At 34.6% G+C, this 72,089-nt stretch overlaps 5 protein-coding genes across 14 annotated transcripts; 4 read left to right on the plus strand and 1 right to left on the minus strand.

Moving 5' to 3' along the window:
- Positions 1-17,860: 17,860 nt before the first annotated feature.
- LOC110723454 lies at positions 17,861-19,126 on the plus strand. The gene has a single exon (XM_021902812.1). The coding sequence runs from the start codon at positions 17,861-17,863 to the stop codon at positions 19,124-19,126; it is 1,266 nt and encodes a 421-aa protein (XP_021758504.1).
- A 22,957-nt stretch (positions 19,127-42,083) lies between these two features.
- On the plus strand, positions 42,084-46,494 carry LOC110723398 (chromosomal protein D1-like). Of its 6 annotated transcripts, XM_021902746.1 has the most exons (9): positions 42,086-42,811; positions 43,025-43,336; positions 43,542-43,647; positions 43,820-43,934; positions 43,971-44,068; positions 44,271-44,408; positions 44,752-44,802; positions 45,086-45,214; positions 46,209-46,494. In XM_021902746.1, exons 2-9 carry the CDS (start codon positions 43,218-43,220, stop codon positions 46,338-46,340), a joined length of 888 nt encoding a protein of 295 aa, XP_021758438.1. In that variant the 5' UTR covers positions 42,086-42,811; positions 43,025-43,217; the 3' UTR covers positions 46,341-46,494. The 6 variants fall into 6 exon arrangements, with proteins under 6 accessions (XP_021758441.1, XP_021758438.1, XP_021758437.1 ...); XM_021902745.1 differs by having other exon boundaries at positions 42,088-42,811; positions 43,820-44,068; XM_021902747.1 differs by having other exon boundaries at positions 42,101-42,811; positions 43,820-44,068; positions 45,137-45,214.
- On the plus strand, positions 46,492-51,487 carry LOC110723399 (protein PXR1-like). 5 transcript variants are annotated; one of them, XM_021902752.1, is made up of 9 exons: positions 46,492-46,988; positions 47,114-47,260; positions 47,394-47,497; positions 47,579-47,683; positions 47,771-47,842; positions 48,184-48,264; positions 48,604-48,687; positions 48,881-48,964; positions 49,234-49,846. In XM_021902752.1, the coding sequence occupies exons 4-9, from the start codon at positions 47,606-47,608 to the stop codon at positions 49,312-49,314; spliced, it is 480 nt and encodes a 159-aa protein (XP_021758444.1). In that variant the 5' UTR covers positions 46,492-46,988; positions 47,114-47,260; positions 47,394-47,497; positions 47,579-47,605; the 3' UTR covers positions 49,315-49,846. The 5 variants fall into 5 exon arrangements, 2 of the variants coding, with proteins under 2 accessions (XP_021758444.1, XP_021758445.1); XM_021902753.1 differs by lacking the exon at positions 48,881-48,964; XR_002511726.1 differs by lacking the exons at positions 46,492-46,988; positions 47,114-47,260; positions 47,394-47,497; ... (2 more) ...; positions 48,184-48,264; positions 48,881-48,964 and adding exons at positions 49,908-50,097; positions 50,197-50,307; positions 50,467-50,598; positions 50,734-50,910; positions 51,138-51,487 and having other exon boundaries at positions 48,619-48,687; positions 49,234-49,798.
- Positions 51,488-54,430: 2,943 nt separating this feature from the next.
- On the plus strand, positions 54,431-57,658 carry LOC110723455. Its single transcript, XM_021902813.1, has 4 exons — positions 54,431-54,736; positions 54,787-56,205; positions 56,309-56,452; positions 56,568-57,658. Exons 1-4 carry the CDS (start codon positions 54,431-54,433, stop codon positions 57,561-57,563), a joined length of 2,865 nt encoding a protein of 954 aa, XP_021758505.1. The 3' UTR covers positions 57,564-57,658.
- A 473-nt stretch (positions 57,659-58,131) lies between these two features.
- LOC110723400 lies at positions 58,132-59,273 on the minus strand. The gene is made up of 2 exons (XM_021902754.1): positions 58,949-59,273; positions 58,132-58,685 (listed from the first exon to the last, which is right to left on the minus strand). The coding sequence occupies exon 2, from the start codon at positions 58,680-58,682 to the stop codon at positions 58,203-58,205; it is 480 nt and encodes a 159-aa protein (XP_021758446.1). The 5' UTR covers positions 58,683-58,685; positions 58,949-59,273; the 3' UTR covers positions 58,132-58,202.
- Positions 59,274-72,089: the final 12,816 nt, after the last annotated feature.

Raw genomic sequence — 72,089 nt, forward strand, 5'->3', positions numbered from 1 at the left:
TGATCAAATCTTCAAAACTAATACGACCTGTCCCAACATCATAGCAGGCGTCCGGCGGCATCCCTCCGGATGAAATTCGTCGCAGAGAGCAGCTCCCTTTTGGGTGGAACATTGCTCTATAAACTAATTACACGGCACCTATACGACTGTCCCCAAGGGCAACCACGTAGCCGTTTATGAGACAAGGATAACTCTATCACTAACCAAACCAGTGGTAGCAGTTGACATCTGAGTCAGATGACCGCCTGTATTACTTGGGATAAATGCAGGGGGTACCTCTTGAGTTAATAGCCAACAAACATTGGCGAATCAAAAGGTTCAGTCGGCCTCCGCCGCCTGGTACCTTTACTACTCAAGCAGGAGTGACGGCGACTGAGTAACACCAAAGTTAACTCATAGTCACTCTCTCAAACTTAGTATGCAGCCTAAAAGGTATGAGTCGTCCGCCTGTTTTTAGCTAACAGGGGCTCTCAACCACTACTTCTGCTAGGTTAACAACCTATGAGTTAAAAGCCAACAAACATTGGCGAATAAAGGGGAACAACCGGTACCCACCGCTTGATACCTCTACTACTCAGTTACTTGGCGACTAGGTAACAATCATGTTTACTTGGTCAAACCACTTTCCTACTTGGTTAATTTTACAAATGACAGGACCGCCTGCCTAAAGGGGATCCAGTCTTTAAAATGGTTCGAATACCGATTGGATAAATAGCCGACTGATCGTCTAGCCTGGAAACAGACAACCAGTCGTCCAGGGGCATAGGCGGCGTGACTAACTATCCGTACCTGTCTGCAACTATCGGCCATGTAAAACAGTCGGTATAGTGTAAAATTGGATATCAGAATACTTGAACAAATTTGAAGCAAAACAAAAAATTCATTAAAAAGAAGCCGGTCATTAAAGACCGGCAAAATATTCAGAGCCCCGGCTCCCTGGCTGGGTAAATACAAAACAAACGGCACACAGGTCGTGGAAAGAAGACATAAAACTTAAGAAGGGGGCAGATCTTCAATATTAGTAGTTGCCGCCTGGTCAGCACTCTTCTTGCTGGACTCGGCTTCAGCTGCATCCTTTTTTGATGCATTACCCCCAAGCGGCACAAGCGCCACTACCGGCTCCTCCTCCTCCAACGCCTTCTCCAACGCCTCTTCTTCAGCAGCCGCCAGGATCTCTTGATTATATATATCAGAACACTGGCAGTACGTTTTTTCCCATGAGGCAAAGTCGGCATTGGGGAAGAGGCGGCCCCAAGTCATGCGCTGGATTTGAGCAGAGTCTTCCATCATCTCCCGGACCAGCTCTTTCTTTTCTTGCTCGGCCTTTTCCGAGAGCTCCTGAGTAAGACTCTTCTCCTGGGTCCCCAGGCGTACCTTTACGCTCGCCAAGGATTTCTCCAAGTTTTCGTATGAGGACATCTTTTGGCGAAGAGGTCTCAGCTCGGCCTTGAGATTGTTGATGGTCGCCTCCATCTCGCTATTCCTCTTCTGGGCCGCCTCTAACTGAGCCCGGATAGCGGCGGTAGCCTGCGCCTGATAATAAAGAATATCAATGGTCAGAACTTCATTTTGGGCAATTTGAAACATTGCCTTATCACAGTCAAAGGCGGCCATAGCTTTTGCAGCCTTTACCTCTTTGTTCTTTCAGTCAAGCGGCTTGCGAAGGCCGTTCACTCGGAGCAGGGCCTAAGTAAAAAGGGGAACAGGCGTCAGTTTCCAAACAAAAAAGAAAACAAGCATCCTGGAATTCAAATACTCAAAAATATGCTAAGTATACCTCAGCAAGGACCCCTGCAATCCCGTCTAGGTCAAGGGTGCCGACACCCCTGACCGCCTCCCTTTCAGCTGGAGGAACGGCCTTGATCATAGACTTGGCCACCTCGACCAAGTCAGGCCCCTGAGGGCCGGCTGCATCAAGCATAAACAAACGGATTAGACCTAGTAAAAAAAGGGAGCAAGTCTAAAATTTACAAGGACAACTTCATACTTCTAGGCGGCCCAGCTGGAGTTTTAGAAGAAGTGGCCGGTTGTTTCTCAGCCGCCGCATGTTTCCTGGCAGAACCAGGAGAGCTCGCAACAGTCGTCCTCCGGGCCTTGGGGTCCGGCTGTTGGGAAGAAGAAGCTCTTGGAGCGCCCGTCTAAAAAAGAAGAAGTCAGTATATGCATAAACAACTCCAAAAAGAGGGTGAAAGGTTCGAAGCCCACCAAGGGTGCCCCCCTTGTTGGGGGAGTCGGTTGAAGCTTGTTGCATGATGGAGGCCCGCCACATGGCCGCCGCAGTCTTGGAGGCGGTAATTTTGCTCATGGAGTCCGCTGCAAAAACAAATAGCAAAGTTAATAAAAGTCATAACAAGAAATGCATGGAACAACAGAGTATTCGACAGGCCGGCTACCTCTTGAGCACCGACTGCTGAGGCCACAGGCGGCCAAAAAGTACTCGTCGTAGAGCCATTTGAAGCTCGGGACGCAGTGCAGGGATACTTGCTCTCGTACCCCTGAAGTAGAGTTCACCTTCGACTCTACTTTGAAAAGTCCTTTATCTAGGATCTCTTTCTTAGCCTTGGGGGGAACAGGCGGCATGCTGCGGCCGCCTGCAAGAAGGGGCGGATTCCTGTTCCACCTGTTGAAGCGCTTGTTCAGCTCTGTGTCTGAACTTTCAATGATGAGGAAGGTGCTCCGCCAGTCCTTCCATTTGTTTGCTTTACCTCTCGTCATGAGGTAGCCCCTGTGGCTCGTCATTTGATACCAGCCGGTACCGCCTGCCTTAGGGGTCCGGCTGAGGTAGTTCATGTGGGAGAAAGCCTCGAAGCTCGGCTCCACCCCGTGCAGTTCGCACCCGGCCACATAGCCGAGTACATTGACCCAGGAGTTCAGGGCTAACTGCCATAACCCCAACTCATACCCATCCAAGATCCGCTGAACAGCCGAATGTAGTGGGAAGCGCAGCCCAGCCTTGATGGCCGCCTCGTAGCAGCCAAAGCAGGCGCTATCATAACTAGTACCAGCCGGCCAGACGACTGTGTCCTCTGGATCCGGCACAAACACTAAAAAGTCGGGGCCCATTGTGTGGTTTGCGATAAAGCTCTCCACTTTCTCTTGCATGGCTGTGATCCGGCCCCGAGGTACCGTGCAGTAGTAGGGGGTATTTTGCTCTCGGTAAGAGGCGCATCACTAACCTAGGTCGTCCTCTGACGAGTCCGAAGAGGACGACTCCTCCCCTCTCCCGGAGGGGCCCGCCTCCTCTCCTTTAAAAGGAGCAGGAGAGAATGAAGAATTGTCAACTGTAAAAAGGGAAGGGGTCACTTTGACTCCTCCCTCAGAACTGCCGGCTTTCAAGCCGCTTTGTTTCACTTCCGCATCTGGCGCCTGGTCAGATGTTTCACTAATCGGCACCCTGTGGGAGGAGTCGTCTGAATTTGAGATCCTAGCAGTCTTTTTTGTTCTAGCCATCATGCTCTGCATAGACACAGATACAGTCGGATTTTGTATAAAGGGCAAAGATGGGTCCAGAAAAGGGCAGGCGACACTCATAGTCCTAGATTCAGCCGTCCCCGGTGACCGGCTGATCACTAACCTAGGTCGTGTCGTGTGCTTCCGTGGTGCCATTTCAAAAAAGAATAAAGAGAAAATTAAGAGTAAGAGAACCGACGGTTACCTGAACGAGTGACGGTTGATGAAGTTCTGAAAATCCTTTGCAGTCGGCTTGTCAGAGCAGGCGGTAGGCAGAAAGAATCCAAAATGTAAGAGCAAGTTCAGGGGTCCGAATGTTCTCTCACAAATTTCTCAAGTGTGAATGACTGAAGTCAACACTCCCTTATATATAGGCGAAGTGAGAAGGCGAAGGGTCACTTCCAGAATTCATAATTTGGGCGGGAGAATCTCTCGGCCTTTCGCCGAGTGACACCTGTAGCAGGTCGTCGCCTGTTACAGTGCGACACCTGTCACAGGTAACACGCATTTTGCTCCCACCAATCAGAATGCGCCACGTGGGCCAATCAGATCCTGCCAAGTGTCCCTCAGTTGGAACTGTCAGGGCTTGCCACGTGGCACCTGCTTATTTGTCCACCTTGGACCTATTATGTCATGACACGTGGCATACTCCATGCCTAATGGAGAAACCGGCCACCCAGGCCCAACTTCCGAGGGAAGCCCAATCAGCCCTAGGTTAACCTAAACCTAGGATTAGCACGTTTCCCAAGGTTATAAATACCTCCCTTAATCCTCATTAAGGGAGATTACAGGAATAACAGGCTGATCACGCTAAAAAAGCAGATTACCTACATTAAACACTCTCACCTAGAGAGACCCAATCACTTTAATTTCCGCATTAATTACTCCTTAATCAAGTACTAACTTGACCGTTGGAGGCGGAGCTCCCACCACCAGGAGTCTCCGTTGTTTTGCAGGTACAGGCGTCCGGTTCCAGTCTCGAAATTGTAACTCTCCCGCAGGACATCAGAAAACCCCGAAACAAATACCATAGTATATTTGATCATTTTAAGGAGTATGTTCGGGTTGATAAATATTCCTGAAATTTGATGAGCATTTTCAATCCAACTTTCTTGACTTTCTCTTCTACCTTTTTCGAAAACAATTCATTTAAAGTAAAATCCTTAGATGATTACCTTGTTGAAGTCGACACAAATCATGATATTCAATTAATGATTGTTCGTGAATTTTTTGACATTCTTCATCAACAAACTTGCTTAAAGTGAATTCGTATTACAAGGAAAAAAAATAAATAAAACAATCATTTTGACTTTGGTTCATTGTTTGAATGCTTAGCAGAAAAGGTTTAAGTGAACTCTCTCAATTGCTCGTGACACATTACTAGATCATCTTCCACATTTGCATACTAGTCCAATCATGGGTGAAAAAGCAGCATTGGAGAAACTTAGAGAGGAACTCCAAAACCTAAAGGCCCTACGAGAAGTAGAAGCCCAAATGAAGGCTCATAAAAAAGCAGAAAAGGCTAAAATAAAAGCAGAAAAAGAAAAAGAAAAAGAAGACAATCTGCAAGAAAAAGCAAGAGCCGAAAGAGTAGAGGCCTTGGAGAAACTTGTCCTTCGAGCTAACTCGGGGAATAAGTACTTCAATTATGAGCTTGTACCATAACCTAGTGGAAAGACTCTCTCGGAAAAGTTCTTGACTACGGATTTGCCAACCTTTAAGGTTACAGACAATCCTAAGACTCACTTAATGAGCTTTATTGGAATTATGGCATTGAAAGGGGTTGAGCCAAGCCTATATGCTTGTACTTTTCCTCTTTCATTGGACCCAACTGCTAGATCATGGTTTTATAACCTCGATGCAAAACAAACTGCCACTTAATTGGAGTGACGTTGTAAAAGAGTTTTTAACCCAATATGGAGGTAATATTGAGCTCACAACTACCTTGCGCGATCTTGAATAGCTTAAGCAAGGGGAAGAAGAAGGCTTCATTGAATTCTTTTCTAGGTGGCGATCAAAGGTTGCTCTTATTACACAAAGACCTCCGGATCATGAACTTGTCCCAAAGTTCATAGACAATATGTCTCCACCATACAAGTGCCATTTACAATACCTTGGTTTAGACACATTTCAAAAAGTCTATAATGTGGGAATATTAATTGAAAGGGCCTTGATAAATGAAACCATGAATCATATAGATGGACTTGATTTTTAGAGAGGATTTCACCTACGTCGAAACGGACAAAGCTCGAAGACGCAATCTCAAGAAGTTGTCAACAATTCAAGATGTAGTACCCTAGGCCTTATTTTGTTTCTTTTCATTGTTTTTTTTATGATAGACTAAGAGATTCATGCTGTCGAATCTACTTATTTTGTACTCTCATTAAGTAATGAATAAAAAATATACTTTCAAGTACATCTATCTTGTTCTCTTTTCAATCTCTTTATTGTTATTGACTTAATTAAATAAAACATATACATACAAACAGGCAATATCAAAAGGCATACATACTCAACACTTTAAGAATCTTGATGAGTTTTGGCTTACAAGATGTATTGAATGAAAATAGGCTCATCTTAGGCCCACAAAGAAAGGATATGATGATTTCACCAACACATGAGGCAACTTGAAACTCCTTAAATATAATCCCATGTTCTTAACCTTAGAGAAAATCCATCTTTTTGGCAGCCCTTTTGAGCCTCGTCAATTGAGCCTTAGTTATTCAACCTACATTATTCCATACCTTGGGATGGGTGATAGGCCGTCGTCGAGCCTACAAAAGATAAAAACCTAACTTGGTCTCTCTAATGGGTAGAAAGGGCAAGTAAGGGTCGATCCCACAAGGACTAAGGGGAGCACTAACAAGTATCGATTTGTGATAAGCTAAGTCAAGTCTTTTTGGGTTTTGAGTTACAAAGAAACACTACAAACAATAATAAAAAGGATCTTGGGAAGGTATACACCAATTAAGTCCTTCACAAACTACAATTTAACATACAAAACATAGCAATTTAGGGATAAATTAGGGGAAGTCATCTAAGGCACCCAACTACTCTCTCAATCTAGAGGGATTACTTGAGTCATGAATACAACCTACTCTCGTGGTTACAAAGCATAAAACAAGTGTTAAAGCATAATCACGATGACATAAACATTCCCTTGACTGGAAATTCCTATTCTCATGGCATTTCAAGTCAATTAATCATAAGGGAGCTAACTCAAGTTCAGCTCTCGATCCTTCGTTGAGAAAGCTTAGATAAATAGTTCTAGCAATGGTCACTTACAAGAACTAACAATGAAACCACTTAAGCTCAAATAATTAACATCCCACATTAGCTAAATCAACACATGCAAACAAGTATTTGTGAATTCATCAATGGTTTCAACCATCCCAAGTAAAAGAACTACTCACAAATCAATATCAATTGCAAATCTAAAGGAGTTAACAACTAAAAACATGAAATCAAACACTAATTTAACATAAACAAGTAATAAAACTAGAAAAGATACAAAAATAAGAAATTAAAGCAATAAAATAAGAGAGAGAGTAAGAAATTCTCATTGATATTGCAAGAAATAATCAAATCTTCAAGTCTCCTTCCTTCAATTCTTCATATTCCAAGCTTTCAACAAGTTTTTCACACTTTCTATCTCTAGAAAATGAGAGTTTGTCTCTCTAAAAATCCTAACCTAAGCTAAAACTACACTAATAAGATCTTTCCCCCTTACAAATGAAGCCAAAAGGGTATTATATAACCCCCAAGTAAAAAGACGGAGAACATGAGGAAACGACCTGTCTACAGGTCGGCACGGACGTGCAGGCCTGTTAAAATACGACCAATAGCTACTGCCTGACCTTGCACGGACGTGCTTCATTTGGCACGGACGTGCAGTGACTTGCACGGACGTGCCACTTATTGGCACGGACGTGCAACCCTTTTCTGGCAAAACAGCTTATTTTCGAAAGGTCATAACTTCTTCGTTACTCATTGGAATAAGGCATGTGACCAGTCGTTAGAAAGCTCTTGAGATGAAATTTAATCTCCCATTCGAATCACTTCAAAATGTGAGTGGAACAAAAGTTATGGTCAGTTGAAGTTGACCTTAGTGCAAAAATCCTTCCAAAACTTTCCAAAAGCTTTTCATTTCTCTTTAAGGCACTCATCCTTCTTCCTTAATTGCTCTATCAACCAAGCTTTCCCTTCTCCTTGTTCACTCATGATAGATCACGTCCATATATAGTGCAAAAAATAGCTACATTACATCAAAAACACAAATAACCCGTGAAGCATGGATGGTACAAAATTTGTATAAAAATAAGATATGTAATGAACTTTGATGTCGAATAATAAGGAAAACAAGGTTCAAAAGTACCCTAAATTCATACCAAATAACAAGTTATCAATGGGAATGGTTCAAAGATACAAATAGGAAATTGGGGGAACGAAACATAAGAGAGGGACACAAAGTTAGTCTAAACCCAAAAGGAAAGATCAAATGCAAAAGAAAAAAGAAAAAAAAAACTGTTCTAAATCCAAAACAAAACTTGTCAAAAAAAAAAAAAAAAAAAAAAAAAAGAAAGAAAGAAAGGAGAGATGACAAGGAAAAGGCACCTAATGTAGGAAGTTGTCACACAAAGAAGAAAGGTTTAAATTTGAGAAGCACCAAAAGTAAGGGATTTTGGGAGTATACATGAGCCTGTCCATTGTTCATAACCCCAAGCCTAGCCACGTTACGACCTTGGAAAGGCCCTCCTTGAGGTAGACCATAACCATATACCGAAATCATTATTCCATGAAAATATGGCCAATCTTCGGCCTTTGCACATATGGACCTACTATTAAGTAGTCATGCCCATATATAAAATGCATGAAGTGTTGAGTTATGATTACAAGATCATATAAAAAAAATTAAATGATTTGGATGATTTGATAGCCTTTGGCTTGATTACATCATGTTAGTAAAGCAATCGAATCAAACTAAATTCGATGTTTTCCATATCGTTTGCAAAAGAAAAATGAGATGACTATCACTTTACAAAAAACACAATCATCTTATTTTCTTTTAATAATAAGGCTATTTATTACCAAGGTAATTCAAGTTCTATATACATTGCCTAGAAAGAAAAAGAGTTAACACAATAAATTGATTTGATATATCGACAGCCTTGACGTCAACATTAGATGTCTTTTACAACTCTTGAGCTTGGTCTTCTCACTTATCATGAGCAACTAATATGTCCGCTTGCGTGGGATATCTCCATCTTCTCTAAGCGAGGAACATTGATTGAAAATGATTGCTACATGAAAAAAAATGATTGTTATCACTATTACACGTATACCTCACTGCCATGTCATCACGATGATTCAAATATTAAGTCAATAATCCTTGTTTTTCGAAAACATGTCTAATTTTCTTTCTTTATTCTTCTATGGGAAAGTTAGATTCCCCTTCCTTTTTATACAAATTCGTCTTTTTTGTTCATTTCTTTTTTAGGGGGTAAGTCGGGATGATCCCTCCCATTTGGCAACTAAAATACTCGGAAATAGTATAATTTTTCCGCTCTTTGCCTCAAATTGGGGGCTTAAAAAAGCCAGGACATCCCCACTTCTCTCTATTTACAGATTTTGAATACGCTATTTATGCTGCGAAATCAATGTCATGCAAAGCTTATTACGAACCATCTTAATAACTTTAAATGACAAAGGGAAGAATACCACTTCTTATTATTTTACCAAGATAATTAATTATGTTACTTGATCAAACAATTTATGATAAACATATGCAATATTCCGCAAATTGAAAATACAAATCTTTGGGCCTTAAATAAACATGAGAAACATCCCCTAGTATATGTATACATGAATTCCAAAAGTCATCTAACTCTACACTTAGGGGCTTCAAATTAAAAATATAAGTCTCAACTTAAATTTCATTTTAAAATGAGACTATATTTTGGAAAGTGATTAGAACAATTTTATAAATTATTCTAACACTCCACCAAACCTAAGTTTGATAAACATTCATTTTCAGACTATGGTGCTTATTTAATTGAAAGAAATTCACTTTCAATTAGCAAAATATGACAATGATGACAAACACTAAAAAGTAGAACATAAACAAAATTAGATATACGAAAGTTTGCTCACATTTTCATATCTTCGTTGAAATAAGTTGCGAATTACAGCTTACCTTCATCAATCTTGGACAAAAAAGTCACACTCAATTACGAGCTAGACTTTTCTTTCCATTTTGGGTCCAGTTTTGAAAATAATATGATTATGATTTTTTGGCTTCTAGAAAAAGTTACTTTTCAAAACAAACTATTGGACCCTTTTCAAATTTTGAATTCTTATTCGAAACAACATGTTTCTAATAAAAATAGTATTCAAAATTTCCTTTCTGAATTTTTTGTTTTCTCAAAATAAATAAATTTTCAGACACTCAATAACCGTTTGGATAATACATGTATATACATAAATATTTCCAAAAGGAATGAATTAAGATTCTACTTCTTCTTGACTCGAACTTGTTCTCGCTTATTGACTAAGAGATGGTAAACGAACCACCTACAAGACCAAAATCAAAGATTGACAAGAACAAAGAAAATATTTGATGTTCTAAATCAACTTTGAAAAATAAAATCACCGCAATGATCTTTACAAACGTTTAAACATTAGGTAAGATTACTGAACCTTAAACACAATTGTTTTTGGTCTATAAACAAGCAAAAATAACTAACTTGCTTTCTTGAAAATAACTTTAACTAAAATGTGAAAGTCATATCACTGTCCTAAATATTTCAAAAATAAAAATAGGACATATACACATGTCCATCTCAACATCATACGAATGGCCTAAACAATAGCAAGTCATTATAATTTACCCCCAATTGGGGGATCCAAGACTTGCGAAATAGCAAGAATGCGCAATAACCCGACACATGGGGTCTCCAATATCAACAAAAAAATAAATGAGATATTCATTCCATTCGAGCTACTTTCGTTTCGGGAATCGCCTAAACCGCAAATGGTTTCCGTAGATCTCGAGCCTTAAAATTTTTCAATGCATCACAATGATTTAATGATCATTTTGTTCCTTTTAAAACTAAGTTTGCAATTGAACTTGGCCATTAAACAGGTTACATACTCGAGCCATTTTCAAATTCAACTTTAAAAACTAATCTTAGTGCATAATTCTTGTTTCAATACTTCAATTTACTCTAGAGATTAGAGAGTATGACTAGTATAGAGCTAAAGAAACGAAATCATGATACATACTTGCTCATATGAAAGTTTAGTACTCAATCATTCATCATGAAAATTATATCAAGACACTTTATTAACATAAGACAAACAACTTCATGAGTTAGAATGTAAACAAAAGACTCCTAAATTCTAAATTAAGGAGTCTTCATTTAAAATTATTCTCCATTGTTGCACACATTGGAAATTTTGCAAGGAGGATAACATCTACTTTCTCGAGCTTCAAAACAGCGACAAAATTTGAACTAAAAAGAAAGAGTTCAAAAGTAGAAACAATTCAAAAGTAGCAAGAATAGACGAAAAATTTGAACAACATTTCATTTTTTCCCCTTACTTGTTCTAATGAGTGACCAATATTACTAGACTTAGCAAATTTCTTTGTTAAAACTATGAATGGTCAAAAATCGGTTTAAACACACTAGTTTAATCGTTTCCAAGATCCTATTTACGAAACACAGGATTTGTAGACCCATTTCAAGCAACATGAAAGGGTCTAATTATTGACAATAAGCAAATCACGAAGTCACCAACACTGGGGGCTACAACATTCGAAATGGGGCTTACGAACTCAAAATATAACCAAGTTACACCAGTTTGATGATCTCTTCAAGAACTTCCTAAACTAACTAGTTTTGAGCAAATCTTGAAATCACAGTTTTATAAGTGAATAATCATAACCATCGGTTATTTTTATCATTGATAAAGCCAATTTTGCAACTTACGCATGAAAAAAAAATAAAAAAAAATAATGAGTCGTAAGAACAAATTCATGCTATTATAAAAGTTCAAAATACCATTTATAATTTTAATGCATAATTGTTGTTCTAAACACTTCAATTTACATTAAAATTAACAAGTATAGTCTATGTGAGCAAAAAAGAGAAATAAAGTTCAAGCACAAAGTCAAAATTAGAATGAACTAATATGCTTCACATGCTCATACAGGATCAATACTTTATCACTTCACATTAAAATTGTTGCAATATATTTCTTAAACATGTCACAACGACAAACAAACAGATTCATGAAAACAAGTCGAATCAATAATCGTTTAACGGTTCGAAAATCGCCCAAATTCAGCCAAGAATGAACGAATTATGGCAAATATGAATAAGGGACGATATCTACTTCCTTTAGCTTTGAAAAACTTGAAAATCCGAGCTATGTAGAGATAAAGAAGCGAAAATCATGAAGGAAAGAGAGAGAAAGCGAAATGAAAAATCGCGCTCAACGATTCTCTTTTTAATGACTTAAATGTCGCGCGCAACTGAATTAGTTGCGCGTGACAGACCAGCGCAACTCAGAACGATGCGCGCGCCTGGCTAGCGCGACCTACTGAGTTGCGCGCGGATACTTGTCACTAAAATGACCGGTATCCAGATTTTGATCCGTTTGATCATTTTTTCAACGGTTTTTTCTCCTTATTAGACGTAATGGCGCGCAAATTATCAAAATCTTTTTAAATTGCTTTGCATATTGTAGTTTTTTTTCTTCTTTTTTAGTTTTTTGCATCATTCTTTCATGCACACCGTGCTTTGTGCCTTCCCCAAGCATACGTTTTGAACGTTTTTCGTAAGAGTGCTTTAAGACGTTCCGTGGTGGTGCTTTACGTAAAAGCACCCATAGACAGGTTTGTCATTTTATTGTACTGACGTTATAAATTTCCGGGTTTTCTTCTTTTTTCACGTCCGAAGCAAAAAGAAGGCGTTTTCATGCAGCGTAAAAATGCAAATGGCGTATCGTACGGCGCAAAATTGTACGACGTAGGTGTTGCGTAAAATTTCACTCAGCCCAAGCTTTCTGAGATCTACCTCTTGGGACTAAAAGGTAGAAAATTACTGTAGGCGTTAGCTCACGAGTCGAAAGGCGCGCTGAACCTTCAGGAACAGCCACTTATTGAATGGGAGCAAATACGGTAATTAGTGCGCTTACTAATTTACCGGACAGTTAGGGTGTCGAATCCATCCCCTGTATAAAGAAGCGACGATGCGATGTCACGCCTATGTAGTCACGTGCCCCCAGTCCTAAGACACGTGTACTCATCTTGTGGACAAAACTGATGAGAGAGTTGCTGACTTTCTTCCCTCTCACTAAATTTAGATATATGCCCCCAGTCCTGAAACATGTATTTCTATCTTGTGGACTTCCGGCTCAAATACCGGACCCGGCTCGAATACCGGACCATTTCGGCTCTAATACTGAAAACCCTTTTTCATCTTTTTACTTTGTTAAAGTCAGGCTAAAGTTTCAATGACATATTGAGGGACTTTAGACCAACGATGACATGATTGAGAGGAAATCTTCCCCTTTTATCCTTTAAAACCAATCTCTTCTCATGACTTGACATCACCCAGAACACCTTTACTTGTGAAAGCGTTCTACAAACTGCAAAGGATCAATCTAGATTTTTTAGCGCGTTAAGACTAGGAAGAACTTTTTCTAGCCTTAATAGCTACTTGTTTCAAACACTTAGCGAACCAAGGATTATTTCGACATCCTTAAACATTACTGAAAGATTCTCTATTCTAAGAGAACTTCATAGAAGTCTCGGATTTATTTCCTTGACTACTTTGATCATCATCTATTCTAGACTCAATCAAAGTGGGGGCTAACTGTAGACACCTAATTTTGGCCTCTTGTCCCGAAAGGAAGTGCGATGATGTTACAAAAATTCATTCTTCGTGCTAGATCAAAGTTAAAGTGTTTATGGACTATGAAAAGAATTATGAAGTAAGTTGAAACCCAAATTTGAGACCAAGTTATCTTAGATCCTTTTCCGATTACTGATTAGGCCTAAAACGTGTTCATACATGTTTAAAATTGACTAATAACGGACTCTAATGCGTCAAATGCAATGATTGGATCCAATGGAACCTACATTGTTGAAAAACCGAGCCAAATAAGTAAACCAACAGTCAAATTCCCATGCAATGACTATACATATTTATAGCCCTTTCAAAGATCTTTCCAACGGTATATTATAAGCCCAATTCCGAGCAAAAATGAAGAAGTTATGATCAAAACACTAAACCGGGCCCTAAAACCAACACCCTTGCACTCCGACGGCCATAACTCTTGATACATAATATATTTTGACCTAATTTGAATTGAATTGGAAAGTAGACATTCATATCTTTCAAATGGTATCTCACACGCCTTAATCCGACTCCGAAAACAAAAGTTATGAAAGTTTTAAAAACGTGTTTTCGTATAAGGCAAACCGCAAACCAGCGCAACTCAATCAGTTGCGCGCGCCTTGCGCGCGCGACTCATTGAGATGCGTGCGGCACCCCAGCGCAACTTTGAGAGTTGCGCGCGCCACCTGACGGCATGGCTCTAAAACCCTAAACGTAGATCCCTACCCCTATAAATAGGGATCTTCGTTCAGCGTTACGGGGACCGAAAAAATTAGAATTAAAACCCTAGTGTTCTCAAACCCTAATCTCTCTACTTCTCTTACTATCATACTACTTTTCCCTCTTTCTTCCCAACTACTCTTCAACCCTAATCCATCTATTGAAGCTCTTGAAGGTACAAAGAAGAAAGAAAGTCCATAAACACATTAAACGGAGATTTAGCATAAAAGAAGAACGGTTAGTTTCCTGAGCATTTAGATAAATCACTTTCTTTTATTGTTTAAATAACTGTAATTAATTAATTAGTGTTTTTTGATCACTTTAAACAAACTTTTAATTAATTAATTCACATAGTACTCTTTTGTTAATCAAGACTAGAATTTGAATAATTAATTGATGTTTATCACTTAATATAAGGCGAATCTTGTTTATTTATTGTTCTTTCACGAATATTATTAAACAAAGAATAACGACTTTTTGCAATGTAATTCCTACGTGATTAATTCTTGTAAATAAAATCAACTAACTTAGTCTTTAGGTATCATGTTGCATATATTGTTTGGTAATGAAATTGTAAAAAAGGAAGAGCTAGTAGAGGTCGTTCTAGGGATAGAATAGTGATTCCTCCCTAAAAGGAACGTTATTTTAGTACCCTTGCTCCCGAACTCATTTCTAGTTTATGTAGACCAATTTGGGCATGGGTAAACTTATGATTCGTGCTAATTATCCCTTGAACCCTACTTGGGAGAAAGGCATGAACGAGGTTTATGAGTTTTCCTAAAACTCATTGGCGACTCCTACTTGTTTCTTACAAAAAAGCGTGATGAGAGTATCATTTCTAATTCAAGGTCTCCCAAATAGTCAGGAATTCAAATCCTAATACACCTTAACAAGGGTAAAATCCTAGGCTTTTAAGTGGCCATGGGCATCTAAGGAAGGACCCCCTACGATGGGATCACCCTCCTTACACCATTATATTTCTAGACTTTTTTTTTATTTGAGAAATATTATTTGTAGACTTTACTATATAATAGATGCTCTGACCATTATGCTCGTATCAATAAGTATCATGTAATCCGAAATACTTGTATAATTCTTTCCTTTGCTCATTATGTCGCAAAAATATTGCTAGACTTTACTATAATAAATGCTATGACCATACATTGTCACGATCACCTATTATAATAATTGATTACATTATGAGCAAAGAAATATCACTCTAGGCCAGCCGCACCATGCGGCAGGGTGACAAATAAGCAAATGACAAAGTAACCCCTGACCTAGTAACCCCAAATAACCCTAACCGACCTAGTAACCCCAAGTAATCCCTGACCGCCGACCTAGTAACCCCTAACTGACCTAGTAACCCCAAGTAACCCCTAACTAACCTAGTAACCCCCGAACTAGTAACCCCAAGTAACCCCTGACCGCCGACCTAGTAAACCTTGATCGGCCCAACTAGTAACCCCTAACCGGATCTAGTAACCCCTTACCCACCACCTACAAAAAACTACAACCAACAACCACCACCAACGAACCACTACTAACCTAAACCACCAACGAAACCAGATCTAGAACCCAGAACCACAAAACCACCACAACCCATCCATGATACCACCACTACCCACCCACGAAACCACCACTATACAGGAAAACAATTTGTTCTTCATTCTTCAACTAAACAAAAAATTAAGTATTAAAATTTAACAACTTACAAATTATATAATTAAAATCTTCAGCAAATAAGCTTGAATTCAACATAAAATTCGTAGAACATAAATTTCCAATAGTAAACCATTAATGAAGTTTGAAGAAATTTGGGCTAAGAAGACGACACCATTAATGAAGTTGAAGAAAAAAGAGGAGAGAGAATTAAAATTGGGGGAAAAAGGAAAATGTGATGGAAGAAGAAAAGAGGAGAGAGAAGAAGAATTAAAATATATATATATATATGGTTGGTCGCACCGTACAGCCAGCCGTATATGAAACTTTGTGAGTATGCTATTGACAAAGGCAATTTCCAAAAATATAATCTTAACATTTTATTTTTATTTGAGACTTAATATTTCTAGACTTTACTATAATAGTTTAGCTAGTAATTTTGTTACACCTAAATTTAAGAACGGGGTGTTACAAATTTAGAATAAGATATTTAGAATTATTTTTTTTTATATGGAAACATAAATGTATAAAAAAAATTTATAAAAAGATAGCGAATCATAAAGAGACATTTGTCAATCTCACATTGAGGCACTTGTCTTTTAGTATAACATAGATAGATAGATAGATAGATAGATAGATAGATAGATAGATAAAAAAAAAAAAAAGATAGATAGATAGATAGATAGATAGATAGATAGATAGATAGATAGATAGATAGATAGATAGATAGATAGATAGATAGATAGATAGATAGATAGATAGATAGATAGATAGATAAGATAGATAGATAGATAGATAGATAGATAGATAGATAGATAGATAGATAGATAGATAGATAGATAGATAGATAGATAGATAGATAGATAGATAGATAGATAGATATAGATAGATAGATAGATAGATAGATAGATAGATAGATAGATAGATAGATTAGATAGATAGATAGATAGATAGATAGATAGATAGATAGATAGATAGATAGATAGATAGATAGATGCTATCTTTTCTTGAAATAAGAACAAATGTCAACTTCCCAAAAAAAAAAATGTCAGCAATTGGAGCCCAAGAAAATGTTAATGATGATCAACATATAATATTTAAAGGTATAGTATATTCTCTTACAGGTTTAAGTAACATGTGTCTAAGCAAATAAACGATTAAAAAAAAAGAATGGTTACATCATTATAAAAATGGTTTCTAAAATAATAACACATATTAACTAGTGTACATATCCGGCGACGCCTCAAATTGTTAATTCAAATACTACCTCCGGCCCATTTTAGTTGTAACTTTGGGGGTGGTTACGGAGGCCGAGGCAAAACTTTTAAGGGGTTGATTAAAAAAATTAAGGGTAAGTAATTAGGGAGTAATATGGAGGGAATACATGCGGTCCCTTTATTTGACTTTTTAGGACCACTTGCACTTTTTGATTTTTAGTGGGAATTTCCCACCCAAAGTTTCTGGCAGCAAGCATACAAACAGGTGAGAATTTTGTTTCCCACTTAGTTTCCCTCCCACTATTTCACCCGAAATTCAAATTTTTTCCAAGTTCCCCCAAAATTCGAATTTTTCATTCACATTCAAACAAAATGCCCCATATAAAAGGAGGACATCCTTTCCAAAACCCCATTTCAAAAGAGCAGTTTTAGGGGAATTGGGGAGGGGCTGGGGGAGGATAGTTTAGTTAGGTTACATCAGAAATTAAGTTTTGTTAATTCAAAATACAGGCAGCCCTATCAAATTACATCAATCTAAATCAAGATTAGCATTTTCCTAATTCCTAAAGCTGTGTTAGTAGAAGCAGCTTCTTTAATTACAGGAATAGGCTTCGTTACTGACAAAAAAAAACCAGCCTCCACTTCATCACCAAAAAGCTACCCTGAAAAAACAAAATTGACGGACTCATGGCAGAGTTCATAGATAAAATTATGAATGAGTACATTCAGCATCAGCAAGCATTGGACGATGAATTCATAGAATATGAACACATTCATCAAGAATATCTATGGTGGTATGATTCAGATGATGATTAAGAGCAAGAACAGGAAGCCAATGATGATGGATATGATGCAGATGATGATGCAAACAATCAAGAAGCACAACAGCATGTCAGAGCAAGCAGAGAAATGAATGTAGAAGAGAAAAGAGCACTTGTTGATGAGATTATGTTGCATATGGAGGGGGACTCACTGCCAAGAGGCTTCTTAGCCAATTTGGCTAGAAAACATTCAGTGCACAAATCCACAACAACAAGGTCGTTCAAGGTAATCAAACAATCTCTAGCCGAAGGTACTGTAGTTGATGTTAATACCAAAAAATTGGGCAGGACAGGACCCAAACCAAAAGTGTACACAGATGAATTTCTAACTTCAGTACCATTGTACAAGAGAAGGACGGAGAGAGTTTATGCTGCAGCACTTAAAATACCCAAAACAACACTGCACAGACTCACGCAACAAGGCAAGCTCAGAACACACACCAGCACAAATCATCCAGCTCTTACAGAGAAGCACAAAGTGTCAAGACTGAAATGGGTTCTAAGTCACATAGATCCCATTCCAGCACAAGGGGACCCAAAATTCATAGACATGCAGCACTGGATACATTTGGATGAGAAATGGTTCTTTATAAATCCAGAGACAAGAACATTTTATTTGTTGCCTACTGAGGAAGATTCATACAGGGCACAACAATCAAGGAGATTCAAGATAAAAGCAATGTTCATGGGAATGATTGGGGAGCCCTTATTTGATGAGCAAAACAACATTCTACATGATGGAAAATATGGTCTATTTCCTTTTGTCAAGTATGAAATGGCCAAAAAGAAAAGCAAAAACAGAGATGCAGTGACTCTGGAGACAAAGGCACTTCAAAGTGTCACAAAAGAATGCATTAGGGACATGCTACTAACACATGTTATTCCAACTATCTATGAGAAGTGGCCAGAACAGCTACCAAAGGACATCATCATTCAATGGGATAATGCAAGACCTAATCAAGTTCCAAAGGATAAAGAATTTCAAGCATCTTGTCATGCACATGGATTCAACATTCTATTCATTTTCCAAACAGATCAATCACCAGAAACAAATGTTTTATATTTAGGTTTGTTTAGTGTCATTCAATCACTACAATACCAATCATTCCTAAGGAATCTAGATGAGCTCATATATGAAGTTGCTAGAGCTTTTGAAGAGTTTGACCCAGTTTTGAACAAGTACACATGGATCACACTACAATCATGCTTAATTAAGATACTAAAGAAGCAAGGTGGGAACAACTTCTCTCCCCCTCACATGAAGAAGAGAAGTTTGGAAAGTGAAGGTCTACTACCATGGTTACTAGAAGTTGACAGGAATCTGATTGGTCAAGTTGTTCAATGTTTGGACTGAGTCACGGTAATAAGTGATGATCAAGGACACATGGAAGTGGATGCAGATTGAAGCACATGAGGAGAAGAATGCAAATGGAAGAGGGACTCAACACATGACTACCACACATAACCTTTTAATATTCTAACAACTTTTTGAGTGAGTTTATGTCTAGGTTATGTGTCCTATTGGTAAAAAGAAGCAACACATTTATTAGGCAGTCATGTATTTATTATAGTCTTAATCTTTTGTTTAGTCAAACATGTAATTAACCAACTCTTTGAAATGTTTTGTAACTAATATTTTCATCAGAATGAGTGTATTTAGTCAAAGCTTTAGTGAGTGTTAGTACCTTAACAAAACCTCATAGAGAGGTTTCAGGAGCATCCACACCACCCAAGTAGCTATCAGGTGAGTCCCATCATCATTTGGAAATTAAACATGGTATGCATTTATAGTTGAGGGGACTCAATGCATGTAAGGGACTCAAATGCTTAGGAAGGCCAAATAGTACATGCTAACATGATCAACTAGGGGACTCAGAAGGGATGTGGTCAGCATTAAACAAGTGACATGGTCCAACAAACATAATTACAACCTATAGCAACCCTAGTTCAAATACTGCTACATCAAACAGAGCACAACCAACACAAGACAGAGCACAACCCTAGCAGCACATAATAAATAGTACAACCAACACAAGTCACCACCACATCAACTAGAGCACAACCAACACAAGCCACCAGCATAACAGACAAAGCACAACCAACAAAAGCCATCAGAACATCAGACATAGCACAACCAACACAAGCCACCAGCACATTAGAAATAGCAAATACCCAGCACAATACAACAACAATTTTGAGACTTACCACCACACACAAAACATGATCCAACAACACATGAACACAATCACCGGTATAATAGAGCAAACATAAAACAAAGGACAAGAAAATAAACTAGGGCTTATAGAGTATACGCTGCGCAATCAGTTAGGAGGAGGGTAGAACTGAGGGTAGTAGATCTGCAGGTACGCCTCAATCACCTCTTCCCTCGTCATCCCTCCTGGTGGACCAGATCTGATCCTCTTAGCTCCGGTAGAAGGGCCTTAACCGTCGTCGTGGGACTCAGGTGGCTTAGCCACCTCAACTGAGTTTGACTCCCCAGTAGCAGATCCAGCAGCGGAGACCTCAGCCTCAACAACTACAACAGCAGGAATAGGAAGCACCTCAGCAATAGGAACCACCTCAAGTTGTGGTTCATCAACGGCCGTAGCCACAGGGACCACTTCATGAGGCTTCTCCTCCTTATCGCTCACATACTCAGCCAGTTTTGCACCACGGATCCTCCTCCTTGCAATAACTAAAGCACGACGAACGGGTTTCGTGTTTCCCGTTCCTCGCTGCGGCTTATGGGTTACATGCCCAGATCGGCGCTTTGATCCAAATGATTCAAGGGTCTCATGGAAAAAAAGATCGAGTTCTTTGTCCTTTGAAGTAGACATAGTGGGACTCAAGAACAACAAGAACAAAACTGAAGAATGAAGGAAGGAGAAAACCCAGATCGCAAGTAGAGAGACAGAGTAAGATAGAGAGAGAGAGAGGAGATCCCAAACGGCGAAGAGTGAGGAGTGAGAAAAAGATGAAGTAGGGTTTTGGGGGGGTAATATATTCTGGAGAATTCTCCAGAATAAATGCACTCAACCATATTCATCTGATGAATTGAATGGTGTAGCATTCAATTGAGTTGGTTGGAATGATGGTGAATTTAAAGAGTTGGGGTTTTTTTGGTGGGAATGATTAATCTAATTAATCAGTTAGGTAGTGTAATTATATTAGGTTAGTAGTATAATAAGGTTGGTTTTAAAAAAAGTAAGGGTAAGTTTGTAATTTTACCTTTAAAAAGTTACTAAAAAAGGAAAAAAAAATGGCAAAGTTGCAAGTAATGTGGACCAGCCCAAAAAGGAAATAGTTGAAACTAATTTGGACCAGAGGTAGTAAAATGTATAATAACAGTGTTTTTTTTTAGTTTCATGTCAATTATCACCATGTTCTATATGTGAGTAGTCTCATTTATCAGCTCTTAATGGGTCATGACTTGACCAATTACATCCTTTCTCTTTCGTATGTAAGCTTATAACATTGGTATGTTGAGGTAATAATATGACTTTTGTACTCCTTACATGCTTATTAGCTTGACTTTCTAGTCTTGCTTGCTTACCATGTGACTTTTAAGATTACATTGGAAGTGTGTCTAGGCTCTAAGATTTTATCACTACAAATGTATTAACGACGGTCAAGGAGATACTTAACATAAGAATCATCTAATGTTCATGTTCATGCTACAAAGGTGAGAGCTCGTACCTAAACTTCAACCCGAGCTGCGAGTTTGAGACAAGCTAAGATAGTGTGGCCTCTACATCGTCAATGAACTTCACTGCGTGTATCAGATTAGTTTTGCAAGATATACATGAAATCAAATTATCATCGGCCTCACCAAAATTAAAATATTTAGAAATTTATTAGAAATGCTAATTTTATTGAAACATGTTTACCCTTGGAATACATACAAGAAAGAACATGAAGAATTGAATGGTATATCAAAAGGAAAGTGAAGCAACCCAACTCATGAATTCACATTTAAAAAAAAAAAACATTTAAATGTCGTAAGACACAAATTCTTCGGTCCATCCCTCTATAAACTGATTCTTGATCTAATACCACGTTGAAAGTTTATATAGTTGCAACATTTCATATTTGTGTTTCAAATAATTTTAGAGAGAACTTGAAAATGCAGATGATCAGAAATATTTTGGGAGAAAATTTTGCTGTAATATTGAGTAACAATCTTTAAAATCTTATAACGATTCTCTATATAGATATTAAAAATATAATATCTAACAGAGAGTTTGTTACGTCAAAAACAGAATTATGTTATGAAAACTTGTAGAACAGATTAGAAACTTTTGGAAACTTTTGGTAACAGGTGACATTTTTATAAGTTGCATCAATATGTTAACTATATTTACCAGCTCCTTTACATAAAAATGAAATTCTCGCCCTCTAGATGTGGAGTTGGGAATTGATATGGCCATTCACTTGGCTAATAATTCAGATTAATATGAATAAATTTTATAAGGTGATATTTTTGATTTCCATCATTGTGATTTGTTTTTTATTCATTTAGAAAGGGTAACTATATCAATAAGTATACGAAAAAGCTACACATACATTTACTGTATGTGGAGCCCACATACATTCATAGCTGGCAGCATTTCATTGGTTCTATTCTTGGACCCAATTTCCACTAATTTTCAATTTTCATTCAAATTTGAATGAAAATTCAGATGTTTGAAATTCAAATTAATTGTCATTTCCCATGAAATTAATTTAATATTATTAAAAAAAAATCATTTCTGCAACACAAACACCAAAGAGGAGAAAGGAAAGGACGAAATGGCAAAATGAGCGACGATGGATATTAATTGGAGATGAACTAAAAAACCTTGAAACTGCTTCAATATACGACAAATTGCTTAAATTAACGACAACCACAAAGATTATTCGGTTTTATTGAACAAACAAATCGTTGTTTACGCGAGAATATTGAGAAAATTCGAGTGAATTAGGTTTTAGTTTTCAATTTGGGGGTTTACGAATTGGATTTATTCCAGTTAATTATGTAAACGTGTATATATTATTTGCAGAGTTATTGTGTAATTGACTTATTATTCCTCCATTAATCGTATCCTATTCGTTAATGGGTATGTTTGCAGAATATACCCAGTTTCAATTGAATTAGTGAAATGAGTCTTCTCTTCCTATCGATTTCAAACGGATTTGGATTTTTTGTTGGAATACTATAATTGTAGGCACATAAGTATCCGACTGCTTATTAAATATTAGATAATTAAGAGAATTAAAGGACGACAACAACAATGGTTGAAAAAGGGCTTAGGTAGTCGACGACGATGGCGGAAAACCCCCAAAATATTCGAACATTGTTTATAGATAATTTTTTAGTAACTCAGGAAACAATATTGGTACACAAAAATCTGAAAACGAAACTACAATTAATACTTTGATTTTTAGTAACATAGGAAAGTAAATTTGGTACGAACATATCGATTCTGAGTTACGAGACTATTTGAAAGCTTTGTCTCCCTTGTATTTTATTTTTTTTGTTGTTACCTTTATAGTGATCTTGTGTAATTATTGTATTGGTAATATTAACTACCAATGGTTACAAAAAAAAAATTATAATTTGGCGTTCATCATGTATAATTGTATGTGTTTAAAATACATTCACGTTTAGAGGATAAAAGGCCACCCTATCAAGTAAAGAATATGGATAATTTAGCAATGATGATTTTTAAGCAATTCAAATAATCATTTATATAAGCCCCTATTAATAAACTTAGATGAAAGATATTATAAGCATATCATGAGCTCATAAAGCAAAGTCAAGTCATTTTTCTTTTGTTTTCCGAACAATACTTGTTATTGTGATGATTTTTCTTTTTCATCTTCTTCATCTATTATTATTATTATTATTATTATTATTTTTATTATTATTATTATTATTATTATTATTATTATTATTATTACTATTATTATTAATAGTATAATTGTTAGTATTATTATTATTATTACAATCCCCCCCAACCCTATCTTTGTTCATTTTGTTAGTAAATTAATTAGTAACGTTATACATGTGACTGAAAAACTATTGAATATATTACTTTCTTTATTAGTAACAGAAGATCTTATTCATGAAATTAGTTACAAACACAATGGATAATTTAGTAATGATAAGTCTTTAGCTATTGAAAAGATCATTTAGTGTAAGATTTCATAGTGTCATACTTGGGCAACAATAATGAAGTTAACAGTAAAAAAAAATTTGAGGGATCACCTTCAAACAGTTAAGAGAGTTGTCATTTTACTTGTCAAAGCAACTTTCTATTTCACGGAGTATTAATTTATAATAACTGTATTATTTCTTCACAAATCCTTAATAGACTAGTATCCTATATTGACATATTGAATTTCATTCTACGAACAAAATTAAATTGAAAAGTTTTCATTTGTATATAGTCCGTATTGATATGCGACATATCTTTTATATATATATATATATATATATATATATATATATATATTAATTAAAGTCGGCATAAATCTCTTTCTCTTCAAAATAGTGTTTAACATAAGCCTCTATTAATAAACTTAGATGAAAGATATTATAAGCATATCATGATCTCATAAAGCAAAGTCAAGTCATTTTTCTATTGTTTTCCGAACAATACTTGTTATTGTAATGATTTTTCTTTTTCATCTTCTTCATCTATTATTATTATTATTATTATTATTATTATTATTATTATTATTATTATTATTATTATAATTGTTAATATTATTATTATAACCCCCCCCCCCCACCCTATCTTTGTTCATTTAGTTAGTAAATTATTTAGTAACATTATACATGTGACTTAAAAAATATAGATTATATAACTTTCTTAATTAGTAACGGTAGACCTGATTCATGAAATTAGTTATAAACACAATGGATAATTTAGCAATGATAAGTCTTTAGCTATTGAAAAGATCATTTAATGTAAGATTTCATAATGTCATAACTCAGCAACAATAATGAAGTTAACAGTAAAATGTTTTTGATGGATCACCTTCAAATAGTTAAGAGAGTCAGTTTACTTGTCAAAGCAATTTTCTATTTCACGGAGTATTAAATTATAATAAGTGTATTATTTTTTCACAAATCCTTAATAGACTAGTATCCTCTATTGACAAATTGAATTTCATTCTACGTAAAAAATTAAATTGAAAAATCTTCATTTGTATATAGTTCGTATTGATATGCAACTTATCTTATGTTATATAAAAAATAATTTTTTTAAATAAAATTAAAACCAATGAGAGATAATTATGACGTTCCACTATCCCCATCAAATCTTTTTTTTTTGTTACTTTTTTTTTACACATTTTTAAAAAATGTATTTTACTTATAACTATGTGTTTTTTTTAAGCCATTATTAATAACAATGTGGTTTAACTTTAATTTACTCTTTTACCATTAATCACGTTTAGCTTCAATTTGTAAATCTCTATTTTTGCTTTTTAATGTGATTCATTGTTTTTGTTTTCTTAAAAAGGATCATAGATTTTTATATATATCTTCATTTAAACAGAAAAGGAACTAAACAATGAGAGGGGTATTTTGGGTTATTAAAAAATATAATGATTCCTTATCAATATAGTCTAGGTGGTCGTATAATATAATGATTCCTTATAAATTATGGACCCATACGATACATTGTAAATACGAAATATGCCAAATGATGAACCTTGTGGAACACTTCAAAAAAAAAAAAAAAAAAAAAAAAAAAAAAAAAAAAAAAAAAAAACATTGTCATGTATAGGGTAGTACATGAATTCATTTCACACTCCTCCATAGCTTTTCCTTCTAAGATTGGTCTTACCGCCCTGAAGCAAGTGGTATTTATATTTGCTAAACAATTTTAATTCCCCAAGTTTTGAAAAAAATTATTTCATATGAATAATTGTTTGAAAAAAAAAATTAATTCTATTATGAAATATTTGTGGATATCCATTATCCTCCTTTGTATCATTCTGGAACAATCTACATCTAGGGTTTATATTGTATTTATATATACCCCATTATATGGAATAGAAATACACTGATATATTCTCTATCAATCTCTCTTATATTTCTCTCTATTTTATAACACGTTATCAGCATCAAATCTCTAATTATTATCTTCTTATGTCGCATCTTGAGAAAAAATTAGAAGGAGATTAATTTTGATTATGGGTTTTGATCTTTTAATAATGAAATCACACGTTTCAAGAATGTCATATCATTCCCAATCCTCATTAATTAATTTGGGTCTAGTACAAGGAGTCTCATGGTATTAATAATTTGGAATGTTAATGGTAGTGCCGCTTTATTTAATTACAAAGAATTGCTCGTATTATTTTTCGGTTGCATTGGTTTGTTTATCTTGAATTATTTCTATACTTTATTTTCTTTTCATTGACGTTTTCATGAGTTACAGGCTAGCAGATGACGTTGACAACATGAATTTGACGATAAGGCTGGTTTTTATAGTGGGAAAGATTTTGATATCAGGAAAGTTCATTCTTAACTATCCTGTTATTGTTAATTTTAAGCCTTTACATAATATGTTTATATTGTTTCCCAAATTTCCGTATTTTTATTATTCCTAGAGTTCAATGAGCAATTTGGGAATAGTTGGATTTGATATAGAAAATAACTAATTAGTAGTTTTGTTTTGACTATGAGTTTTGTTTAGTTTGAATCTAAAAGGGTATTTAGAATTATTATTGGTGTTAATTTCATGAACGTATGGTTTTCATAAACTTGTATTACATATATTTGCTAGATTTTGGTACTACTTTTCCTATCCGTAATAAATGAGTTTGGTTATTTCTCTATGCTTCATAGCAAATATGAATGGTTTGATTTAGCAATTATTTACCCATATAATTTGTTTGTGAAATCCTATGTCTAATGCCTTGAATGTTTGTTTGTGGCACATGTGGAACTATTTATAATTTATGTATTGAATTATTTTTTATATTTCAAGTATGATATGAAACATGTGGTTTTCCACTAAAGTGAACGTGTTAATTTTGGTTGCTTATGTGCTTGTTTCTATTTTCTAATTAAACTTTATCAGGCAATATATTGATATAATTGATCCAACAGTATAATTGATTCAATTGATTCAGGTATGTTTTTATTAAAGCGTGAAGTAGTAGGTTTTCATATTTTTACCTTCTCATTCAATTATAGTATTATGTACCTACTTGAAGTTAGATTATTGGAATGAATGTAAATTGAATATGATGTGCGGACCTGAAGTTCCTTATATTTATAAAGAGTATTCACACACATAGACTTAAAGTTCATAGCTTGAACATAAAAAAAAATGTGCATGATCTACAAAGCTAAAGCATGTTCCTTAGATATCCACTACATACTAGCGTGATTCTATAAACACAATGTCATGTTTACTTATGTTTCCAAAGATTAATTTTAATTTGGCTAGTATAATTGAGTAGATCGAATAAGGTATGTTTTTATTAAAGCTCGAACTGATTATGTCATGTCTTATTTTTTTACCTTCTCTTTCTGAAAAATGTAGATGGATTGGTATATATTCTCGTACATATAGACTTGAAGTTCTTTAATTAATTAAATATATAGCAAAAAGTGTGTTATGAGTTCAAGTAATTAATTAAACATGACATTGTGAGAAACTATACATAATCAACGTTTTATTATGCCCATAAATATAAGAGGTTTTGTTTTTTGTAAGATGAATGTAATTGGGCATGAGGAACATGATAAGTGTTCTATAAGTATAATTTTATATAAGCATGTTTTTTCTAAAAGGAACACTTTACTTGATACATGACATTGCCAAAAGAATTTATGGCTTAAAAGTTGCAAGGATTTTAAAGGTTGTTGGATTGATTCATTCCATACCTTCATTTTCAAGGATTAGGGGGAGATTGTATGTAACCCTTGCATATAAATAATAAAATATATTGATGGTCTGTTTGATACATACAATAACTTAAATATCAACGATTTATTTAATAGAAGTGGCCACATGTTCATTAAATATTTTGAAATGATACCATCCTGAAGATAATATATACAAATGACATTTATCATATACTAGTTGTAAATGCTCTAATTTAAAATTGATGTCCTAAGAGTACAACATCATTTTTTGATGAACCTATAGCATGCCTGAAGCGTGATAAATCAATAGGTTCTAAAGATAATTAAGTATCTTTGAAAAGGAAAGGAGTCACTATTGACAATGACAAATTTGAGGAAGTGTTAAATATCATTATATTTCTAGAAGAAATCACTTTTAGTAAAGTTCATATGTTTCATGATTATATAAAAGACTCCAGAAGAGTATGAAATATCCAACAAGATTAACATGTATCAACTTTATAGTTTAAACTCCAGTAGAGTATGAGTAATTATTGGATAAAATATTGATTGATTGTCTTGCCAATTGTATAAAGAAATACATGTTGGTGTTCTAAAATCACATGACATTCATGGCCATGCATATAGTAAGTTTAATAAAGTGATCATTAGTGTTGAAAACTGACCAAAGTTCAAATTTAGAGAAGTAATTGGATGTGATAATTAAATTAGGCCATCCGGGTTTAATAATAATTTCCCGTAATGGAAACCTGAAGTTTCATTTGATAATGTGCTGACGCTTTCTCAATGTTAAATATATAAAATGAATTGAATGGCAAGACGTAACATTGAGATTGAGCTATATTTGGATTGTGAGTTATAATAATCCTATGTTTTTGACTCATTACGGATGGTCTTTCCAATGAGAACCTTTTTATGCATATGCCACAATGTTAATCAAAATTACGCACATGAAATACTTAGAACTTTTCGAGTCTCATCCACTCATTCTAAATCATTGCCGAAACAAATTCAGGAATTAAAATAGAAATCCTCCCTAGTGGAGTCACCAAAAACTGTAGGGAATATTTTCAAGCCTTTAAAATCCCACTAGCTTGAACCCCACTGTGATCATACACTAAAGTACGGTGGCGTCCAAAAGGGAAGAAAATAGAGAAAAAGAGTCGCCAACAAGTTTTTAAGGAACTTGTAAACCGTCACAAGGTGAAGGTTACACCCCTTAACGATCCAAGAGATCGTCAACTCCATAAGGTCATTAACCAAACTAAGGGTTCGGGGATGAAGGTACAAATCCAACCTAAAAGAGATTGAACCTGCCCTAATAATAGGCCTCTACTTTATTCTGCTCGTATTCATGTGCGCTTTCTGACTAACATACAATCAATAGGATTAACCCTAAACCTGTTTAATCTATGTTGATTGAATATTAATGCACAAATAAACTATTATTGGCGATCACTTGAAATTATAATCAAAGTTAACCTAACAAGATTATTAATTATCTTATTAAGCGTGATTGCAAATACCAATTCCCTTTAAACATGCAATAAAGGTGATCAAGCAATAACAATAATAAATATCAAGCAACATAATAAATAATAATAATCAATCATAATCATAAGAATCATTATAAATATTAGGAAGAGTATAGGAAGCATCATACTTTTAATCATAATTAATATTAAAGATACCCTAGACATGATACTAGGAATCAAAATAACAATCTAAACATGATTTCTACATCATAAAATCAATTAATCAATTAAAGTACTTACTTGGATGCCTCGTACCTCTTTCTAATAACAAAATACACACGTTAGTAACTTCAAGGAAAATAATAATCAAAACAATTAAATTAAATAATTGAAATAGAGATTTGGGACCAAACCCTCAGAAATTAAACCTTTCACGTTTAGGGCGAAGGCAACTTTGAATATGGCTAGGTGTATCTAGACCTTGCGAATGCGGAATTTTGTATGAAAAAGCAAAGTAAGAAAAGAAAAGAACGAATGCTAATAATTATTGATGAAAGAGATGAATGAATGAAAAGAATTGATGAACGATTTGTGAATGAAGAGAGTTGATGATCGAAGAAGAGAATTGATGAAAACTTATAAGTAAAGAGAATTGGTGAACGATAGATGTAGATGATGAATGAAAACGGAGTTTTTTAATACGATATTTATAGAGAAAATCATCAAAAAAGATAATTTATCAAAACAGAGTCTGAAGACCACAAAACCACCTTGGCGCCAGCCCTGGCTCATTGGCGCCAGGACCAGTGGCTAGCGCCAGGCGCCAATGGCTGGCGTCTGGCGCCAATCCTGGTTCCAGGCGCCAAGGCCTGGGGTTGGACGCCAAATTGGATTTCAACGCGTTTTCGAAAATCTGATAAATTTCCCGTACTGGAAGATAAAATAATATAATTTCAGTCGAAAATGCTATTTGATCTAATTAAAACTCTGAAGAGTCCTAATTGAATTAAGAATGATAAAACCTTCTAGAATGTTCTAGAAGACCAAAACCATTCCTAATTGCATTAGGAATGATAAATCATATTAGGCCCTCGCCTAGATCATTGGGCCGTACTTAAAGCTCAAACCGGGCCCAGTTTAGTAAGTTGGCCATAACTTCCTCAATATTCATCGGAATTGGGCTTATAATATATCGTTGGAAAGGTCTTTGCAAGCCCCATCCAACTACACCAGTATTGGACCCATATCATGGACCAACCAAACTGGATTGGCTGTTTTCTTAAAATAAAGTTTTCAAAAACAGAGAGAAGAGAAAAGAAAAGAAACTTTCCGCAACACCAGACCTTTCCACACTTTCGTTTCATTCGATTATGATTCGACGTGAAAGGTACTCATCACCGGATTTGGTTTTGGGGAGACACAAATGGGTGTCTACAGAAGCCCCCACTTTGACTGAGTTTGGAGAAACACAAGTTTCGAAAACGAAAGTCAAAGTATCGATAGGGACGGAGAATGATTCAGAACGTTCTGCGATCCTAAATCAATCTTGTAACGCCGATACCTGCAAAACTAGCATTAGTTAAACAGATAAAAGAGTTAAGAAACGCGTATCTTGCACCGTCAAGCACACGTCTCTGAAAGTAACCGATTCTTGTTGCTTTACTGTTATTTTGATGACCTCCTGCAAGCTGGAGAATGCCATCCCGCTTGAAAACTGCTACGCCCGTAACTGCTTCCAAATTAGAAGATTGCTTCGCCTGAAACTATCCTCTCCGCATTGATAATATTCCACGTCCAAGGGAATATCATCGAAAATTATTTCTCTTGAAATAATTCTCAGTTTTTTTTTTTGTGACAACCCTCCACAATCTAGGGAACGCCATCTTGCTGTTTTTTTGAAGATTTTCCGCAATCTAGGGAACGCCGTCGATCAATGTTGCTACATCTTGAGCCTTTTCTTGAATCATAGTGACAACCTTTCCAATCATAGCAAAAGTCGTCGAAGACTGCCCATCTCGTGCTATCTTCTCAAATCTTGGGTGACAACCTCCACAATCTTAGCGAATGCCGTCGAAGACCTCCCATCTCGTGCTATCTTCTCAAATCTTTGGTGACAACTTCCACAATCTTAGCGAATGCCGTCGAAGACCGCCCATATCGTGATATCTTCTCAAATCTTTGGTGACAACCTCCACAATCTTAGCGAATGCTGTCGAAAATAACTTTACTTGAATTCATCCTCAGTTGTTGCGATAATATTCCAAAGAAAATTACCGAAGACCAACACTTGTCGATCTTTAAAGCTCGCTCGAACTTTGCTTCCGCTATGCCTGTACGTCGACGCTTTCGTTGCTTTGAACCTATACGTCAGTGCCTTTTCTGCTTTTGAGCCAATGCCTAGGCGCTTTAAGCTAAGTGAGATGATCTTTCATCAGGTCGATCACTTATTTACTTTTGGAGAGGCTTCGAACTCTGTCGCTGCTGAAATATCTCTGGCGCCAAGAATTGACTCTGTCGCCGATAGGGTCTTCCCGGTTCTGCTGCACCTGTATTTATTTTGACCATAGAACTTTTCCAATCTCTTTAATCATCTTAGGGTTGACCTAAGGCTTAATGTTGCTTGACTCATTGACTAGACACGACTCAAGGTATAAACTTGATTCATGTGATTGACTGACTCGAGGTTGACTCGACTCGAAGTGTAATGACACATGTGTTAGAATCAAATCAAAGTGATATGGCACGACATGACTCAATGTGTACATGACTTGTGTGTGCATTGTGTTGACTCGAAAATGCAGAAAAGCAAAAATTTTCCGTCATTTTTGTGGAGGGTACCGAAACTTCAGAGTTTGAATTTCTCCCGAGCATGCATGTTGAATGAGCTTAGTCAAATGTCATTTTATACTATCTATCAAGGTTCAAAGACTAATCCATCCTAGGCTATATCAACTGTTGACTCCATGATGAAAGTATTTGGGTAACTTAGGCACGGAGGCTAAGCATTTCGTACTTTGTGATGCAATGATGATTATGATTGATGAGTGATTTTGACGAAGCATGCTTCAGCGTTAAGATTTCATGACAAAGGGTTCCTAAGGGAAATATATTTGGTCATGTATGTGTGTAGTGTGTGAAAGTGACACTAAATCTAGGCCGCAAGAGCTAAATGTATGGAAAAATATATTGAAAAGAGTCAAATGGTGGTGACTCTTAGGCTAGGCAAGCTAATGATATAAGGATCAAGCCCCCAAGTCTAGCTCTAAGTGAAAAGGGATGAGCATTAGAGATTCCTTGATATGATCATGGTGCAGGTGTGTGAATGTGAATATGAATGCATGTTTATTACGGCCGCACCTCGATGTGAGATTGCCTACGTATCCGTTAAGAATCAGGCTGAACGTAGCTCTAGCCAAACCTCGCACAAGTGTGTGTATACCTCAAAAAGGTCTTTTAAGGGTTGTAACGTGGTTAGGCTAAAGGCTGAAGAAGAAGGGGATAAAGGCTCAAGACCCTAGATAAGCCCCCAAGGTGTGCAACCTCGCTTTTGAATCTTTGTATTTTCATGCTTGAGTTTCTACTCTTTTTTAGCTCTTTTTGCTCTAGCATAAGATACTTCCATATCAAAGACATTGGAACACTTACCCTTTTGTACACTTTTATTTATTTATTTTTTGCTTTTGCTATCTTTTGAATTTGCTCAAGCTTTCTTTAGAATTGCATAAGTTACACACCATCCCATCCCAAGGTTAGATAGATGTAGGTTGAAAAAAGAAGGGTCTATCGTTAGACGGGGCTCAAAGTGGTTTATGAAGAAAGGATGTGTAAATTGAAAGGCGAAAGGAGATATGATGTGGCTACAAGGGGTGCCTCAAATCATTGGTATACCTTGTGCTTAATTCGACGTGGATTTTTTTGATTTTTTTTTTTTAATGCAATGTAATGAAATGATCATATGCAAGGAATTAAATGATCATTTTATTAAAAAGGGAAAAAGGAAAAATCTACAAAATTAATCTAAAGGAAAAGAAAAGGTGCCTATGCTGGACTTATTGGGAAAAGAAAAGATGAAAAAGAAATAGAAAAAAGAGGCCATGAAATCTTGTCGTAGCAGCTCGCCTCTTGTCTTGTGTTGTTTCCTTTATCATCACTCGCTCTTCTTGTTAACTGGAGGCATGGGAAGCTTGTTATTATCAATCAAATGTTGGATAGCCTCCTTTAGCTTCCAACGACTCTCAGTAGTATGACCCCTACCTTGATGGTACTTGCAGTGTTCGTCTGGATTCCAACTAGGCAATCTCTTTTCAGGTGCGGGATCTTGAATAGGTCCAATGGGAGTAATGAGTCCTTTGGCATGGAGTCGATCGAAGGCAGTATCGTAGCTCATCCCAATGGGGGTGAAGTCTTTCCTTAGTTGCTTCTTAGATCCTTGGTTATCCATGGCTAAAACTTCACTGAGATCAAAGGTACTAACATTGTTACTAGAGTGGGCGTTTTCGGAAGAAGAAGGATTGTTGTTCTTCTTTCCTTTCCAGCCACCGTGGTTACTATTGTTAGTAGCTTTTTGCTTTGCAAGGTCATCTTCGATTTCAGTTCCGATGTCATAAACGGCCTTGAAAGTATTCAAATTGTGTTGATATTTTAGGTGCTTTGAATACTTTTCTTGGAGATTCTTGATAAACATCCTCACAGATTCCTTTTCGGTGGGGACCTCAATCATCTTGGCGGAAGTTTCCCTCCATTTATTAAAGAAAGAAGTAAAGCCTTCATTTTCTTTTTGTCTTAGCATCTTAAGTTGTCTATGATCGGTTTCAACTTGGATATTGCACCTGTACCTATTGACGAAAGCGTTTACTATCGATTCCCAGGTAGAGGTTTTCTCCTTGTCAAGGGAGAAGAACCATTGTTGGCAAACGGTTTCAAGAGATAGTGGGAACAGAGAGGGGAAAACCTTCTTATCGATACCCTTAATGGTCATTATAGTTTCAAAAGCTCTTAGATGGAAGTAAGGGTTATCTGTTGCCTTGAATTTTGGGATGTCGTTGGCATTGAAATTCTGCGGAAGAAGATCTTTGTCCACCGAGACCCCTTGTGATGTAAGCTCTTGAAACTTGTAATCGCTAGACAACTTGCTTAGGCTCTCTTGCATGAGGTCCATCTGTTGTTGCTTCATGGGATCATCAACCTTGAGGGTGAGTAGCTTCAGTTTTTCAGTCATGGTAACCAATTGGTTCCTAAGCTCATTGACTTCTTCTTGAGTTTCCATTATCTTCTTAGCCTTCCTCTTTTGACAAATCGGTTTATCAAAAAGCGAAACTTGAATAAAGAGGTTGTCCTTGATTAATCGCCCTTATCTCCTCGACCAAGTACTGTGGGAAAGGAATTTGGGGATACTTATTGTTAATTATTTGACTCAAACTTTATTCAACATGCAATGGATGGAGGTAGTGAAGAAAGATGGAAGAGTGTGAAGAAAGATTTAGATGGAGGGATATGAAGGATTAGGAGTAGAATGTACCCCAACTCAAATGACGGAAAAGACCGACTTATGCATGAACCTAAGACATGGCCATGGTGATGTGTACTCAAAGTGTGTGCTAAGACTAGTGAGTGTAGGTGACATGTTGAGACTCGTGTCATGACCATGTGGCTAGACTATGTGACCAAGACTCGATTAATGACTTGACAAGGTGTTATTGACAGCGAAAATTAACCGAATTAATTAGTAAACTGGTTAATTAGACCCTAGGTGATGACTCGACAAATAATCTGAACTGTCGGCCAAGCGACAGGATTGGCGTCACAATATGGTGATTGGCGCCAGACTTTTTAGTAAATGTCTGGCGCTACACACCATACAGTGGAGCTACAGCTCAGACTTTGGCACCAACATTGGAGCTTTGGTCTGGGACTGTTTTCGGTATTATTAGTCAAGTGGGGTATGCCTAAAGTCGTACTAGGTCGATTCCGATTAAAAGAAGAAAAAACTTTATTGACTCAAATTAATTAATTAATTGATTAGGCAAAGTTCTTTAAGTCATTAATTATAATCTTAACACAAATCAACAAACGGTTAAGAGGAGCATAGGATATATTTGCACAACAAATAATGCACAATTAGTCAAGTAGGCACACCATGATGCAATGAGTTCGCAACCTAACCTTGGCTCTAGTTATCTAAAGTTCGGGATATGGTTTAGTCAAACAGGGTCCATGGTAAATTATCCAGATGCACCGCGTAGAAGCCTAACCGTGAAGGGTTAACGCGTGTGGATAGAACACCGCGAGTTTTTAGGGAAAACTCACTTTCATGGTTTGGTGAATTCAACCTCTCAGATGTACCCTTTGTTGCCAGGAGCCTTTAATCGGGTAGATAGAGCATGAATTCCCAGAGGGTTATGTCCATATGTAGAACACATATGGGTTTCAGAAAAGTGAGAAAAAAATTCAATCAGGAAGCAGGATCGAGCAAACAATACGAAAACCGGTCGAAATTAGAACGCATATTTCTGGCTCGGTATTGGGGGAAATTGGCGCCAGCAAACGGAGACTGGCGCCAACTTTTAACTGTAGCGCCTGGCGCCAATACCGGCGTCTGGCGCTACAGCTAAAAGTTTGGCGCCAAGCTCTCGCCCCTGACGCTACTTCCCACATGCCTCAGCAGCTTTCTGTGCTCAATAAAATCATCCAGTTTCGCGCGGTGTTATTTCAGTCGTAGTTGTGAAAGACATTTCTCAAATTTCCTACGTGTAAATTCCTATGTTTTTGACTCATTACGGATGGTCTTTCCAATGAGAACCTTTTTATGCATATGCCACAATGTTAATCAAAATTACGCACATGAAATACTTAGAACTTTTCAAGTCTCATCCACTCATTCTAAATCATTGCCGAAACAAATTCAGGAATTAAAATAGAAATCCTCCCCAGTGGAGTCGCTAAAAACTGTAGGGAATATTTTCAAGCCTTTAAAATCCCACTAGCTTGAACCCCACTGTGATCATACACTAAAGTACGGTGGCGTCCAAAAGGGAAGAAAATAGAGCAAAAGAGTCGCCAACAAGTTTTTAAGGAACTTGTAAACCGTCACAAGGTGAAGGTTACACCCCTTAACGATCCAAGAGATCGTCAACTCCATAAGGTCATTAACCAAACTAAGGGTTCGGGGATGAAGGTACAAATCCAACCTAAAAGAGATTGAACCTGCCCTAATAATAGGCCTCTATTTTATTCTGCTCGTATTCATGTGCGCTTTCTGACTAACATACAATCAATAGGATTAACCCTAAACTTGTTTAATCTATGTTGGTTGAATATTAATGCACAAATAAACTATTATTGGCGATCACTTGAAATTATAATCAAAGTTAACCTAACAAGATTATTAATTATCTTATTAAGCGTGATTGCAAATACCAATTCCCTTTAAACATGCAATAAAGGTGATCAAGCAATAACAATAATAAATATCAAGCAACATAATAAATAATAATAATCAATCATAATCATAAGAATCATTATAAATATTAGGAAGAGTATAGGAAGCATCATACTTTTAATCATAATTAATATTAAAGATACCCTAGACATGATACTAGGAATCAAAATAACAATCTAAACATGATTTCTACATCATAAAATCAATTAATCAATTAAAGTACTTACTTGGATGCCTCGTACCTCTTTCTAATAACAAAATACACACGTTAGTAACTTCAAGGAAAATAATAATCAAAACAATTAAATTAAATAATTGAAATAGAGATTTGGGACCAAACCCTCAGAAATTAAACCTTTCACGTCTAGGGCGAAGGCAACTTTGAATATGGCTAGGTGTATCTAGACCTTGCGAATGCGGAATTTTGTATGAAAAAGCAAATAAAGAAAAGAAAAGAACGAATGCTAATAATTATTGATGAAAGAGATGAATGAATGAAAAGAATTGATGAACGATTTGTGAATGAAGAGAATTGATGAAAACTTATAAGTAAAGAGAATTGGTGAACGATAGATGTAGATGATGAATGAAAACGGAGTTTTTTAATACGATATTTATAGAGAAAATCATCAAAAAAGATAATTTATCAAAACAGAGTTTGAAGACCACAAAACCACCTTGGCGCCAGCCCTGGCTCATTGGCGCCAGGACCAGTGGCTAGCGCCAGGCGCCAATGGCTGGCGTCTGGCGCCAATCCTGGTTCCAGGCGCCAAGGCCTGGGGTTGGACGCCAAATTGGATTTCAACGCGTTTTCGAAAATCTGATAAATTTCCCGTACTGGAAGATAAAATAATATAATTTCAGTCGAAAATGCTATTTGATCTAATTAAAACTCTGAAGAGTCCTAATTGAATTAAGAATGATAAAACCTTCTAGAATGTTCTAGAAGACCAAAACCATTCCTAATTGCATTAGGAATGATAAATCATATTAGGCCCTCCCCTAGATCATTGGGCCGTACTTAAAGCTCAAACCGGGCCCAGTTTAGTAAGTTGGCCATAACTTCCTCAATATTCATCGGAATTGGGCTTATAATATATCGTTGGAAAGGTCTTTGCAAGCCCCATCCAACTACACCACTATTGGACCCATATCATGGACCAAACAAACTGGATTGGCTGTTTTCTTAAAATAAAGTTTTCAAAAACAGAGAGAAGAGAAAAGAAAAGAAACTTTCCGCAACACCAGACCTTTCCACACTTTCGTTTCATTCGATTATGATTCGACGTGAAAGGTACTCATCACCGGATTTGGTTTTGGGGAGACACAAATGGGTGTCTACAATATGATATTTGGCAAGATAGTGCAGTTGACACTAATAGTGTAATAGTATATAAATACCATAGTGTATGAATTATCCTAAAAGTGGTATAGATATCTGAATTATTATAATAGATGGCATATGATGTAAGAAAAAATTATGATGGTACCAATGAGAAGTGTGTTCGGATATCATAGTAAAATAGCATGCGAAATGTAAGTTAAAGGAATTTTATGATACCGGTACATAATGGAATCGATGAATAATATGCATATGCATAATAGAATGGACTAATAAGTAAGGGATCTGAAATATATGTACATTTTGATGTCGACATAATGATAATGATCATAAGTTTATCATGGACCCGAAGTCCAATGAAATATGGATTTTTAAATCTACACTGTACAGTGTCTTGCATCATTTTGAGTCTTATATTCATGTGCATGTGAGTCATATGTTAATGGTTTATTGCATATGTAGGAAGTTAGATGCTATACTCATTGTATAATTTGTTTAATATGTATGTTATCATGTTTTATATATCTCATATTGCATGGATTAATTTCTTACAATAATTGTGGTATATGTGAATGTCTGTTCAAAATATATATAGTATGGCATATTTGTAACTTTGAAGGAAAATTACAAAGAAATATTTATATTCCAATGTTCTTATAGTTGTGATGAAATTATTGAAAATGTCGATTTAATAACATGTTATGAATCATGTAAAAGGAGTTCCCGAAGAACTTATATACGACGTATTAAATGCCTAACCCTACAAATTTTTATGTCTTGAATATTGCAATTATTATCAAACTCTTGAAAAGTCTATGTGACTACATTATTGACATCTCAACCTGAAGTTTGAGCATATGAGAGTTAGTAAGATTTATTATTTGTATTTACAAGAGAGATATCCTGTCAATCATGAAACATCTAAATAATATCAATGGAATACTTATGCGCGAGAATGTTTTCTCGTGGTCCAGAAGAACCATGATTAGCGTACATAATTACATATGTTATATTATAATTCATATGAGATTGAAGAATGACATTAATGATATCAAATTTTGTCATCAAATTATTATTAATGAATGTTAAATCAAATAATGATCACCAATATTTATTATTAACGACTTCTAGAAGAAGTCATAACCGCATGAGTTTAACCTTTTTAATCAACTATTAAATAGAGACTTGGAATGGTGATATTAGAGATAAACACATATATGGTGAAATGAAGACACTTCACATGTTCACGTGAAGATTTGAAGAATTGAAGATGCAACTTCAGCTTAGGAGAGTCGAAGATCAACAAGTGATATTTTACCAACTTAATAGAAGATATCCAACATATTGGATTCATTGTTGCGACACTAGAAGATCTCAAGTTATGTATTCATCAGGGGGAGAAAATACGCGCTGCACTCTTTTTCCCTTGACCATGGTTTTGTCCCAAATTGGGTTTTCCTGGTAAGGTTTTTAATGAGGCAGCATCTCGAGCATATTACGAAGAATGATATACTCTTTTTCCTTCATTAGGTTTTTATCCCACAGGGTTTTTCCTAATAAGGTTTTCACGAGGCACAATCTTCGATAATGGACATCCAATGGGGAGTATTATGAAATATTTGTGGATATCCATTATCCTCCTTTGTATCATTCCGGAACAATCTACATCTAGGGTTTATATTCTTATCCATTCAAACTCTAACGTATTGTATTTATATATACCCCATTATATAGAATAGAAATACACTGATATATTCTCTATCAATCTCTCTTATATTTCTCTCTATTTTATAACAAATTCTTAATTTTTTAGACTTAATAAGTAAATTTTTTACACCTTTATCAATATACTATTTCCTAACCAAAATCAGATTTTGTACTTTTAAGAAACGAAAAAATTAAGTAAAATATTCAAGTAAATCCCAGAAAATATTTTTTAGTTCATTTTAGTTGGGAAACTGAAAAAAATATCTTAAAATGGCTTTAAAATTTTGATTTGATAGATGGTAAATGAAGAGTATAACTTTAGAGAACCCATTGTACATATTGATGTCGTCTTCACCGAGCCCTAGGTTGAAAATGATTTTCATTTTTTTTATTTAAATTATTAGTGGTGGATTCAATTGTTTTGGTAAGTATTAGTACAAACGCTAGTAAATTGCAATTATGACTTGATTAAATAAAAAATAATGTTTTTAAATAAAATTAAAGCCAAGGAGAGATAGTTATGACGTTCCACTATGCCCAACAAATCTTTTTTTTTTTTTTTGTTTTTTTTTTACGGTTTTTTTTAAAAAAATGTATTTTATTAATCACTATGTGTTTTATGTAAAGCCATTATTAATAACAATGTAAGAGGTATTATGGGTTAGTAAAAAAAAATTCATTTTCAAAATAAAAGGAAATAAAAGATGATCTCCATAACGTTTGTATGAATATTTTGGTTTTAATAATAACAATTTTTTTTAAAATTACCTCATAATGTTTAGTTACATGTACTTACTTTAATATTTGGTAACAAACATCAAATTTTTAATGTGATACAATTGTACAAAAGTAACAACCATTGACATTATCTTGATACAAAGTACAAACGTTAATTGTTCCTTTTTCAATAAGGGTCAACATGGACAATTTAATTGTAAATTATGGACCCATACATACATTGTAAATACGGAATATGCCAATTGATGAACCTCGTGGAACACTTAAAAAAAATGAAGAACATTGTCATGTATAGGGTAGTACATGAATCCATTTCACACTCCTCCATACCTTTTCCCTCTAAGATTGGTCTGACCACCCTGAAGCTATCGTCTGATTTCATTTTATAAACCACAATTTAGTGTTACTCCCGTGTCGTGCCATCTTGGTAGCAAGTGGAATTTATATTTGCTAAACAATTTTAATTCCCCAAGTGGTGAATAAATACTTGGAAAAATTAGAATATAACACCCAAAAATTGTCACGATTTTAATAATAACACCACAAAAAAAAAAACTTAGATTATAACACCACCAAAAAACCAAAAATTCTGATTTCAACACCACTTAATTTTTTCATCCAAAAAACCGTTAGTGGGTCCCACATTGTACACGTGTCAATTGTGCATTGGATTAAAATAAATAAAAAAGAAAAAAAAAGAAAATTAAAAAAAAAGGAAAACCCTTAAAATACCCAGCCACCATTGGCGCCGCCATTCCTACCGCCGTTCTCCAACTCAGCCTCCACCGCCGTCACCCAATCCTAACCGACCACCCTCGACCCACAAAACCAGCCAGCCGACCACCCCTTGACTGCCGAAATCAGCCCAAACGTACCCACGAAAGAACCCGAACCCCGATTTGGTTCAAGGTGAGGGTGAGAGGAGTAGGGCGGTTAGTGGGTTTGGGTATGGGTGGGTCGGGGTTTCGACAGTTTGGCGACGACTTTTGGTTGGGTTTGGTAGAGGAGTACGGTGGCTGGCTGGTTAGGGTTGGATTTGGGTGGTTTGGCGATGGATTCGGGTCGGGGAGACGATAATGGGGGCTGGGCTGGTTTGGGTTGGGGTCTGGGTGGTTTGGCGACGACGGGGAGACGATGATGGGGCCTGGGCTGGTTTGGGTTGGGTCTGGGTGGTTCGGCGACGGCGGTGAGACGATGATGGGGGCTGGCTGGTTTGGGGTCTGGAAGGTTCGGCGACGTCTGGGTGACAGTGATAGGGGTTGGGTTAGGGTGCCGACCATGGTAGGGTTGAGTTAGGGGCTGGGTTGGGGTGCCGGCCATGGGCGCCGGTGGTGGCTGGGTTAGGATTATAGGGTTTTTCTTTTTTTTTTTTTTTTTTCTTTTGAATTTTTTATCCAATAGTTGATTGACACGTGTACTGTGTGGAGGCCCACTTAACGGTTTTTTTGGATGGCAAAGTTAAGTGGTTGTGAAAGCAAATTTTTGGTTTTTTTTGTGGTGTTATAAAAAAAATTTATTTTTTTGTGGTGTTATTATCAAAATTGTGACAATTTTTAGGTGTTATTTTCTAATTTTCCCTAAATTCTTTCATATGAATAATTATAGAAAAAAAAATTAATTCTTAATTTTATAGACTTAATTAGTAAATTTTGTACACTTTTATCAATATACTATTTCCTAACCAAAATCAGTTTGTGTACTTTTGAGAAAAGAAAAAATTACAAGAAAATAATTTTTAATTCATTACAAGAAATAAATTTTTAATTCATTTTAGTTGGGAAACTAAAAAATATCTTAAAAAGACTTTAAAATTTTGATTTGATAGATGGTAAAGGGAGAGTATAACTTTAGAGAACCCAATTGTACCTAGTGCTGACGTCTTCACGGAGCCCTAGGATGAAAATGAATTTCATTTTTTGTTATTTAAATTATTAGTGGTGGATTCACTTGTTTTGGTAAGTATTAGTACAAATGCTAGTAAATGGCAATAATTACTTGAAATTAAAAAAAAAATTAATTAAAATTAAAACCAAGGAGAGATAATTATGACCATCCCCATCAATTCTTCTTTGTCAGAACAAAAAAAAAAAAAAAAAAAAATTGTTCCTTCTAGTTAAATTAAATTGTATATCACTTTGTCTCGCATATCATAACCAGTAATATCTTGAAAATCCAATGAAATTAAAAGTTTAATTTGTTTTGTTACGGCCTACAGTTCACTAGAAAAGGAAATAGTTACCCCGCCACATGATAATGTAGGGGTAGCTGATGATGCTACAAAGGCTATAGGGGATGCAAAAGTAGAGGAAGTATTAAACCAGCAAAGTTTTACGGAAAATGCACAAAGTATTAATGTAGGAGGGTCAGGGAACAAAAGTGTAAGTCATGAAAGTGGAACAGGGCAAGTTTCGCAAGCAATATCATCAACACAAGATGTAGACAGCACCATCGGTGACTCGTCTTACAAGGTTTACTCACAAACTTTTTTGTTTAAGTACTTGTCTTTTAGGGATTTTGTGATGACTATAAAAATCTGGATATATAATTTATTTTCGTATATTGAAATGAATTTTAAAGTTAATTAAGTACTTTGGGTTTTATTAATGGGTAACTGCTTAGAAACAAATTATCTATCAATTCATTACATATTGAACAAGGTAATTGGTTCTGTTGTGGTATAGGTTGTTCCTAAATCAATTGAAATGCCATTAAGTGGAGTAGGCTAGATTGATGGTGAAGGGAAGGGTGTTGGGGAAGGGAAAGAGAAGGGTATGGAGACAGAGAAGGGTATTGTGGAAGGGATAGAGACGGGTGTTGAGGAAGGGAAAGAGAAGGTTATGGAGAAAAAAAAGGGTATTGTGGAAGGAATTGGGGATGACACTGGTGGTCCAATGGAATATGAAGCCAGTGGAGGTGGGGTGGCAAGAGGTTCACAGCCAATTGACCCACCAAAGGATGATGAGCCCTCCCAAGAAATGGTTATGTCCATGCAGGTATGGTAATTTTGCTTTAGATTAATGGTTATTAAATTGTATTCTGTAACAATTTGTTTAGTATCACATGTCTTTTGAGAATTATTTGCCTCATACAATAAATCAAAGGGGTTAAATGCAAATGATTGTTGTTGTATGTTGGATGCATCTGCTAAATATTCATTTTGTATGTAAATTAAAATATCATATTCCAACTATTACACAGGGTCATGACAACATTCCAAAAGCCAATGAGGAGGGGGGAGAAGAACGTCAAGCATCGCATAAGGTGGAAGATGCACAACAGGATAATGTGCCCTTCCAAAGAGTTGGTATGGCCATGTAGGAATGGTCTTTATCTTTACAATAATAATTTTAAAAATGTTATGTTGGATTTTTAAAAGCAATAAAAGAATATTATATGTTGTGGATGTCTATTGTAAATATTATTTTTTTTATGTAAATTAAAACTTTGAACCTTTTTTCATATTCAAACTAATACAGGTTCATGACAACATTCCTACAACCAATAAGAGGGGAGAGCAACGTCAGCCAAATAAAGACATGCCAGATGGGATGGCAGGAGGTGCAACGGGAGGTGATCCAGAGAAGGAAGATGGTGCAGAAAAGGATGGTGATGTAGAGAAAGATGATGGTGCAGGAAAGGATGGTGCAAAGGATGGTGCCGAAGAGAAGGATGGTGGTGTAGGAAAGGATAATGCAACCCCCCAACCAACTGTTATGACCATGCGAGTATGGCCTTTTAGCTATACATTAATAGTTTTAAACTTTTATTCTGCCATGATTTCTTTGTTTTGACATTTTATTGCAACGTATAATAATACTAAATGATTTGGAGAAAATGTTGGTTGCTGTATTTGGATGTCTTTTCTAAAGACTAAATAGTGATATGGATATGTTAATTTGTGTGCTAATTGCTGAAATATTTTTGTAGCCTGAGCATGTTGGGGGCGACACAAATGAAAGCGCAACAGCTACATTAGTTGTTGATCTGACTGGAGAGAAGGAAATGGCCATGAACAAGCAACCAGTTGGTGCAAGTCATGAAGGGAGGAAAAATAAACGACCTCAGGTAGTAAAATGCTTATTGTCATAATAATTAGTGGTTTGTTTAGTAACGAGTATATTGTAAATAATATCAGTCACATTATACAAGAATTCTACACTGTAAGCGGTGTGACTTTATTTGATAATAGTAAGTTCTTTAGTAACACAATCATCTGTTTGTTAACATAGTAGATTTTTTAGTAGCAGAATCATTTGTTTAGTAACATAGTAGCGAGCAAGATTAATTGTGTGTAATGTTGGGATCTCATGTTGCATTTATTAAGCTCTGAGCAAAATTTCATTCATTTGTTACACAAGAAATTGTTTCCCTACATGTTGTTCCCTTTGAAAAATCTTGTTCGTCGCAGATTGATGATGATGGTGTCACTCATGAAGGGAGGAAAAATAAACGACCTCAGGTAGTAAAATGCTTATTGTCAAAATAATTATTCTTTTATTTAGTAACGATAATGTTGTAAATGATATCATTCACATTATACAAGAATTCTACACTGTAAGAGGTGTGATTTTAGTTGATAATAGTAACCTTTTTAGTAACAGAGTAATTTGTTTAGTAACATAGTAGAGAGCAAGATAAAATGTGTGTGTCATAGTAGACAGCAAGATTAATTGTGTGTAACGTTGGGATGACATGTTGCATTTATCAAGATCAGAGCAAAATTTCATTCATTTGTTACACAGGAAATTGTTTCCCCGCATGTTGTTCCCTTTCACAAATCTAGTTCGTCGCAGATTGATGATGATGTATCTGCAACAACTAATAAACAAATAAGGAAACCGGGCAGACCAAAGATGAAGCCTAAAACAGAAGTAAGGTTCCAAGCTCTACTATTAAAATGGTGTTCAATTAATGAACTAGTTAAAGCCCCGTCCAATACACGGGTATTATAAAATTATTTAACAAACTATAACATTAAGTTAACAATTATATATAAACAAAGAATTACATTTATAAACATAAAAAAATAGCTATATTGACATTATTTTTTGACAATGATGCATGTAAATTTCTAAGGCTATTGAGGCATGTAAATTTCTAAGGTTTAGGGTTTATTTAGAACCCATGCTATATACCCTATCATGTCCTTATTTTGTTGACGTAGTTTGACAGACATATTGGTTTATACAAGTTTAGTCAACTTTAACTTTAGTTTTCTATATGTAAAAATCAAATACATAAAAATGAGTGAGTCATAGGTTTTTATTATGATATATAAGTAAGGTCAAGAAAATAATGAAACATTAAATACTGCTATAAAAAAATATTAGCATGAGATTAATATAGAAGTAAGGCTTTCCCAAATTATAATATTACCATGAGAAGATTATAGAAATATTTGCATGAGAATGTTGTAGAAATCTTGGAGAAAATTACAAAAAATAATTAATACAAAAAATACATACATATAAGAAAATTTCATTAGGTGAATATTATAGGCTATAAATAATTTTCATGAATAATTGACAAAATAAAAAAAAGACAAAAAAAAAAGGAAAGAAAAAATGGAGGGAAATTATTTAAAGTGAATGACATGTGCCATCACTGGTTTTGCTGTTAGTATTAAGATATTGATTGATTTATGGAACCCGGATTGCGATAAATATACACATTACTTAATGATAGTACTTTATATTATATATTTTGTTTATTGTTTGGTAACGACCTGTTGTATTAATAGTAACTTATTAATAGTTGTGTGTAGTGTTAATGTTAACTGTGTTTGGATCCAACATGGTAATTGTTATGATAAATGAAATACATTGAGTAAACGTATTTGCTGAATCAAAGATGCTGAGTTGTTAGGGGGCTGCTGAAGCTGGGGAAGTACAAAAGAGGCCGCGTGGAAGACCGAAAGTGTCAGAGGAACCTAAGAACGGGAAATTTCAATTTACAGTTTCCATTACTTTTTTTATTTTGACATTGTGTAGTGATTAAGAAATAATTTTGATTTTTTTATTAATTTTTGTCTTACAGTATTTAATTGTACGGGGTTATCCCAAACATGTGCGAATTGTTATCAAATCCATGATTGAAACGCGGAAGAAGTTTGTGAAGAAACAATTTTCAGGACATTTCTCAAGATCAAAATGAAGCAATTTGACAGGGACTTTTTGTCATATTTATACAGTCGATGGGATCCACAAAGAAAAGTGTTACGGAATCAGAGACGACTATGAAATAACAATAAACGAGGGGATGGTGGGTTGGATCACTGGACTTCCATATGGACCTCTGACTTTGAGCATTCTTGAGTTGGATGTCACTGACAAAAAATTCCAAGACTTGAAGAGCAGTTATGATAATTCAGGGGGGATCTGCTTTGCAGTTGTCCACAACAAGTGCATGGATACATCTGTGGAGAACAAAGACTTTCTTAAACACTTTGTCCTTTGTGTTTTAGGTAATGTTTTATGCACTACAACAAGCAACAACATTAGCCCTTGCCTTTGTTAGCTGTTGAAAGACAAGTACATTAATGAAGCAAGGACGTACAACTGGTCCAAATACATACTTGATTGGATGGTCAAGTATAGAGGAAGTGATCCTGCCAAGGGATTTAAGGGATCTCATTTGGTTCTTGTGGTAGGTGTAGTTCTTTAATACAATTATATTTTAAATTTACCCTAATAGTGCTAACCTTTGTATTTTAAGTTCAAAATGACTTCTCTTCATGCAAACTAAAAATTGTTACTAACACTATGTCGCAGATTGCATACCTTGATCGTCTTAACATAGATGGTAGAGGGATGCTTTGGGACAAAAATGTACCAAGGGTAGGGGCTTGGGAACAAAGATGTGTTGATGCTGCTATTGCCGCTGATAAGGGAAAAGATGGAAAATTTGGTGCAGCTGAGGTATAACAGAACATAGTTTATTTGATTATGTACCATACAACAAATAATTTACCTAATTTTTAAGCAAACAATGAGATAAATCAACTATAGTAGGTGTGTTCATAAAAGTTAATACATCATGTCATAATTTTAGGTAGTTCGTGATGTTATTTATGGAAAAAACTATCCGATCGGGGAGTCATTCGGTCTCCAGTATGGCTTATAGATTTCAGTTCTGGTTCAAAATTTAGTGGCAGTGTAAGTTCTATAATCATACGTTAACATATGTATTGCATTTGATCCAAATTTACCATGCTTGACATGAAATCTGTCTTGCAGGAAGGTGAAATCGAAAAATTACGTGAGATGAGAGTGGAGAATATCATAAAAAGGCCACCAAGAAAAGGAAAGGCCAAAGAGGTGGAGAGTAAGAATGATGATGAGGTGATATCTCCATTTGGTAAATTATTTTTTATCTAGTTCATTGAGTTACTAAGTTAATTACTAACATTGTTTCGAACTACGAGTCAGGATCACAATAGTAAGAGAACGGGTACAGTGGTTGCTAATAAAAGAAGGTCGAAGAATGCAAGTACAAAAGAGGTGATAGTTGTGTTAATTACTAACATTGTTTGGTGTGGAATGATTATTGACTTATTGTTTCATTTGTTAGTTTAGTTAAATGTAGGTGTTTGTAGAATGAGTTCCTAATTAAAATACTAAATTGTATGCTTATTTGTATGCCTAGAAGGGAAAATCTATTAGAAGTAAGAAATCGAAGGATGATAGTAGTTCAAAGGTGGTGTTTTTTATAATTTCATGTTTTCCATGATTTTGGATTGAACCCAAACAATACATTATATGATCATGGATTATGGAATTAAATTATATTTAATTGACAGTGTTGTTACTTTAACAAACGTTTATCGGTGTAAATTCTTTAGGAGGGACAAGGACTGCCACAAAAGGGCATTTCATTTGGGAAGAAAAGATTAAAGGTAGCTTCATCTTCAAGAGATGAGCAGGTATTGTTTTTCTTAAAAGAGTAGCACGTATATCCATGTTTGATCTGGTAACTATTTTAATAGTACACATGATTAGATCTTCTTGGATTATGTTTTTCATGGTTACTAAGTTAATCACTGTTAACATAGAATTACATAGGTGTAGTTAATATAGAAATATGTTTCTCATTGTTCCCAATTTAATTATTATTAATATATTTATGAATGTGGCAGGACAATTTACAAAATAAATTTAATACTTGTAGTAAAAATTTCTAGTTCATCTACATTTATGTTTGTATAATTTGTTTATCTTGGTTACTAAATTAATAACAAGTAATATTTTTATCAATGTCGCAGGCCAAAAGACAAAAGAAACGAGACAAGTTGGGTAAGAAGAAAAAAAATCAGGAGAAATCTTCAGATCCTGAAGATGAGGATGAGGTGATCTATATATTTTAACAATGAATATTATAATATACTTGTAGTACACATGTGTAGCTAATCTATAATTATGTTTATCATGGTTATTAATTTAATCATAATTAATATAAATGTCAATGTGACAGTTAATCTAGAATTATTTTTATAATGGTTATTAAATTAATAACAACTATTATTTTTATCAATGTCGCAGGCCGAAAGACAAAAGAAAGGAGGCAAGTTAGGTAAGAAGAGAAGAAATGAGGAAGCATCTTCAGATCTTGAAGATGAGGATGAGGTGATTTTAACAAAATATTATGGAACTATATACTTCTACAATTAATATTAGAATATTACTTTAATATTGTACATAAGTACACTTAGAATATTTCATGTTAAATGTTGGAGGACAACACAAAGAAATTATCTGCCAAAATAGGTGATAAGAGGAAAAGATCCAAATCTAAATCAGACTCTGATGAGGTGTTATCCTGTCTGCAATTATGGTTTTTGCTCTGATGTGATTATTATTTAAATTGCTTATTCGTTGTACAAAATCTTTTCTAGGAAGAAAAATTGAAAGGCCCGAAAAAGACCAAACCTACAAAAAAAGGTGTTAAAGAAGGCTTCCAAGAAGAAAAAGTATGAAAGCGACGATACTGAAACAGACAAGGAAACCGGAGAGAAAGATGACGAGGATGAAAGCACTGACAGCGAGGGCTCCCAAAGAGAAGATGGACCTACGGAGGAAGATGATGATGAAGGGGGAGGGAAGTCTAAGGAGGATATCGAATCTGGTGGAGAAGATGAAACTGATAGTGACAATGGTCCTCCTGAGGAAGATGAACCTGATCAAGATCGACCTTCTGAGGATGATGGATCTGATGAGGAGGATGGTCCTCAAGACGAGGAGATTCTAGAAGAGTTACATTTTACACATTTGCTACATCCTAATATGCTACAAGTGTTTAGTCATAATTTTTTGTTGTTTGCATTTTTAGGAGGATGAGGTAGGACGTATAGCAAATCCTGATCATGACCTCGATCAACCTCAATCTAGAAAACCACCTAGTATGTCCCCAACCGCTAGAAGACTTGTTGAAAAAATACTGCAAAAAAAAGGCGATGAATCATAAGTTTCATTATCAAAGACAATATTACATGCAATGTTATAATTGACCATTAATTTGTCAATGAGTGAATTATATTTTTGATAAACTTTTTTTACTTGTAATAATAAGGTTGAGAAATTCAGTGATGTTTAAGTTTCAAACATTTTCTTTGACTCGCGGCATGATACACGATTCGTTTAAGAAGAACGGGTCAATATCTGAGCTTATTATGGAAGCCTTTGGGAAGATGTTGAATGAATTCACTGGTGAAGATCCAGAGAATGGAAGGCATGTTTACGTGATGCCAACAACGTACATGGTATTTACTTTCAAACTTGGTATCATATGTTGTTGAGAAGTAGGTAGCAATTAGTATATTATGCTAAACAAATTGTTTCCCATGTCCTTGCACGATGAGGCTAAAAAGAAACTAAGTGCCAAAGGCGATGTTGGGGACATTGTGAAGCGATGTGTGGAGGCCATTGCACAGGATACGACAGTTTGTGAAAGATTGGAAAAGCATAAAAGGGTAAGACAATCATGGTCGATTATTAATAATTAGGTTTTATTTTGGTTGTTTATTTTTCACATATATCTATTTGTGGTTATTAATAAAATTGAGTAGGGTACTAATCAAATATGAAACATGGTGATTTCATTTCATTAACTAATTAAATCAATTTGGCAGGTCTTCTTTCCGGTGTTACATAATGGAAGATGGAAGTTGTACTTGATAAGTTTAAGTTCAAAAAAAATTGTTGTCTTTGACACCAAACACGAATATCCACACCCAACTCATTCGAAAGTACTCCCGATGGTGGTAATTCACTATATCCTACCAATGATTAGTATTACTACTACATTTTGTATCTTGTCAGCTTAAAATTACTTTCATATTTGAAAAATAGTCATTGTGTAGTGTTTGTGTAACTAATTAGTGATAAAATATATTCAGCTGGAATTTGCACAAGGTGTTTTGTCCTAAATAGTAACAAGCATACCTAGTGAGTTAGAGTCGTTTGGAGTGACAAATTTCAAGAACATACCCAAGGAAAAGACAACTCATGATTCAGAGATGCTTTGCCTACTGTTTTTATACAACATCTTCAGCGATGTGAACGAGTGGATGTATGTAAGTAGTTTTCAACAATATTGTGGGATATACCTTGATCTATTTTGGGAATATTATAGGATATATTTTGTTACCATGATGTTTTATGCAATTTAACAAACTAAGTATGTATGTAGTTTTCAACCAAGCTTTGATATTTTATGCAATTTAACAAACTAAGTATGTACTTTGGTCCTAGTATTTTTATGTTTGTAATCTAAGACTTGTTAGCAAACAATTGAATGCAGTCTTACAAGGGGAATGAAGAGCTCTACAGGAAGACACTATGCACTAACATTTTGCTGGATGATGTGAACGAGCTTAGTGGGGATTTAGCAGAATCTGTGAAGGGTGCTTAAGAAGGGTTGGATATAGGTTTTTATATTTGGAGACAGGTTACCGTGTTGTTTGATTCATGTACCTCTTTGGCATGAAGTACTTATATTAGTATTAGTAAGTAATGGATAATTAATCAACTATGTACATGGTGGTTGTTTGTTATTTAAACTTATTTTACCACAACTCGTTGAACTGAAAGACTTTATCATACACATACACGCTTACATGTTTACTAAATTCGTAATGACACTCTTTTAATGACTACATACAACTTAATGTTGCATCATTTTGCAACTTGGTAATTTTGAACAAAATGGTTCATTGGTACTAGTTAGTATTTTATTTAGTAACACATTCGAGAAAGTATCTACAGTAAATTGTGTCATTAAAATGAAAATAACAAGAAGATATTACTAAAAACGCTACTTTTAATTGCAAATATAAAGTCAACTACAAGGGGTACCAATTTAAAGCGGTGCTTATATATTAACCGTTTTATAACCTCTATAAATAACATCATATTTGGTTATAACACAATATCTGATAAAAAAAACAGAAACAAAATGGATGGTGGTAACAAAGGAAATGAATCTCAATCTGAAAATTCTAAGAAAAATAAAGGAAAGAGGCCTATTGCCGAAGTGCAAACATCTGACAAGGGTGATCCCAATTTGCATAGGACACCAAAAATACGGAATGTAAGTTCTAAACCATTTGTAACGTAGTAAGATTATAATAATTTATAACGTACTAGTTGTTTATGGTTTAAATTAGGAAGGAATCATATTACATATGTGATCCAAATCTTACTTTTTTTTTTATCAATCTTAACCACGCGTTGTTGATTATTTAGGTGGAATATTGTTCTGTAAAAGGGGGAGAATATTTTGTTGGAGAATGTTCTAAAAGCAAACCATTAGTATGTTCTTGCCACACAAGAATCAAGAAGGAGAAGAAAAAGACTGCTTGGGACGGACATATTAAGCCTAAGGGGCTATATTTCCAATTGTGCGACTACCACACTATTAAGGCGAATGATAATACAAAAGTACCGGCCTTCTTAGGACTTGAATCTCTCATGCACCACGTATGGATGAAATTGCGTGAATTTGATTTTGCAAGGTGCATGTCAGTGTGTAGGGAATGGGGAAGAATAATTCCACATTGGAGGCACACTTCGGCTATTAATAATTGGTATGGCCATAACCATGGAGGTTTAGGGCCGGGGAAGGGCATTAGAATGCCATACATGTATACAGATTCAAGTGAAGATGATACAGACTCTGGTGAAGATTTCTACTCCGGAGATGAAGAGAAAAAGTAACACTATATGGATTATTCACACAATATTAATATAATTTAATACTTAGTAACACCATGTGGATTATTATTTATGTAATATATGTATGATGTATATTTAATATTAGTTTAATACTTAGTAACACTATGTGGATTATTATTTATGTAATATATGTATGATGTATATTTAATAAGGTGGTAAATATATTATATTATCTTATGAAAACCTCTTGCAAAGTAAGTTGTACTCAGTTATTGTAATATAATAACTTTGAACTCAATTCTTGTAATATAAGAACTATATTACATCTTATTAAATTTGAATATTTCTATTCAATTTGTATTTAGTTACATTTTACCCGGATTTCTTAAAAAGGATATAATATTAATCGTATACATTTTAACACTTATATGTTAAGATTGTTAATTAGTTGTTGTCTCATAAAATTAAAATTTTAAAAAATTTATAAAATAAATAAACAAATTTGTGCTTTAAAAATTACAAAAAAAAAAATAAAATAAAAGAGTCTATGTCATACATATAATAATTTTTGTGACATAATTACTACAAGACAACTCCACGTATTTTTAGACTTTAGCAATACAAAAACTTTCTTTTACATTAGAAATTTTTAGACGATAGCAATACAAAATTACAACGTTTTTTAATTTAAGTGTTTTACGATTTTCGATTAATATATTAAAGTCTAACGAAGTATAAAATTATAATAAATATATAATTTTTCCTCAAATTGTTACAAGACTAGCATTGAGCGAGATATGATTAGTTCCGTTGAAAAATTAATCAATGAATTGTGTTTCATTCTTTAATAAAAAAATGTGACTTAAAAGTCTTCATTTGTATATGTATGCGACACATCTAATGTATAATAATGAAATAAGATTATCCTCTCTTTTTGTTGGAAATATTGTTTAACTTAAGCCTAAGTAATCAACTTAGATCAAAGTTCTAAGCTCATTATGATCTCATAAATAAAGGAAATGCAGGCCTAATTGTTGTTATTTTTCTTCATTAGTTGTTGTGATGTTGTTTGTTTTTCTTTTTCTTCTTCTTCTATTGATCCGGTTTATTATTATTATTAGGATATTTTGGATTTTAACACCTTACAAAAGGCTGAAAATGTTTTTTAACACCCCCCAAAAAAAAACTTTTATTTTAACACCTCCCAAAAATATAAAAGTTGGAAGTTAACACCAGTTAACGATTTCCGTCACGGAAATTTAACGTGGGTCCCACAAATTGGCTTGAACTTCAATTTTCACCCAGCAAAACACGAAACTTCTTTCTTCATTGAATTCGCAGCAACCTTCTGCATTGAATTCTTTCTGAACCTTCATTGATTTCGCTTTTGAACCAAAGGAGATCTTGGCTGAGAAGTGGAGTGTAGGGTGGTGTCAACGTTGGAGAAGATAAGCTCAGGAGGGTTTCTTCATCATCTTCTTCAACTACAAAAGTGCGAAAGCCGCTTGAAATTCACAGAAAATAAGGTAAAATTGCTCTCCTTTGATAGCAATTTCGTCAATTACTGGTGCTTCATTGCTGTAAACCTTGCAATAATTGGGTAATTAGGGTAAATTTTGGGACCACAGTAGGAAAGCCTTGATAAATCAATTTCTGTAACTGACTATGCGACTTAGGTTAATTGGATTTCGTAATTGAAAGTAGAGATTAATTAAGGTGGTTTATTGTTAATTAAACTAGCAAGTGTGGTTTGTTGATTAATTTATGTTACTGAGCACCTACATTGGCTTGTATATGTTTATTTTCAATTTTTTTATGTGTTTGTTTGTGTGGCTGTGATGGATTTGTTTATTCGTATTGTGCATGTATAGTTACATGGCTTTTAATATGTTTTATATGTTTTTCACTGGTGGGTAGATAATGGGTGACAAGGATAGTTTGGTTGACATCTGCCTTAGAGTGGGAGGTGCTTTTGTCCCTAAAAGAGTAACCAAAAACAGGCAGCTGCTGTGTTGGTGTGGTGGTTGGTGTTACTGGAAGAGGAAGGTTCAAGTATCTAAGTTGGATGTGCATTTGATTAGAACAGCTGCAATTCATGGTTTTGTTAATGGTGATATGGATGTGCCTATGCATTACAGCTGTTGGTATAGGCAGAAGGGGAAAACCTTTAACACTGGGAAAAGGGAACTAGTTAACAGTGAAGAGGTTAAGGGCCTTTTGGAGACAGTAAATGAAGAGGGGTATGTTGAGGTTTTTGTAACAACAGAAGCTCCTAGTCAGCCCATACAAGAGGCCCAACCCAATCCTGCAAAGACAAAAAAAAGGATAAGAAGGTAGAAAGTTCAAATACATCGACTATTAGGAGGAGCCCTAGGTTTAAGAAGACAGAAACTGAACAAAGGGAGGAGAGTCCACCTAGGAAAGCCTCAGCTAATGCTAAAGTGTTGAGGTTTGATGAAGAAAAGGATGATGGATGTGAAGGATCTGGTTATTCAAGTTCAGATTTGAGTGATGAGGGACAAGATTGGGAACCTGGTGAAGAAGAATTTGATGAAGGGGATGAGGAATGGTATATTGAAGGGTCAAAGGAGATCTTGGCCAAAGTGAACAAGAGCCTTAGGAAAGGTTTGGAGAGTGCAGTAGATGACAGGGTTGGCAAAGATAAGAGAGTAGAGTTGAGAAATGATTTGGATGTTGGAAAACCGAAGGTGAATCCAGAAAGTGATGCTGATTCAGATGATTCAAGGAGTTTGTGTGGATCTGATGAGGAACAGGACTATGCTCCTTGGTTTAATGCTGATGTGGACTTTGACAACCCAATCAAGTTGAAGTTAAATCAGAAATTCAGTAATGCTTCAGTCTTGAGGAGGGCCTTAAGACTTCATGCCATTCAAAACAGGTATGAGTTCTACTACTTGCATAATGACAGTAAAAGGATTACAGTTCAGTGTAGATATAGATGTGGCTGTGAGTTCAATAGCTACACTTGTAGAATGCCTGCTTGTACATGTGTGGGGGGGGGGGTAAAGTGTCAGTTCAAGGTGTTTGCATCAAAACTTGTTAAGCAGCAAACTTGGCAAATCAAAACCTTGAATTTAGACCATTCCTGCTTCAGAGTAAAGAAGAACAAGATGCTTACTGCTGAATACATAGCAGAGAGGTATTTAGAAGAGTTTAGGAGTAACCCTGGTTGGAGAATTAAGGAGATTAGGGCTAGGATTTTGAATGATTTAGGAGTTGATGTGAGTTACTATAAGGCATGGCTAGCTAGGTGTAGGGCAAAACTACTGATATTTGGTTCAGCTAGGGAGCAGTATGCTAGGGTGTGGGATTATGGGAAAGCTGTGATGAAGTACAACCCTGGTTCAGGGTGCAATGTTGTTGTTGATGGTATTGACAGGCCAGAGCCACCATTGTTCATGAGGATGTTCATCTGTTTAAGGCCATTGAGAGATGGATTTGCAAAGGGTTGTAGGCCTTTAATAGGGTTGGATGGTTGTCACCTCAAGGGTGCCTTTCCTGGGCAAATTCTGGTGGCAGTTGCTAAGGATGGGAATAACAACTTGTTTCCTCTAGCTTGGGCCACAGTGGAGATTGAAAACCAGGAAACTTGGGGTTGGTTCTTGGAATCCCTTATGTCAATGTTCACACATGATCAAGGAGCTGGGCTGACCATCATGTCTGACAGGCAAAAGGTAATGCTTCTGTTTCCCTCTTAACTATTTAGGTTCAATTTCTAAGTTTTCATGTGTATGTATGTGATTGACTGATGATTATACTTTTGTCTGCATTTGGTAGGGTTTGATTAAAGCAATGGCTGATGTTATTCCCAAAGCTGAGCAAAGGTTTTGTGTGAGGCATATTTGGGCTAACTTCAAGCTCAACTTCACTGGATCAACCTTTAAGGAGCTGTTTTGGAGAGCAGCTAGGGCCACCACCATTGTAAGTTTATTGATTGTTGAAGCTAGCCTATGCTTTTATATGACTGTTGGTGTGTTTTTATATTGGTTAGCTTGTATATGCTTGGTGTGATTTCTGGTATGCTTTTATATGTCAGTTTGAGCATGAAATTGCCATGGAGTCTATCAAATTCCTCGATGAAGAGGCATATGAGTATTTAATCAACATTCCTCCCCACCATTGGTCTAGACATGCATTCACACCAAACTGCAAGTCCAACATGTTGTTGAACAACATGTGTGAGACTTTCAATGCAGTCATTAGGCCTGCCAGAGATAAACCTATCCTCACCCAAATGGAATGGATGAGGAGGTATATTATGAACAGGAATAATGAAAAGTGGGAGGATTCAAAAACAATTACACACAACTTAGTGCCATATGTGAGGCATGTTCTGGGGAGGATAGACTTTGTGGCTAGGTCCTGTGTGGTGCAGCCATCCAGAGGGAATACATTTGAGGTGCAGCTGAAGGATGACCAGGTGTTGGTTGATTTGGACAAGGAGACCTGCACATGTTACCATTGGGAACTCACTGGCATTCCATGTGTTCATGCTTATGCCTGCATATTGGATATGAGGGGTGACATAGAGGCTGTTGTTGACCCATACTATACCATGGACACATACAGGTCTGCTTATGAACCAGCTGTCCAACCAATGCCTGGCCCAAAGCACTGGGAGAGAGTCAGAATGAGGGAACCACTACCCCCTTCTGTTAAGGTGCAACCTGGGAGACCAAAGAGCAAAAAAAGGAAGCTTGAGCCAGGAGAATGTTCTTCTTCAGGTGGTCAGGCAAGTACCAAGAGGAAGAAGCAATGCAGCAACTGTGGGGGATATAGGCATTATGCCAAGACTTGCAAAGTACCTGCTGCACCAGCTACAGAGCTGATAAAGTCAGCAGGCAGACCCCCACTGAACACTCCTTGGATGGTGGAGGAGAGGAAGAAGAAAGAGATTAGGGCTGCTAAAAAGGTAACACAAGCATTACACCAACTCCCCCTTTGTTTTATATATGTATGTGTCTTTTCCATTGACTTTTTATTTTTATATGCATGTCATAGAGTGCAATTGGGGCTGGACCAAACAGCATAGGAAACAAAAAGTTTCCTCAAGAGCAAGAAGGTTGTCTGCCATTCAGCAAGCGCCCACAGCCACAGTCTTCCTCAGCTAAGCATTCCTCAGCTCAGCCATCCTCTAGTCAGCCATCCTCAGCTCAGCCTTCCTCAAGTCAGCCTGCCTCAAGCCAACCAAAAAGAAAGACAAGGTCTTCCTCAAGTCAGCCTACAACAGCCACAGGTGTTGTAACAAGGGCCAGGCTGCAATCCCTCAACAACCTTACTCAGTGATGTACTCATGCTGGATATCAAACATTATGTCTGTTGAACAATTTCAAACTTTTATTATGTACTCATGACTGGTTATGTAACTTGCTAGTTTTTTAGTGGCTTCCCTTAACAAATTTGAACAATTAGATATTGAATTGTAATGGTTGCATGGCTTTGATTGCCATTGAAACATGTTGAAGTAAGGTTCTTTTGTCAACCTGTACTTGAACTATCTTAGTGTTTCACATATTTCCCATGTTTTAATGTTTCACATGTTTAAATAGGTTGATTAAAAGACAAGGCATAAATAGGAACTTAGACAAGGCATAAATAGGTTGATTAAAAGACATATTTATAACACTTCAAGTCATTACAAGAAATTATAACTACTTAATACAGCTTACTATTACACACCCCTAGCCATTAGGAAAATTACACCCATTGACAAACCTATACAAATGGCCATGCCCACCCAACCAAAACAGCTGATTGAAGACACCTTCCCTTCATTGCACTCCCTGTTCATTCTCTTCCTGTCAGCGTTCAAGGCCTTGCATCTCATCTTCAAATTATCAACTTCATTAAGTAGGCACCTCCTTTGGCCACTGATTTCATCAACTTCCCTTTTCAATTCATTAACTTCACCCTTTAGCAGCTTCTTATCCAACAACAGGTTGTTGATAACCCCTGTTTGCCAATCTGTTCCATCAGGTTGATCAACCCATTCGAAAGCTTTGCAACCCCTTGTTTCTGTTATTGGGTCATAAAACTTACATGATATGAACTTCCTGCCTGGATTCTCCCTTGTCCAGCTAGTGAGCTTGGCCATTGGCACACCACACTTACATTTTCTGGCCTCAGGAGGGGAAGAGCTAACAAACGACATAATCTGCATCAATTTTAGATCGACAGTCACATTTACAGATTTGTACACTGACGAATTAACATTGACAGCAACAAAATTCATTTTTAATTTCATAATACGAAAAGCCCCAAATTCAATTTCTGACGAACCCTAATTTCGCAATTGGGCATTTAGATGCGTACATAACATAATCCAACCATTAATCTGAGTACGAAACAATTGCAAATAATAATTGAAGAGAATTTAAACCATAATTACCAAACAACCGAACAATTGACCGCACTCACCTGTTTCAGCAGCTTCAATCTGTTCCTCTTCTCAAAAATCGTGGAAGAATCGTGAAAGAATTGTTTCAAGTATCGTGCAACAATGCAATGCGCTGCTGCTATTCAATAAGAACAACGATTTCGTTCATTGGGGGAGAATCGTGCAAGAATGGTTCTTATATATCGTGCAAGAATCGTGGAAGAATGGTTCTTATATACAGATCTTTTAAAAATATATCCGTTGGGGTGGGCCCCACTAACAGTTCTGTTAACGGAAGATGGATTTTGGTGTTAACTTCCAACTTTTATATTTTTGGGAGGTGTTAAAATAAAAGTTTTTTTTTTGGGGGGTGTTAAAAAACATTTTCAGCCTTTTGTAAGGTGTTAAAATCCAAAATATCCTTATTATTATTATTATTATTATTATTATTATTATTAATCCCACCCCCCCCCCCCCTTACTCACCCCTTTTTTGTTTAATATGTTAGTATATTAATTAGTAACCATGTACTTGCAAGAGAAAAACTTTAATTTAATAACTTTTGTAATTAGTAACAGGAATTTCTAATTCATGAAATTAGTTATAAACAAAATGGAAAATCTTAGCAATATTAAGTTTTTAGCAATTGAAATAATCATTTAGTCTAAGTAAGATCTCAAAGTGTCATACACAAGCAAAATAACAACGAATATAATATAACTCTTGTCGATGGATCACCTTCTAACAATTAAAAAGTGAAATATATATTTGTCAATTTCTTCATGAGTTTACTATTATTATTATTATTATTATTATTATTATTATATCTCAAAAACAAAAGTCATACAACCTATAATAAATTTTATTATTATTATTATTATTATTATTATTATTATTATTATTTGTTATTGTAATTATTATTATTATTATTTGTACCCCAAACCCCATCTTTTTTCATTTTTTAGTACATTAATTAATAACAACATATGTTTTTAGAAAAAATGTAGATTATATAACATTAATAATTAGTAACAATGATGCTGATTCATGAAATTATTTATAAACAAAATGGATAATTTAGCTATTAAAAGTCTTAAGGAACTGACTGGATCGAACTTGAGAAATACATATAGTTAGTCAATGCCAATTCAAAAGTTAAAAAGTATCCAAATTCAAAATAGTTAGCCAATGAATGTAGTACAAGGTACAATGAATTATTTCAAAATTCAATTAAATTAAATAATATTAAATTAACAGAATACTAAGAGACTAACTTCATCCAATAAATTACATTAACAAGGTAACTATACCAATATTTAAAGAATAGCAAAGGTTGTAAAGCCTTGGTATAAAAGTGAATAGTGAAGTGTATACAATATGTTACGTTTCACCTATGTTATTTTCTTTGGTTTTATAGGTTAACACAACCCCATGGAGCCCAATCAACAAGCCCACACTCCAGATCACGATGCTTTTTCAGAATGGGATGTTATATTTGAAGAAGAGATCTATCCTAGAATCAATGGAATCTTTGAACTTCTGAAGATTCAAGCCCTCAATAAGCATTGGGAGGAAAAGGTAGGGTCTAGAATCAATAGGAATGAAGACATTGACTGGAGCGAACTTGAAAAATTCTGCTGCACCCTCTCTTGCAATGTCAGGTAAGTCACTCAAACATTGGGGCAGTACGTGACTGCATCGACTGTTGGTTTACAGCAAACTGGAGGGCCAAAGTTTTCAATCGAGCGGTAGATTTCTTTGTCAACTCCAATGGTGGCACTATAAATTACAGTCGTTATATATCATGGGCAAGAAGAATGCTTTATTTCGGAGGAATGATATAAACTACCAATCTTGTTATTTGGTGGGAGGAACCTTAGCTAATGGGTAGATGATGATTGTTATGTTGAATTTTTCGTTTACTTTTATCTATGTGGTGTATTCGAATTGTTGAATTAAAAATGAATAATAATATTCTTGTTGAAATGATCTGAATGAATTTTGTTCAATTATGTTATTTATGATGAAATGATCTGAATGAATTTTTTTCAATTATGTTATTTATGTTGAAATGATCTGAATGAATTATGTTACTTTACGTTACGCGAGGTTTGGCTTTTAAATAAATCAATAGACGATTGTTATTTGTTTGGTACCATGTATTGTATCACTGGTATCCTAAAATAATTAATTAGTAGTTGAACATTGTGTTAATGAAGATAGAGTTTGAAAAAAGTCCTGTATATATTGTATTTTTACGTTAGTCGTTATTTGGAAATTATTCATGATATATAATTTCATCCTAAATAAAGTGATGTCCTTATTTAACCGAAATGTATGTGTTTGATAATCGGTTTATATAAACACAAGTTTAAAACAAAAATTAAATTAAAAAACGTCAAAACAATAAAACAAAAATACCAGGATTAGATTCAAATTGAATATCTATTAAAATAAAGTAGTAACAATTGACATTGCATAATGGAATAGTTCATGTTGATAACAAACTCATTACAACGACTAAACCAGCCTCTTAAATTGTTTAGAGTCATCACAAAAAACGGGTAAGGAAACAAATAAAGAAACTAAACTTGATGCAGAAAATGAAAGCACACTTATAATATTAACTTAACACATAAAGAAAATGACACTTTAAAATGCAATAATCCTTGATTTCGAATTCCTCCTCAATTGGTATTCGAGAAGAAGCTCCCGATAAAAACTAAGTTGACCCTTTGTTTTTGCTTTCAAGCCCCCATAAGTGATGGTGTAGTACTTAATCCCTTCATTGAAAGAGAAATTATTCCCCATTGTCGACCAAGAACAAGCCCAGCAGTCGTTAACCTCCTTCCGGGTATTGTACGTATCTACACAAGCCGGCTGGGTTTTGTCTAATATCTTCTTAAGGTCGGTCCAATCAACGTCCTTGTTGGAATTGATTCTCATACCTGCCTTGTGCATCCAATATTTGTTCAATTGTTGAAGTTTCATGATCTCAAAACTTCCAGTAATTTTTGGGTAGATCTCGCTTTCGAATATCTCTTCCCACTTACCATAAGCTTCATGGTCTAGGTAGTATTCATCTTCCTCAACCTTGTCTTCCACGTTCGACATTGTTTCTTAATTTAATTAGCTGTAAAAATAAGTGAGTATTAGTGAGGTGAATGGAAGTTGTTCTTCATCTCATATTTTATTTATGTTTGCTTGGTACATGAAAAGACCTATACATTGTTGGAATTCGTAAAGATATCTTGGGACTACTATAAAATACACTTTTAATAAATAGATATCTCGGTGTTGGTGGTTTTTTTAAAAAAAACAATCACGGTATCATTTTTTCTCTTTGGTAATCTATTATTATTTTATTTTTTATAATGAAAAATTGAATATTCAACATTAATGGTTTCTAGCCTTATTAACATAATTGTCAAAAACTAAAGAACAATTTTGTTTTACTAAATTATATTTTTCAGTTACTAATTTAATATGTATTTCGTCAGCTTTTTACGTATTACTATACCATGTACATCATGGGAATTTTCATCCCATGATTTAGTTACTAATTTAATATATATTATTTGTATCCCCGTTTTTTAATCCCATGGATACATAATTGTAAGATGTACATAAATTATTATAATTTGTAATAGTAGTATGATGACCCCTTATTATTATTTTTGTTATTATTGATGGGAAATGACTGTTGTTTAGCGTTGTCCTTAATTCCATATGGTTCAGCTATTTGTTTATAAATAAATTATTTTTATTTAATAAAGTTTTTTTTATGATTTTTTTTAATTATTTACAATCTTCAATAAGTTTTTGTCTTTTCTGTAATATTTTTTTTAAAAAAATGATATAATAATTAGAATCTATTTTGTTAGACAATAAAAAATAATTCCAACTCATGTAATCCTTTCATAAAACATCATATATTTAATTCCAACATAGAAACATAATTTCATTGAAGACTCCTTTTGCAACCCTACATAAAGGTAGTAGAGGAATAAACTTAAATTAGAGACTAGAATCTAATATACGCAAAGCCCTATAATGTTTAGTCTTCGTTTAAGAGGTCAATGAACTTAATCTTCTTAAACTTCTTGGGACATATTTGATCCTCATCCCCACTTTCGTATGGTTCAGATTTGACTAGTCGATCATCTACTTCCGGCACAAACTGTATAATTTCACCTTTTGAGTTTTTCGGCATGGCGCGGAAGGAGAATTGGTTTAGTTCATAGTGTTGTATTTCCTCCTCATAGAGCTTCTCAACATAAGGAGCTTCACCCACTCGGTTCACTAGCACAACAGCCTCTTGTGGACCAATGGTTGAAATAACTTCTCGCATGAATATCCGATTGTAAATTTTCTCCCTAGTGCGCTCTAGCTCTTCTTTCACCTTCTTGGTCATTCGTGGAGCTACAAGCAAGAATAAAATAAGTAATACAAGTTACTTCAAAGTAATAAACTAATTCTATATTTAGCAAAGGATAAGAATTTACCCAAACATCTCTTGCTGCGCCTAACCATTGTGGGAGCTACTTGACGAAGTAGAAGAGCGAATATGATTATGTATGCAATATGCAAATAAGGAGTACCCTTGTGAATTTGTTTTCGTTTTGAGTTGATATGTTTTCTTCATCACATAAGACTTATTTATAAGTGACAAATCTAACCTAAGGACTTGTGTTTTTCCCGCCATTTCGATATTACCCGCCAAAACTCTTGAATTTATTTATTATTTTAATCAACCCCAATATCCCAGTAACTAGGATCACTTATGTTAGAGAGGAACATGCAAAAAAAACATATATAATTGGTAACACCTAACTACTTATTGCTAAATATTTCACTATTCACCAATCCCCGCCAGGTTTAGGGTAAGTTTACTCTAGTAAGTAGGTTGAGTTACTGGATTAGTTACTGTTAATGCATCGAGCTTTAACTTCTGCATTGGGACTATAGACAGCTTTCACATTTTTTATGAACAAATTTGATGTTTCCAAGCACTTTTTTTATTGATATATGCAAGAAATATTATAGTTTCCTTTTCAATAATTTTAATTTTTGGTAGTATAATAGAAACTTAATATAATATTGGGTATGTGAAACGACATTAATTTAATTTTTACTGGGTTTTTTGTAATTTAATTTATATATATATAAATATAACATGAAATAATGTTATGGTTGATCAATTAACTTTATTTTTCGATAAAAATTGTTTCACTTTTAAATAGATTTGTACTCATTGTCTGCAAAAACCTTTACGAATATTTTTTCATAAAGAACTTTAATTAAATTATTTCTTATATGTGATAATAAAAATCAATATTATATTTTATCAAGTTGTAGTTATTAATATAATCAGATTGAATTCTTATTTTCTTCCAAAAATAAAAAGCAACATATAATGTCATAAAATATCCCATAATAATAAAAAATCTGGTGTATAACTGTAAGTTCAGTATTTATTTAAATTGAAATTTTCATATCGTCAGTTATAGGTCGTTAAATAATATAATAAAATAAATAAATCATGTCTCATATGTGGACTAACTAAACGCCATAAATTAAAAGTAATTTGTTCAATAACATTGTCTTCCAAGTAGAATATAAAAACATAAACATAGGTAATATTTAGAACACTAACATTAGTCATGATTCACCATATAAACTTGTTATGAAACAACATCGTCCTTAAAAATTTTTGCCCACTAACATAAAACTCTTGCCAGGCCACGACTGGTAATTTGGTCTCTTTTTCATGCCACCGTGAGTTTTGACGTAGTAATCGACACCTCGTCGGAAAACCTTCATCCTCCAATTTCCTGTCCACCCACATTCGTCGCAGCTCCTAAGCTCGTTAATTGTCTTGTGTCCTTTAGTGCAACGAAATAAGGGTTTGCAACAGCAACTTTCAAGTTGACTCCAATCGATGTCTTCAGTCTTGTTGATTCTGATCCCAGCCTTATCCTTCCAATACTTGTTCAAATGTTGCATATTCATGATATCAATGGTTCCACTTATCTTTGGAAATATTTTCTCTTCAAAAATCTCATCCCATTTACCATATGCACTGTGGTTTGGGTAGTAAATAGACTGTGGATCCATTTTGGAAATGGGGATGAAATGACAATAAAATGCAATATAGAAAAATAGGGAACTTTCGGTATTCCTATTGACTAATTTTGAATATAAGATAGAATAACGATTACACCCACATAGCGAGGAATATATAGTGTTTAGTAATATCCTAAAGCATTATTTATTTAAATGTAAAAAACAAAATACATTTTATAAGGATTATTATATTGTTGTACGTTTAATTATTAATACAATATATATTATATATATTCTAACTAAAAAAGGTTTAAATTTAATATACACATTAAATTAGTAACACAAAACTAGTGTGTATATATTCAAACTATTAAAAGTTTAATATTTAGTAACCGTGTAACATGTTTTGATAACACCCACGCTATAAATGTTAACTATGTAATACGAAGTAATTAATCTTATTAATAAGCTTAATAAAAAATTTTACATTATTTTATATTCATTTCAAAAAGTGTAGCAACGGTTAAGAACTATCAATGATATCACACCAACTCTATAAATTATTATATTTTTTCCATGTGTGACAAAATTTTTTATATTCTTCTACTTTATGTTTTCTTCACAATTTCATAAACAACCCATTTTCGAATCTGAAAGACATAATCGTATGTACTTGGGGTCGATTATCACAAAGTATGTAACACATTACTAGTAATCTTGTCTTAAAGTGTTATTAAATTTCTTATACATAATATATTTATTTAAGGATCCTATACTCCTATGCTAACATAAATTATCAATTCAAAATTATATATTTTCTTGATGAAGCAATACAAAGTGGTTAAGTAAACTATACAAGCTTAACTTTTTGTGTAATACTCGATAAATACTTCTATCAAATTTAACATATGAACATTTTTGAGTAAAAGAATTTGATTTACAAACCAAGTATGTTACATTGAAGTGATTATAAAATAGTACACAGTCACATAGGTGATGCATAGAACTTGAAAGGATTAGTAGCGGAAATCTGATTGTCGATCCTTGTTAATATGTACGAAACAATAAAAAATATATGTATATATAAAAAAAATAATAAAAAAACTGACAAAATTTAACCACAATAATGATAAATGAAGATACACCTGATATAATCATAACATTCGAATTTCTTAGACGATAGGAATACAAAAACTTTCTTCACCAACTAAACTTAATCCAAGCACTTCATACTCTTAATAAAAAACGAAACAAAGAAAGAAAGAAAAGGGATATCTACTTCCGTAGCAAAAAGTTATTTCCGGTTTCGAAACTGGTAATCGAGAATAGTCGTCCAATAGAAGACCTTATCACCATTGGTTATTTTTTTGGAGCCACCATGAGTATGGGTGTAGTATTCAACGCCGAGATTAAAAGCATAAGTCTTCCAATTCGCACTCCATGAACATTCCCTGCAATTATAAACCTCAGTAAGACTATTATGTGGCCTACTACAAACCTTCTCAAGACCACTCCAGTCAATACCATTTTTGTTGTTTATTTTCTTACCGGCCTTTTCCATCCAGTATTTGTTCAATTGTTGAACCTTCATAAGGTCAAATATTCCAGAAATTTTAGGAAAGATTTCTTGTTCAAAAATCTCATCCCACTTACCATAAGCATTGTGGTCTGGATAGTACGGCCCTTCCTCTTCATTTCCTTCTAAAGATGACATATTTGTAGCTTTCTTTTGAGTTAAGGTTTTTTTTATTTTTTGTCTATTAATTTTCTCTGAAATTATTTTTTATTGTGATTTGTTTTTTAGAATGTTGGTGGCTTCATAAAAAGACCTAAGTATTGGAAGTTGTACAGGTTTCTTTTGGGACAACACTATAGTAATAAAGGAAAGGTCATTATAATTCAATGCTTAATTATAAATTTATAATTTAAATTTGTAATGACTAGATTAATTGTATACAACCCTATTTATTTTGCCTTAAAAAATACGATATTTATCTTTGGTATATTTTCCTAGTTCTGTTTTTTTTTTTATATTTTGTTTAGCTATCGAAAATCCGTATAAAATTAAAGATACATCTACGATACTAAATAAACAAAAAAGGTTAAAAATTTAACTACCTCCATAATTAACTAAATATTCTATTTTAAATATGTGTACATATAATTAGTATTTAAATTAGTAACCATATTTGTTTTAGAGTAAGTTATATGCATTTAACACACCGTTTTAGAATAAGTAAATTAATTAGTAACCATCTATTTTATAGAGTGAGTATATTAATTCGTAACCATCTAGTATAGTAATTCAGCCAAACGGTAATAGAATACGCAATACTAAAGCACAAAACAAAATTAAATTATTCAAATTGATACAATATATTATGTGGAGGAAGAATTTATACTTGAAATTGCGAAAAGGAAGAGTTCATGTGGTAAAAATTTCTTAACAACATATTCTCCGACATCTCAATTACCTGATAATCGTCACAAAAGATAAGTAATCTAAACAGTTAACGAAAACTAAGTGCAATGCAGATAAGTAAATCAAATACATATAAAAAAATGAGACATCAATATCCATACATGATAAAAATCACTACATCTTCAATTGGTATTCGACGATAAGATTCCAATAATTTCCCTTGTTAACATTGCTTCTTTCTTTAACTCCCCCATGCGTTTTGATGTAGTATTTAACCCCTTTGTTGAAAGCGTATGTCTTCCAATTCGCCGACCATGAACAAACCCTGCAATTGTAAACCTCTACAAGTGCTTTGTGTGTATCTGGACACGATGACATAGAGGTACGGCATAATATCTTTTCAAGATCACTCCAGTCTACGTCCTTATTGGAGTTTATTCTCAAACCTGCTTTCTCTTTCCAACGTTTATTTAATCGCTGAACTTTCATGATGTCAAAACATCCTGTAATCTTAGGGTATATTTCGTGTTCAAATATTTCATCCCACTTACCGTAAGCATCATGGTCTGGATATTATGCATCTTCTTCAACCTTGTCTTCCACGTTCGACATTGTTTCTTATTTGAATTTACTGTAAATGTGGTATCAACTGATTCAAAAAATGGTTAGTGAATGTTGTTATTCATCAACATACCTAAATGGGAAGTACCTAAATGTGTTAGAATATGGAAAGTCTTTTGGAAAAATTGTGAAAATGATTTTTTTAGGATAAAAGTTTCTTGGGAAAAAAACTTACTACATTCTTGGGAAATAGGTTTACTATTAAATGCACACTATTATTTTTTCTTTAATAAAAAAAGAAATAGTATTTGGTGATAAATGTTTTATTGGGTAAATAATATTTGTACACAGAAAAATGATATTGAGTCTGTATATAATTTTTCTATTTGAAAAGTGATGTCAGTCCTTAGGTTGTCAAATATTCAACCTAAGGAAAAGGAATTTGATACTAATTAAAATATTTCGGTTACTAATTATAATATTATGGTCATGTAAGGCGGAGTCACATGTAATGCAATCTATTGCAAAATTAATTAAACTAAAAAACGAAAAAGAGACGTGAATCGGTATGTTGTCAACAATAAAACAATTTATTAGGCTTATGTTATAAATTAACTTGTTTAGGTTACAAATTATATAACTAAGATCATGTATTGCATTCTATTGCAAAGCTAAATACATTTAAAAATGGAAAATTGTTACTAGTATATAATAAATACATGATTTTTAAATAAACTGAATTGACACAATTGGCTTTAACTCAAATTCGGTCAGGTAACACAATTAGAACCTCTTTTTTTTTTTTTTTTGAAAGAAACACAATTAGAACTTCATTACACCCACTTAAGCATAAGAAATAGCGATAAAATAATAAAGAAGCTAACTAGTAACAACCTAATCTTGAGTTCTTTGTACTTGGCACCTTCACCGATTTGCGCTATCAACTTCATATTAACCTCTTCGGACTTTTGTTTTTATATTTTCAAATCTACCATCATTTTATTTGCTTGTTCAATTTCTGATTTGAGCATCATATTCTCCATACTAAGTTTGTCAAATTCATTATTTATCATAAGTAGTTGTTCTTTCAGGCGCAAAATTTGAATTTGTAAACTGCGAGAGTCGCTCCCACTATATTCATCTTCCCAAGCAAAGAACCCGCAATCAAGTTCCTAAAAGAGTTCAAAAGAATAATCTCAGGTTAACATTATAACTTGTGAAATTCAAAGCGTTTTTGGTGTTCTTGCATAATTTTAATCTAGCTGGAATATCGTGTTTACACAAAATTGTTGATGTTGGATTAGTTGAAGAGTCGACAGAATGAGACTCTTCATCTACAATAGTTATTTGGGATGTTTTTAAATGTTAAGGATAAACAAATGATAAGCACTATCAATTTAAAAAAATTGGTCCTTTTTAGATCTGAATGTGAATTAATCAAGAGGTGAATTTATAAAGATGGTAATGAGTCAAATGACCTTTGGTGAGAGGTGTGTAGTAATGGTAATAAAACAAAAAAAATCATATTATAATTATTTGTGCATTGACTAGTGGTACATTAAAAAAGTGATAGGGGATTTGAAAAGCTTACTTGAAATTTTAAAAATTTAAATAATAACATTTAACTGTTATAAAAAAACCAAAATGTTTTTTAATTTTTGGTTACTATATTAAATTGTTAGTAAATTATTTTACTAAAATAATTTAACATTATTATCATCTAGTGCATTAGTTAAAAGAGAGATATTATAGTATTGTAGACACCCATTTGTGTCTCCCCAAAACCAAACCCAATGATGAGTACCTTTCACGTCGAATCATAATCGAATGAAGTGAAAGTGTGGAAAGTCTAGTGTTGCGGATAGTTTTAATTCCTTTTCTCTTCTCTCTGTTTTTGAAAACTTATTTTAAGAAAACATCCAATCTAGTTTGGTTGGTCCATGATATGGGTCCAATAGTAGTGTAGTTGTATGGGGCTTGATAAGAGCTTTCCAACGATATATTATAAGCTCAATTCCGATGAATATTGAAGAAGTTATGGCCAATTTACTAAACTGGGCCTGGTTTGAGCCTTATATGCGGCCCAATGATCTAGAGGAGGGCCTAATATGATTTATCATTCCTAATGCAATTAGGAATGGTTTTAGTCTTCTAGATTCTTCTAGAAGGTTCTTTTTATTCCTAATTCAATTAGCATTGATAAATTGACTTTTGTTGACTTTTCAAAGTTTTAAATAAAATCAAATGGCATTTTTGAGGAAAATATACGATTTTATCCTCCAGTACGGCAAACTTATCTGATTTTCGAAAACGCGTTAAAAATAGGTTTGGCGCCTGACTCCAGGCATTGGCGCCTGAAACCAGGCCTGGCGCCAGCCATTGGCGCCTGGCGCTAGTGTTGGTGCTTGGCGCCAGTTAGCCAGGGTTGGCGCCAGCTCTGTTTTTTGTGCGCCAAACTCTGTTTTGTTTATTTTATCTTTTTGGCTGATTTTCTCTATAAATAACGTCGTAGAAACTCCGTTTTCATTCACCAATTCTCATCAACAATCAGTTTTAATTAATGTTCTCCTACAATCAGTTTTCATTCAATTAATTCTCTCATTCTCTTCTTTAATCATTCACCATCTTTCTTTCTTTCTCTTTTCTAAACGTTTCTCTTCAAATACAAAATTCCGCATTCGCAAGATCTAGAAACACCTAGCCATATTCGAAGTTGCCTTCGCCCTAAACGTGAAAGAAAGAGGTACGAGGCTTCAAAGTAAGTGCTTTAATGGTTTTCTATTGATATTATGATGTAGAAATCATGTTTATATTGTTATTATGATATTCCTAGTATCATGTTTAGGGAAAAGTTTATAATATCAAATATGCTTATTATGATTCATGTGATGCTTCCTACGTTCTTCCTAATATTTATGATTGCTAGTATCATGTTAGGGTTAAAGCTTTGATTTTTATTGCTTAGTGACATGCTAGGGTTTGTTATTAATCTTGTTAGTATCATGCCTAGGATCTTGCTATTATTATTATGTCTTAATATTAACATGAATATGATTATGATTATAATTGTTATAATTTATGATGATTATGAATATTATTATTATTATTTTGATGATGATTATATTATTTATGATTATTATCGTATGATTATGATTATAATTTTATAATGATAATTATTATTATTCATTATTATTATGATAATTAATTTATTATGTTGCTTGATACATTATTTATTTGTTATTGCTTGATTACACCTTTTATGCATGTTTAAAGGGAATTGGTACTTGTAATCACGCTTAATAAGATAATTAATAATCTTGTTAGGTTAATTTTGATTATAATTCAAGTGATCGCCAATAATAGATTTGTTTGTGCATTAATATTCAACCAACATAGATAAAAAGGTTTAGGGTAATCCTAATGATTGCATGTTAGTCAGAAAGCGCACATGAATACGATCAGAATAAAGTAGAGGCCTATTATTAGGGCAGGTTCAATCTCTTTTAGGTTAGATTTGTAACTTCATCCCTGAACCCTTATTTGGTTCTAGACCTTATGGAGTTGACGATCTCTTGGATTGTTAAGGGGTGTAACCTTCACCTCGTGAACGGTTTACAAGTTCCTAAAACTTGTTGGCGACTCTTTTGCTCTATCTTCTTCCCTTTTGGACGCCACCGTACTTTAGTGTATGATCATAGTGGGGTTCAAGCTAGGGGTTTAACGCTTGAAATATTCCCTACAAGTATCATTAGAGAGTTTTTTGCCTTATTTTTAGGGAGTGATATCTAACAATATTAATTTAAATAAATTTTTCAAATATAGTAGTACTATATAAAATGAAAATGTTATGTTTATACAATAATAATTTAGGATATCATCAGAATTATTTTTTTAGTTATGAACCAGAACAACAAAAACAGTGAGTAATTTTTTTTATTAAGTTTTGGAGTAGCTTTTATGTAACAAATACTAAAATCTTTTTAATTCTCCCATCTAACATTAATTGAAACATAATTTAGACATTGAGATTACTCTTACGGTAATGATTTGTTTTGTACAGTTTCTAATAATCAAATAGTAAAATATTATTGTAAAACGGTGCATAACGCGGGTTTTAACTAATAGATAAATTA

Source organism: Chenopodium quinoa, unplaced genomic scaffold, assembly GCF_001683475.1.
Source record: "Chenopodium quinoa cultivar QQ74 unplaced genomic scaffold, ASM168347v1, whole genome shotgun sequence".
In the NCBI taxonomy this organism is placed as follows: domain Eukaryota; kingdom Viridiplantae; phylum Streptophyta; class Magnoliopsida; order Caryophyllales; family Amaranthaceae; genus Chenopodium; species Chenopodium quinoa.

What these genes read in the sequence shown, in the direction of transcription:
- LOC110723398 (XM_021902745.1), top strand. Translation starts at nt 43,218, where the DNA reads ATGACACTGGTGGTCCAATGGAATATGAAGCCAGTGGAGGTGGGGTGG. An exon ending in CAACTGTTATGACCATGCGA is followed by an intron (nt 44,069 to 44,270) that starts GTATGGCCTTTT and finishes ATATTTTTGTAG; the next exon opens with CCTGAGCATGTTGGGGGCGA. An exon ending in AGATGAAGCCTAAAACAGAA is followed by an intron (nt 45,215 to 46,208) that starts GTAAGGTTCCAA and finishes CTGAGTTGTTAG; the next exon opens with GGGGCTGCTGAAGCTGGGGA.
- LOC110723400 (XM_021902754.1), bottom strand. Translation starts at nt 58,682, where the DNA reads ATGTCGTTTGTTAGCTCTTCCCCTCCTGAGGCCAGAAAATGTAAGTGT.
- LOC110723454 (XM_021902812.1), top strand. Translation starts at nt 17,861, where the DNA reads ATGAATGTAGAAGAGAAAAGAGCACTTGTTGATGAGATTATGTTGCAT.
- LOC110723399 (XM_021902752.1), top strand. Translation starts at nt 47,606, where the DNA reads ATGAGAGTGGAGAATATCATAAAAAGGCCACCAAGAAAAGGAAAGGCC. An exon ending in AGAGTAAGAATGATGATGAG is followed by an intron (nt 47,684 to 47,770) that starts GTGATATCTCCA and finishes ACTACGAGTCAG; the next exon opens with GATCACAATAGTAAGAGAAC. An exon ending in ATCCTGAAGATGAGGATGAG is followed by an intron (nt 48,688 to 48,880) that starts GTGATCTATATA and finishes TCAATGTCGCAG; the next exon opens with GCCGAAAGACAAAAGAAAGG.
- LOC110723455 (XM_021902813.1), top strand. Translation starts at nt 54,431, where the DNA reads ATGGGTGACAAGGATAGTTTGGTTGACATCTGCCTTAGAGTGGGAGGT. An exon ending in TTAAGGGCCTTTTGGAGACA is followed by an intron (nt 54,737 to 54,786) that starts GTAAATGAAGAG and finishes AGAAGCTCCTAG; the next exon opens with TCAGCCCATACAAGAGGCCC. An exon ending in TCATGTCTGACAGGCAAAAG is followed by an intron (nt 56,206 to 56,308) that starts GTAATGCTTCTG and finishes TGCATTTGGTAG; the next exon opens with GGTTTGATTAAAGCAATGGC.